The sequence below is a fragment of the Rhinichthys klamathensis genome, unplaced genomic scaffold (genome assembly GCF_029890125.1).
Source record: "Rhinichthys klamathensis goyatoka isolate OS25496 unplaced genomic scaffold, OSU_Roscu_1.1 h1tg000705l_1, whole genome shotgun sequence".
NCBI classification, from domain to species: domain Eukaryota; kingdom Metazoa; phylum Chordata; class Actinopteri; order Cypriniformes; family Leuciscidae; genus Rhinichthys; species Rhinichthys klamathensis.
In genome coordinates, this window is record NW_026607125.1 from 1,129 (window position 1) to 64,496 (window position 63,368).

General features: G+C 40.5%; 1 protein-coding gene across 2 annotated transcripts; it reads left to right on the forward strand.

The window, feature by feature from the left end:
* The first annotated feature begins 40,322 nt into the window (after window positions 1-40,322).
* lratd1 (LRAT domain containing 1) lies at window positions 40,323-42,141 on the forward strand. Of its 2 annotated transcripts, none has more exons than XM_056242183.1 (2): window positions 40,323-40,474; window positions 40,735-42,141. In XM_056242183.1, the coding sequence occupies exon 2, from the start codon at window positions 40,772-40,774 to the stop codon at window positions 41,552-41,554; it is 783 nt and encodes a 260-aa protein (XP_056098158.1). In that variant the 5' UTR covers window positions 40,323-40,474; window positions 40,735-40,771; the 3' UTR covers window positions 41,555-42,141. The 2 variants fall into 2 exon arrangements, with proteins under 2 accessions (XP_056098158.1, XP_056098159.1); XM_056242184.1 differs by having other exon boundaries at window positions 40,330-40,528.
* The last annotated feature ends 21,227 nt before the right edge of the window (window positions 42,142-63,368 follow it).

Sequence of the window (63,368 nt, forward strand, 5' to 3'; positions counted from 1 at the left end):
AGAAAACTCCCTTTGGAGATGGGAATGAAAATAGCAGACCTTGAGTGTTTTAAGACCTTGAACCCTATGTGAAGTAGAGTTGAAAAGCATCAAAAAGAGGCACTCTGATGGGTTATTTGCAAAACCAAATATGTATATTAATTTTTTAAAAAGGTTATACATTTTTTATATTAAAAAATATAAAATGTTAACATTCAACATAAAATGTATATTTAAAAGTATACATTAGTTAAAATAATTTTATAATTTATATATATCCATCCATCCATCCATCTTCTTCCGCTTATCCGGGGCCGGGTCGCGGGGGCAGCAGTCTGAGCAGAGATGCCCAGACTTCCCTCTCCCTGGACACTTCCTCCAGCTCTTCCGGGGGGACACCGAGGCGTTCCCAGGCCAGCCGGGAGACATAGTCTCTCCAGCGTGTCCTAGGTCTTCCCCGGGGTCTCCTCCCAGTGGGACGTGCCCGGAACACCTCCCCGGGAAAGCGACCAGGAGGCATCCGGAACAGATGCCCGAGCCACCTCAGCTGACCCCTCTCGATGTGGAGGAGCAGCGGCTCTACTCTGAGCTCCTCCCGAGTGACCGAGCTTCTCACCCTATCTCTAAGGGATCGCCCAGCCACCCTGCGGAGAAAGCTCATTTCGGCCGCCTGTATCCGGGATCTTGTCCTTTCGGTCATGACCCAAAGCTCATGACCATAGGTGAGAGTAGGAACGTAGATTGACCGGTAAATCGAGAGCTTTGCCTTACGGCTCAGCTCCTTCTTTACCACAACAGACCGGTACATCGACCGCATTACTGCAGAAGCTGCACCGATCCGTCTGTCAATCTCCCGTTCCATCCTTCCCTCACTCGTGAACAAAACCCCAAGATACTTAAACTCCTCCACTTGAGGAAGGATCTCTCCACCAACCTGAAGTGAGCAAGCCACCCTTTTCCGACTGAGGACCATGGCCTCGGATTTGGAGGTGCTGATTTTCATCCCAGCCGCTTCACACTCGGCTGCAAACCGTCCCAGTGCATGCTGAAGGTCCTGGTGTGAAGGGGCCAACACGACAACATCATCCGCAAAAAACAGCGACGAAATCGCGTGGTCCCCAAACCTGATACCCTCCGGCCCCTGGCTGCGCCTAGAAATTCTGTCCATAAAAACTATGAACAGAACCGGCGACAAAGGGCAGCCCTGCCGGAGTCCAACATGCACCGGGAAGAAGTCTGACTTACTACCGGCAATGCGAACCAAGCTCCTGCTTCGGTCATATACCCTCCTGCTTCAAGCTCCTGCTTCGGTCATATACAGCCCTTAGCAAAGGACCCCGGACCCCATACTCCCGGAGCACCCTCCACAGGCCGCCGAGAGGGACACAGTCGAATGCCTTCTCCAAATCCACAAAGCACATGTGGACTGGTTGGGCAAACTCCCATGAACCCTCCAGCACCCTGTAGAGAGTATAGAGCTGGTCCAGTGTTCCACGGCCTGGACGAAAACCGCACTGTTCCTCCTGAATCCGAGGTTCCACTATCGGCCGTATTCTCCTCTCCAGTACCCTGGCATAGACTTTCCCAGGGAGGCTGAGAAGTGTGATCCCCCTGTAGTTGGAACACACCCTCCGGTCCCCCTTCTTAAAAAGAGGGACCACCACCCCGGTTTGCCATCCCAGAGGCACTGTCCCCGACCGCCACGCGATGCTGCAGAGGCGTGTCAGCCAAGACAGCCCCACAACATCCAGAGACTTGAGGTACTCAGGGCGGATCTCATCCACCCCCGGTGCCTTGCCACCGAGGAGTTTCTTGACTACCTCGGTGACCTCAGCTAGGGTGATGGACGAGTCCACCTCTGAGCCCTCAGCCTCTGCTTCCTCAATAGAAGACGTGACGGCGGGATTGAGAAGATCCTCGAAGTATTCCTTCCACCGTCCGACGACATCCCCAGTTGAGGTCAACAGCCGCCCACCTCCACTGTAAACAGCGTTGGTAGGGCATTGTTTCCCTCTCCTGAGGCGCCGGACAGTTTGCCAGAATCTCTTCGAGGCCAGCCGATAGTCCTTCTCCATGGCCTCACCGAACTCCTCCCAGGCCCGAGTTTTTGCCTCCACAACCACCGGGCTGCAGTCCGCTTGGCCTGCCGGTACCTGTCAGCTGCCTCAGGAGTCCCACAAGCCAACCAGGCCCGATAGGACTCCTTCTTCAGCTTGACGGCATCCTTTACTTCCGGTGTCCACCACCGGGTTCGGGGATTGTCGCCTCGACAGGCACCGGAGACCTTACGGCCACAGCCCCGAGCAGCCGCTTCGACAATGGAGGTGGAGAACATGGTCCACTCAGACTCAATATCTCCAGCCTCCCTCGGGATCCGGTCGTGGCTCCGCCGGAGGTGGGAGTTGAAGATCTCTCTGACAGGAGACTCGGCCAAACGTTCCCAGCAAACCCTTACAGTACGCTTGGGTCTGTCGAGTCGAGTCTGTCCAGCCTCCTCCCCCGCCATCGGATCCAACTCACCACCAGGTGGTGATCAGTTGACAGCTCCGCCCCTCTCTTCACCCGAGTGTCCAAGACATACGGCCGCAGGTCAGATGAAACGACCATAAAGTCGATCATCGACCTGTGACCTAGGGCGTCCTGGTGCCACGTGCACTGGTGGACACCCTTATGCTTGAACATGGTGTTCGTTATGGACAAACTGTAACTAGCACAGAAGTCCAATAACTGAACACCGCTCTGGTTCAGGTCGGGGGGGCCGTTCCTCCCAATCACGCCCCTCCAGGTGTCACTGTCGCTGCCCACGTGAGCGTTGAAGTCCCCCAGTAGAACGACGGAGTCCCCAGTCGGAGCACTTTCCAGCACTCCTCCCAGAGACCCCAAGAAGGCCGGGTACTCTGCACTGCCGTTTGGCCCGTAGGCACACACGACAGTGAGAGACCTATCCCCGACCCGTAGGCGCAGGGAAACGACCCTCTCGTTCACCGGGGTAAACTCCAACACATGGCGGCTGAGCTGGGGGGCTATAAGCAAACCCACACCAGCCCGTCGCCTCTCACCATGGGCAACTCTAGAGTGGTGAAGAGTCCATCCTCTCTCAAGGAGTGTGGTTCCAGAGCCCAAGCCATGCGTAGAGGTGATCCCGACTATCTCTAGTCGGAACCTCTCAACCTCACGCACCATCTCAGGCTCCTTCCCCGCCAGCGAGGTGATGTTCCACGTCCCTAAGGCTAGTTTCCGTGTCCAGGGATCGGGTCGTCGAGGTCCCCGCCTTCGACTGCCACCCAATCCTCTCTGCACCGGCCCCTTACGGCTCTTCCTGCAGGTGGTGAGCCCACGGGAAGGCGGTCCCACGTCACTCCTTCGGGCTGAGCCCGGCCGGACCCCGTGGGGAGAGGCCCGGCCACCAGGCGCTCGCATACGAGCCCCAACCCCGGGCCTGGCTCCAGGGTGGGGCCCCGGCTGCGCCATACCGGGCGACGTCACGGTCCTTGGATGTTTGTCCATCATAAGGGGATTTTGAACCGCTCTTAGTCAGACCCGTCGCCTAGGACCTGTTTGCCTTGGGAGACCCTACCAGGGGCATATAGCCCCAGACAACATCGGGTCATTCGGGTACTCAAACCCCTCCACCACGTTAAGGTGGCAGTTCAAGGAGGGGCAGTTCTAATTTATATATATGAAATATACATTTAAAATTACAATTGAAATAAGTTTAATTTATTACATTTACTGTAACATTTATATTTACAATTATATATACATTTATAGTTATTTATTTATAGTTCATATTTGATAATTTTGACTATTTTATATTTTAAAGTTTTTATAACAATATTAACATTTTATATATTATATTGCAAAACTGTACTTTAAAACATTACATTGCACACCAGAACATTAAAGAAACTCTATGTCAAACAATTCATGCAGTCTTGGCCATTAATCAAACAAACAGTAGGCAATATTATTAAATAATCACTATTTTACAGATAATTGAGAAGGGGGTTTAAAATTGTAATTTTAACCAAACAATGGATAATATAGAAGTGTTTTAAAATATACATTTGTATAATATATACATTTTCACCAGACCCCTAAACCCTCTCACCACTTTCCTTATGCAGAGGAAACAAACAAGCGAGAAACAAACTAGAGCTACAGAGTAAGCAACTGAATAATGCAAGGAAAGAAGAGTGTGGTTTCATTGTGGAATCATTCAAGATTTAGTTGGTTTTTCTAGCTTAAGATTAAGAAAGACAACTTTGAGCTCATAAAATCATTTTACTTTGAATGTAGCTGCATTTACCATTTAGTTATTTGCATTCATGAAGAAATGTTGTACTTCAGGACACAATCAGTCACAGACATTTATAGATGATACTTGTACCAGCTGCCTCACACTCTCAGCTTCCAGCTCAATCATGTCAAAAAGGTCATGAAAAGTATGAGGTAAAGCAAAATACTATCATATAACGGGAAGCTGAAGTACACAGTGTTGTACTCAGGGATCCTAAGTGTACTGTGAGTGCTTTTTGAGGACATCAGTCTGTTCCTTCGTAATTATTTGTTGAAAAAATATCAAATGAAGTAACATTCCATTTCTCCAACAAAACACATTTGGGAATAACCTGAAACAACAGCCTCTAGATGCTTGCATTATGTGCTCTGAATTTGTTTATTTGGAACATGATTGCGTCAAGAGTTGTTATTCATTCAATTTGATTTGATTTAGAGATACAGTCAAGGGATTTTTTTCTGAACATGTGTTCAAAAATGTGTTCATTGATGTGAGATTTCTAATTTCAGGACACTTATAAGCTAGGTGCTGTCATTAAAGACAATAAAAAAAGAGGGAGAGAAAGAGAGAGAGTACATTATCTACTAACCCCCCTGAGAAGTTCTAGGACATACCGCTGCTCTCTCTAAATCTCTTTCCCTCTTTCCTTTCCATCATTCTCCTTCTGTGAGCCTCTGTTTCTGCCTCTTCATCTGCGAGTAATGAGTGAACACTCTTCCACACTACACCTCACTCATAATTAGTGCTAATAGGCTCTCTCTGGCCAAATGAATAACCTCTTTCTCTGATTAAGAGTGGTAAAGTGGAAAAACGAAAACCAGTAAGACAGGAAATTGCAGTGCTTTGTGATGATTTTAGGATTTTTAAAGGGAGAAGGGGCCAATTTGCATATAGAGGTTAAAAAGTGGCTTATTAAAAAGAAAACCACTCCAAATTTTCACCCTAGAATTTGATTGGATGCACAACCTTTGACGTCAATAACAAAATGTATGGGAAGTGTTTTCTCCTCACTTTAAAAGTTAATAAGCCATTTTACTTTTTGTATCCTATACTACAGTATGCATGATTTACTGTTTACCATAAATATAGTGGCCATAAAGTGATGTCTGGAGGGGATATTTGTGTTTAATGGTTTGATTTGACAGGTTAGATTAAACCATTTTCAATTGTATATACTATTTTAAAGTTTCATTTATTCCTGTGATGGCAAAGTTGGAGAAAGAGATCACTCCAAAAATTAGGTTCAGAAGTTGAAACAATGGTATGGTAAGAGAAAAGTGGAAGATGATAGGAAAGAAGGTTGAGTTTCCCATCCGAATCACCAACATACCACACTAGGACATGGTAACACTGTGCTTTAATCACGACACATTTCCTGTCAACGCAGAACATTGGATTGAAATGGATTACTAGAATACTTGCAAATCCCTTCAGCATTTGACAAGAACTCTGGCTCCTAGATCCATGAGAAGAGGCGACTGAGAGGTGGCGATGGTGATGGTAGTGGTGGTGGTGGTGGGGGGGTATGTTTGAAGTGTTTAAAGCCTGTTTTTCATCCCTGATCCTTCATTATACCTCTCCCATATATTGCCTCTGACTGAATCTATTTACATTTCAAAATGGCGAGATAGACTATCAAATGCTGCTTCAACATTGGCGACAACACCTTCACGGCATCACACGCAAGCTCCAAAAATCCTACGGCGCCAAGCAGAATGTGCTGTCAATTATTTGATAGAGGAAATAAATAAATAAATATCATGGCACAAAGCTGCGTGATGCAGAGAGTGATTGAATAAGGTTGCTTTTGATACAAGCAAATGGATTCGTCTCGTTTTGTTCCTAAACCTTGCTAACTGAGGGAGAGTTCTGAGAGAGAAGCAGAAGCACAGAGAAATATCTACATGTTCCAGATTCAACGTGCATGCAGACCTTTTGCAAGCCTTCAGACTGACGTTAAAAGCTTCAGAAACTGTTCCAAACTTTGCCTTCAGCTTCCACACGCAGACACACACTTCTGTGAGTCAGTCCTCTCTGTCTCATGCTTCTCTCGCTCGGAGACTAGAAAATAAATAAATTAAACCATTTCAGAGTAAGAGATAGTCGTTTCACCTCAGTGGATCATCTGTAATTGTCACAAATGACAGAATCATTCAGACTTTTTCTTTTTTGCATGCATGAACAACTCAAAAATGAAAAAGAGAAGGGGAAATGGATGCTGGTAATTGGCTGTAATTGTCTTGTTTTTGAGATGGGGAAAGGTGCTTTTGCAGGTCCGATGGATTTAAATGCAAATGTGCACTGTTTTTCGCTTCACTCTAACTTTAAACCTGCCTCGTATAGCCACAGCCCATTGGTCTGGACTGGGAAGATTATTTCTCATTTCTCCTCTCTCTCTCACTCAGATAAATTGCCCGCTCTCTCAAGGAGAGAGAGAGTGACATAGGAAGATAACTTGTGTCCCCAAGGTATCTATAATTCTCATTTGTCATGGGATATTTCACAGGCCATTTTTAATTTCTGCACCCTGCACACATATACAATCATGAATGAATTAACGATCTCTCTCACCTGAGCACGTACATTTTCAATCCATTCTTGTTGTTTCATAGCCACTGTCAGGTTTAGGATAGACAAATAGACCAAACAATATCCTTCAATATGTCAAACTCCTGAAGACTTCACAAGCAGCCACATTACTATATTATTTTATTCATCTTTGTCATCTTTATGTTTTTCTTAGCCTCTTTATTTTCCTTTACATGTAATATTATTGAATTCTAAAAAGTCTCAGCCTCAAATGGCATGTAAAGACATCACCCAAAGTCAATTCAACGATCATATGATGCATATTATGCACAAAACGAGCAAACACTATATGAAATTAAGAAGTTCCAGTCTGATTGGGTGAGTTCTGTGCAATTTTCACCATAAACTCATCCCTAAATGGCAGGAACCAACAACAACAAATGTTCTGATTGAGATGTCGATCAGACAGACCATCATGCCATTCACACAGGACGCGTTTTACGTTCAAAATGAGCAATACGCAGCACAGCAGAATGGAAAAGAACAAAAGGCACTAACCATCATTTTTTATCTATACACCCGATATAGTCCGACTGAGTAACCCACTTCTAGCCAAAATAACCTTGAATTTGGTTACGTCGTTTTTGCCAAATAACTTGCGAGATGTATGATATTCCATCATGTAAGCAAAGTCAAAAGTAATTACAAGGTGTTTGGTTTCAATTCTTTGACGTTATCTAATTGATGACTAGTCTATTTTTGGGCTATGGTTAGACATTACGTTTTCACTGACAGCCCAAATTTTGCCTTGTTTTAGACTAGACGTCAGGGCTGAGTTTGGACGGCTATGAGATGTCTTTTAAACGCAAAATTGCTTGCTGGGTATTAACCCTCTGGGGACCAGAGTGTTTTTGGGGCCCTTTGGATGTTTTGACATGCACTGACATTTGTGCTTTTTTCAGTTATTTATAAACATGTCAATGGCAAAGGTGTAAATTCACTCTATATATCACAAACGGGGCTACCATAATATGTGAGCAACATGTATGTACATATTTGTTTTTTTAAGAGAATAATGTTTATGCGTGGTTATTGAAAAAAATAAAAATGAAAGTTGCTGAAATAAAACCACAAAACACATACTAAATATGTGTCCACAAGACTTTTGACTAATGGATGTTGTCGCTTCGAGTTCTGGCTTCAAAATGATGTGAAAATCATCCTGCCTGATCGTTCACATAACACAATAACATTCATTTATACTTTGTATGACAGTTTTTTGGTCAGAAGAGGTTTATGCGTGGGAGTGGTAATGGCCTATCAATATTAATGAGCTTCAGACCAGGGGTGTGACAGACACTCTCCCAATGGCTAATGGCCCATCAAGTGAGGCAGCCTGAACAAAGAATGAGAGGAGATTCAAAGGTTTTCAATCTGTTTTATTGTAATTACTCTATGTGGAGAAACTAAATGTTCTAAATTTGCTCTAAGCAAATCAAATGTGAGTAAAATAAATAAATAATCAGTCGGCTATAAACAAAGCAATTGTGAGCGATAAATAAACAAAACTAAAGGCAGGTATCTCACAGTAAATGCATATACCCCATTGATGCGGGCTCTAAGCAAATCAAATGTGAGTAAAATAAACAAAACTAAAGACAGGTATCTCACAGTAAATGCTTATGCCCCATTGATGCGGGCTCTAAGCAAATCAAATGTGAGTAAAATAACAAAAGTAAAGGCAGATCGCTATCCTCGCAGACCACGCCTGTCATTACTTACTTGTCATTTTCAATTGTTCTCAAAACTGAGCGACACCGGTTGCGTGCCCTCCTCCCAGTGTGAGTTGCAGGTGAAGGTGAGAGTGATGCTACCACATTCCTATAAAAATAATAATATTAATAAAGGTTTAACAAAGTACTATGCCAGCACATGCATAACTGATGGACAATCAGCATGTTGATAAAATAACAAAAAATAAGCTTTTATATTAACATTACCAATCACTAATTGTAATATTAGCATGCATAACAACAACACAATTTTTGCAAAGCCACACAGGCACATATGCATATTGTATCGTCACTAAGTAGGCCTATATAAACAAAATTGAACTAACATCTGTAAAATAGTGGGTATATGTACTTACTCTTTCTGATTTCCGTCTGTGTTGTTGCGTGCCCTCCTAGTGCGAGTTCCAGTTGATGGTGAGAGTGAGCAAGCTACATTCCTTTCAAAAAAAGTTGAAAACTTATTATCATAATTTACAGAGTAGGCCTACTATTCCAGCACATGTATAACTGATAGGCATTAGCATGCTGATAAAACATATGTAACATTATCAACCAACCTCCAAATATAAATAAATATATTATCACTAAGTAGCCTATATAAACAAAATTGAACTAACATCTGTAAAATAGTGGGTAAATATCTACTTACTCTTTCTGATTTTCGACTGTGTTGCGCGCCCTCCGAGTGGCAGGTGAAGGTAGTGATGCTGCAACTACATTCCTTTAAAAAAAGTTGAAAACTATTATTACATAAATATTTCAAAGTATAGTACCATTGGCCTATAGTATGAATAACTGATGTGAAAAATGGTAGACGCATGCTGTATATGCGTGTCAATGTGCCATTACCGGAGATAGCACTAACATTAAACATTAACACATTTGCGCACTTCATCAACCGGGCATATTTACACATTTCAGCACATTTACAACAGATATTTGCGAGGCAATGCAAGCACACGCTTAGTTGATGATAATGAGGCAGCATAAACACTATAGCCTAGTCAAAATATAATCTAAACATAGATAATATTTTTTAAATATCATTTTACATATCATACAGCATTTAGCCTATAGGCTAGACAATTTAAATGTAAGTAAAACCTGCCTATTAAGATATATTTTAAATTTTAATACTCTGAATAGGCTACTGGATGGCAAGTCTGGAAATAGTCCAACCAGTAAAATATGTACATGTTTATATAAAATAGCTTGTCAACTAATGTAAGTTCAACTAAAAGACTTACTCATCCGAAATTGTATCCATGGCTGGATCAAGTCGCTCTTCAAAATACAAACGCTCATCGTCGGAGTCCCGCTCTTCTTCTGAGGAAAATGTGAACTCTTCGTCACTGTCCAGGACGAGCTGAAGAGCTTCCGCGCCGGTGTATCGTGTCATCTTCCAAATGCGCAGGAAAGTGAGTGAATCTTATTATGAAACTTGCTGCTTTTAAGGCATTTGCCTGGGGGCGTTTCTATTTTGCAAATGGCCTCAACACATTATCTTATGAATAGCGCGCTCTGCGAGTGGGTGTGAACAAATTAACGATAATGAGCTGAGACCGGAGAAACTGTACTTCTCTTTAGTTTTATACAGTTTACATTGCAGGAGAATATTTGTTTTAAATGTGAATTGTTTTATTTAAAAGTAAAAATTTAAAGCGTTCTTTAGAGGTATGTTTCATGTTTGTGTGATAAGTATTAGCGGAGTTTCCGTTAATTTTCCAGACATGTTTCAGAAAGATTTTTGCGGAGACAGAGTGAGCTGAAAGCGCACCCTGTTTATTTTATTTATTTAAAATAAAACACACGGTTTTGATGTTAATGTGAGTGTACACAAAAAAAAGAAGACCCTCTATAGTTTATAATCATGTATTGATTTTATTTATATGACCATAAATGACGGAGTATTTTAAGTCTATGTTGCTGCTATGTGAAAAAAAAACAGCAAAACGCGCGGGCGCGTTTCTGGTCCCCAGAGGGTTAACATGGCATTTAAAAAAATGTGCCGCTCACACATAAGACATATTGCAATGGTCAAAGACGTCTACCACAAATGTACATAGAAAAGCAATTAAAAGGCAGTGCCCAGATAGCAAAATTGTTGTGGCCCAGATCCGGCCCACACTTGACACTTTCATCTGGCCCACATACCGCGTGGAATGATGGCACTTGGGCGGTCCGCTCTTGTTTGCCAGATTTGGGCCACAATTAAGCCATAGCAATGCCGCATGTCAGCCGTAAACAAAACAAATGAAGCAGAACTGGCCCACATCTGGCCCAGACACCAAAATTGCTGTGGCCCAGATCTGGCCCACACTTGACACTTTCATCTGGCCCACATACCGCATGGAATGATGGCACTTGGGCGGTCCGCTCCTGTTTGCCAGATTTGGGCCACAATTAAGCCATAGCAATGCCGCATGTCAGCCGTAAACAAAACAAATGAAGCAGAACTGGCCCACATCTGGCCCACAGTTTAAAGTTCAAAGGGTATGTGGGCCAGATGAAAGTGTCAACTGTGGGCCGGATCTGGGCCACAGCAATTTTGGTGTCTGGGCCAGATGTGGGCCAGTTCTGCTTCATTTGTTTTGTTTATGGCTGACATGCGGCATTGCTATGGCTTAATTGTGGCCCAAATCTGGCAAACAGGAGCGGACCGCCCAAGTGCCATCATTCCATGCGGTATGTGGGCCAGATGAAAGTGTCAGCTGTGGGCCGGATCTGGGCCACAGCAATTTTGGTGTCTGGGCCAGATGTGGGCCAGTTCTGCTTCATTTGTTTTGTTTATGGCTGACATGCGGCATTGCTATGGCTTAATTGTGGCCCAAATCTGGCAAACAGGAGCGGACCGCCCAAGTGCCATCATTCCATGCGGTATGTGGGCCAGATGAAAGTGTCAGCTGTGGGCCGGATCTGGGCCACAGCAATTTTGGTGTCTGGGCCAGATGTGGGCCAGTTATGCTTCATTTGTTTTGTTTATGGCTGACATGCGGCATTGCTATGGATTAATTGTGGCCCAAATCTGGCAAACAGGAGCGGGCCGCCCAAGTGCCATCATTCCACGCGGTATGTGGGCCAGATGAAAGTGTCAAGTGTGGGGCAGATCTGGGCCACAGCAATTTTGGTGTCTGGGCCAGATGTGGGCCAGTTCTGCTTCATTTGTTTTGTTTATGGCTGACATGCGGCATTGCTATGGCTTAATTGTGGCCCAAATCTGGAAAACAGGAGCGGACCGCCCAAGTGCCATCATTCCACGCGGTATGTGGGCCAGATGAAAGTGTCAGCCGTGGGCCAGATCTGGGCCACAGCAATTTTGGTGTCTGGGCCAGATGTGGGCCAGTTCTGCTTCATTTGTTTTGTTTATGGCTGACATGCGGCATTGCTATGTCTTAATTGTGGCCCAAATCTGGCAAACAGGAACGGACCGTTCAAGTGCCATCATTTCACGTGGTATGTGGGCCAGATGAAAATTATGGCACTTAAGGCATCCCCTCCTGTTTGCCAGATTTGGGCCACAATTAAGCCATAGCAATGCCACATGTAACCCAAACACAAACCAAATAAACCACACCTGGCCACAGTTGATTTTTATACAAACACTGGTCTTTCCCAACATTCCTCATGCAGCATGGAATGGTGGCACTTTTGCAATTCACTCCTGTTTGCCAGATCTGGTCAACAAGCAGGCCATTTGTTCAGCCACATGTTTGCCAAGAATTACATAAATAAACCATAACTGTGTGTTTTTGTGTGTGCATGCTGTGCCATATGACTGACACTAAGAGAAATATACACTAAAGAGAAATTTTAAAATGCCCCCTTCTTATGTTAAGAGAAGTTTAAACACATTTCTGAAAACATTTGCATTATTTATTAGTATTGTCAAAGAACAACCAAGTGCAAGTTTCCATTTTCAAAACTACAATTTAAGCAATCTAAAAAAAAAATAGTATGAATAAACAAACACAAAATATGTGCATATAAAGCATCTTAGAACTAAACAAAAAACAAAACATGTTTCCAGTTGGTCATCCAAAAAAAAAAAAAAAAAAAAGACAACGCAGAAGTAAACACACTAGAAAACATTGACAAATGGAGCCATCCAAAATTAAAGAATTTGACCTCCTTGACTGGGCCCATCTGCGTCATCATGGCAATCTTGCAAGCCTTTATTGGAAACACAAAAAAACAACTGTTGACTCAGTAACAGAATGCTGATTTTACAATAGTGTTTTAACAGCAATAGCACATTAATACTGAATCGGGAAAAAATGGACTGGACCTACCAGTGCATTAAACGGTTTGGTAACTCTAAAGGCCTATTTATACTTCTGCGTCGAACTCACGCCGTAGCTACGTCGTAGGCTGTGTGTAGCGCGCGTACCCTTCGGCGTACCCTGACGTGCACCTCTCCAAAAATGTAACAACGCGTCAACTCTACGTGGACGCAAGCGCTGTGATTTGTCTGCCAGGACCGCTCCCTTGGGTTTCACATGCTCCCTCTACAAGTGTAATTGCGCGTCAACGCGGACAACGACGCAGAAGTATAAATGAAAACCAACGCGTAGTCTATAGCGTAGAGGCTCTGGCGTAGGTCCGACGCAGAAGTATAATGAGGCCTAAAGGCCTTAATTGTTAACATTAATTAATGTATTAACTAGTATTAACTAACATGAACTGCATTATTTGTTAAGCTTTTTTAATGTTACAGTCATTCACTGTTTGTTCATGTTAGTTCACAGTGCATTAACTAATGTTAACAATTACAACTTTTGATTTGAATAATGCATTAGGGAGCATCACAATGAACATTAACTAAGATTAATAAATGCTGTAAAAGAATTGTTCATGCCTCATGTCAACTAAAGTAGTTAAAGGGATAGTTCCCCCAAAAATGAAAATTCTGTCAGTAATTACTCGCCCTCATGTTGTTCCAACCCCGTAAGACTTTCGTTCATCTTCGGAACACAAATTAAGATATTTATGATGAAATCTGAGAGCTGGATCACTCCTCCATAGGCTTCTAAGGGATTGAAACTTGCCAGCCCAGAAAACGTATTAAAAACATCGTTAAAACAGTCCAAGCGACTACAGTGGCACAACCATAAGTTTATTAAGCGACGAGAATACTTTTCGTGCGCAAAAAACAAACAAAAATAATGACTTTATTCCACTATTCATTTTCGGCTGCTTCTAATTCTAATTCATTTTTTAACGCTATTTAAAACACGCAGCGTATTCCTTCAGTTGCATTTCCTTTCCCTGCTCTCCCTCCGTCTCACTCACTCACGCACCATCGCCTCCGTGCACACCGCGTCTGTCTCTGAGGCGCCGGACTGGACAAAAGCGAAGCGACACTGCGCGAGAGTGTGAGAGAGACAGAGTGTGACTTTTTTAACTTATATAAACTAATATAATTTATTTTACTGGACAGTTTAAAGCTCATAACTATATTTTATTGTTACTTGAAGAACTTAGAGTGCAGTGTTATGTTGCATCATGCAGTATTTGTTAGGGATGCACCGAATCCAGATTTGTGGGGTTCGGCCGAATACCGAATCCACTGGTTAAGATTCGGCCGAATCCGAAACCGAATACCGAATCCTACTCTCATCCTCAGTCCATTAACACAGTAAACACATTAATGAAGTAAACAAAGTGGATTTTTCATTTTATTTTATTACTGTAAATAATAAACACTACTTTTACTTTTATAACTGTAAAAAAAAAAGAAAAAAAAAAGAATAAGAATAAGCAACATTATGCATTTTAACAGCGGCGATGTTGCCTATTTAGAGTCCTTGACTCCTTGCCACCATGAGACAAATCGGCATTGCAAATTGAACATGTAGCTCGACTTGAATTGCCTTCTTTCACTGAAAGTACTGCCAAACAACACTTTTTCTGCTCACGAGTTCCATTTTCACTTTCTCACAGCCTACTGCATTCGAACGGTCCACCTACTGTAGCGAGTGGAAATAAGGTGTGTCCCCTTTAAGAACTGCGCGCCGTATGTGTCGTGCGCCTCGAACACATGCCCATGTATGCGGGTTATTTCTGTTTGATGCTCATTTTTACCTTATTTTGTTAAGTAACGCTGTGGACGGTAGAACGTGTGACAGACAGTTACACAAGTTCGATTGTGGAATAAAGTGCGAGTTGTGAGATGCCAATCGCCTCCGTGAGTCTGTCTGGCCTCTGCAATAACTACTACAGGCTTGTTCGACTTGAACCGGCGCTGCCCAGACAGATGAGTTTATGACATCAAAGTCCCGCGAGAGCAATTCAAAAGCATAAGGAGCCGTCTGCTCTCTATTCGTTCACGCGGTACTTTGATGTCATTCACTGATCGGTGACTTCGACGTAGCGCGCGTAGTGCAAGCCTAGGGTTCGGTTCGGTGGAAAAAAATTCTGAGGTTCGGCAGAAACCGAACCCCGTTAAAAAGCCCAATATTCGGCCGAATCCGAATCCGAATCCTGGATTCGGTGCATCCCTAGTATTTGTGCTGAAAAGTTACCTCAATAAATGTAAGGTCATTCCTATTTTATTTGTGTACATTTTAATCATTACCATTAAAAGCACACTCTTTTTACGACTAAAATAACAGTAAAGGGTAAAAAAAAACTGAATTCCCAAACATGAAAACGGAAAAAACGGAATTAGCAAAAATGAAAACTGATAAAACAGAATTTGGAAAAAATAAAACGGATTTTCTAGGGCCCTTATCAAGTATTCAGACAGACCATGGTATTATACACATATAGCAAAAACACAATGTAACTGACTTACAGGTGTCTTGGGACCTCCTCCGTTTCTCCCTTTCTCTTCTCCCTCCGTCTCGGTCACTTGACAGATGAAGCCATTTTTTAATAAATGTTTCAATTTCTTGATCGGTGGCCGCAGCTGTCAGTCTATTGTTTCTGACAGTTCCTAAAAATATATAACATTGTAAATGCAAGGATGGATAAGACAACTTTTAAAATCTTAAGACACAATTAGCAGGAAGACAAGCATTAGCCAAGTGCATACTTTGCCAGTGCAAAGAGCATGCACAGAGAAGTCCAAATTAAACATGATTTAATGACTCGTAAATGTAAGTACACATTGATGGCCTAAGACAGTTTGTGTGAGAAAACGAACAGTATTTATATCGTTTTTACCTCTTGTAACCACAGCCACGTCCAAGTGATCTGAGGGCGCGGGCGCTTCGGTCTGCGCAAGCGCCGGAAAGCGCCGGAAGTGATCTCTCGCGCGTGTACGTCACTCATTGTTTACACAGAGATTTCGGAAGTGTTACCTTTCACTGTGAAGATCTAAACATATTTAGATATACAGGAAATCGCAATGGAAGACGATTTCGATATATATCAACAGACAACGTTGAATTTTTTCCGCAACCGCGCGAGAGATCACTTCCGGCGCTTTCCGGCGCTTGCGCAGACCGAAGCGCCCGTGCCCTCAGATCACTTGAGGTGGCTGTGGTTACAAGAGGTTTACATGGTTAACTATGGTTGTTAACCTCATCATTCAAAGATTTCATAAACTGGGTGACTCTTTTAACAGCCCTTTTCCTTAAATTGCTGCAAATGATATTCCACTTTTCTCTCTCCATGACACAGTAATTACACCTACAATTTCACGAAGTGCAGTCAAGAACAAGGTGCGCTGAAAGAAAGAAAAAAATATATAAATTTTTTACATTGATACTTTTTTATTTTGTACCACACGCAATGTATCAGCAGCTTACCTTAATGGTGACAGTGAATTCTAAACTGTTGGCGATTTTATTCCCACCAGCAGTTTTCTGTAGCAAATCACATTGACATGTGTTATTAAGGTGAAAAACATCCTGACTCAAAACAGTAAACAAAAAAAAAAAAAAAACAACAACAAAGCAGGCAAACTAATTTTAAAATGACTATACTAAAAATGTGAAATACATAGAGTAATAATACCTGAACCAACTTGCTCAATAATATCTATTAGGCTATTGTTACTTTGTAATCATCTCATAAAAGCTTTTATTGTAAGATAAAGCATGTAATTTGTGCATTATTGCTAGTTAACGAAAAATGATGTCACAGAGTAATAAAACTAGTGCAGTTACTGCAGTATCACTGTATGCCCAATGTAAACATGCATGAAATATTACACCATAGGCAATTATACATTTTTCATTGTTGTGCCAAAATAAGACAAGTGTTAAATACTTTCACCGTGCAGAACTGACTGAAGGTTGGCAAGATCGAGCAACATGAGCAAATCTAAATGTATTGGCGCGCCCGTTCAATCGATAAGTTACTTTCATTTCGCATTCGACCACGGGCGTCAGTTTGGTTTGAAATGTGGTGGGGACAGAGACGCATTCGGAAGTGCATTTTCAAAAGTGCTGGGTACAAATTTTGCAGCCTGTTTAACCCGTAAATAAATGCATCGATCCGCGATTCTTTGTTTGAGTTCTTAAATGGTCTGGTGGTAGATCTTTTGCCAAGCGTGTCAGAGGTGACGGGTTCTAATCCGCCCTCGGTATAGTTTTTTTTTCTCTCAAAACTGAATAATGTTCATCAGTGGTTACAGTCTATATCAAGCAGCCAGGGACACGTTTGTGTGCATTTTATTTTGTAATTTCACCGGAATGAATATATACAGAGTCTCTCCGCAACGGCGATAGATTGAAGTGCGCGTCCGAGTGAAGACTGTGCGCGAGCCACAGAGAACACTGTATCCACGACACTGATAGCAGCGGACACGAGCGCTCAGCTTGAGTTAAAAAACAAAACATTTTAGCTAGATCTCTTATTTAAGAGCGAACTAAATGAATGCTCTGCTAGTTAACTGGAGATGTTTTATTTGTATTAGGTACATCCGACCGTGCCTCAATGTTTCCAAGAGTGGTGGGTACAAAATGACTCATGACGAAATCTGGTGGGGACGCGTACCCACCGTCCCCACCGAAATCGACGCCTATGCATTCGACAACCATAATAGATCTAGCTTAGAGGTAAAACAGCCAAAATAATGTTACTTCGAAATTAGAAGTTATTCCATTAACTCACACAACATGGATATAACGAAGCAATCGCTAAGAAAATATAAATGTATCGATATCTTACCTTGATTGTTTGCAGTATTCGTCTTCCCTCCAACTGACAATCCTCTGACCTTTTCGCGCTTTACGGCTACGTTTAAATTTAAAGGGCCGAATCGTCAGTTAGATTTTTTTTTTCAAAGACAACTTCAAATGCAGTAAATATTTTGTTATAAACAAAATAGAGATATTATCTCTATAAAGAAGTAAGCTGAAGCAAAAAAAAAAAAAATCGTATTTCATCAATTATAATGTCAATTATTTTTTATCTTTAAGAAAGATCATTTATAGCCTAAAAATGACAGTTGTATAAATGTAAATTATATTAAGCCAGAAATGTAATAAAATTAAATCTTTATTTATTTATTTAAAATATGTTTATTTCATTTTAAAATATTACAATAATTTTTTTTATATTTTCAATATTGAAAATATTAGAATTTTTTCATTTCATTATATTTTAAATACTTGAATATTTTAAAGGGGGTTTCAAATCTTTCCCTTTGTGGGGTCACAGGAACAGTGAATCACAACCTTTTTGACCTAGTCAATTCTCCACAACAAATCCAGTACATTTGTTATAAAAATAGCCAAATAATAAGAAATATCTTGATTGACTAATTTGTCATAAATTTAACTCATCTTGAGGCCACATATGAAGTTTGTCCGGGTCTGCTTTAGAAGTTAGGCCTAGATGACACTGCTAGCAAGATGGTTTCACCAAACATGTTCCTGGCTCAACATCTTTATTGATCCTGGAACAGCATTCATATCGACAAATTAGAATTGAAGTTTGAAGTTATGCCAAGTTTAGGCTTTCAACCATGCTTCTGGATCAGTGTTATTATAGTGTCCCTCTGATTGTAGGGTTAGGGTTAGGGTTAGGACTATTTTTATGGACAGGAATGATGTTCCAAGATCAACAAAAATATATTGATACAGGGACATGTACTTGGCAAAATCATTGTGCCCCAAGCTTTGTACAAATAGCAACTAAGTATCTTCTTGTACATCCCAAAACCATAACAAAACTCTTCATAAGTTTGAACTTAAACACTTGAACTTTTCTAGACACTCTACCTACAAAACATATGTGAGCAATAGCATATTATGTCAGATGTAAGTACATGTACCCTCACATCCAGCCTAAGGCCATGTGTCCATCAAAGCGTTTTTAGCCAGCTGAAAATGCTATGGCAATCTGAAAAGGCCTAGCTGTGAGCGATTGAAAGTGTTTTGGCAGTGCAGCGTTTTTGTTGTTTTTTTTTTTTTGTTGAGACGCTTTGAGAATATCCGTGGCACAGTTTACTTGTAACTGATTTCGCTGATAATTTGTATAATACTAATAATGTTTGTATAGACACGTATGTTCGGAGACCAGAAATATTATTTTTCCATCTACTCTGCTATTTGATGTTGTACAGAAAGAATGTTGTGACAGTTGGTCGGTGTGGTATTTTTCCCGCCCCTCCTCCATTGTGATTGGACGGTCTGGTAGAAAGTGACAGTGATGAGCATTTTAACCAAAGTTGAACATTCTTTAACTCAATAGCCGATCTGTAAAAAATGCTGAGTGTTCAGCGCTTTATAGCCAGATAAAAAAAATAAAAATAAAAAAGCTCAGCACCTCGTTACCCTCTCATTGAAAACAATTGAAGAAACACACCAGTCGCTTGAAAAAAAACAACGTATTGGTGTACACGAGCCTAAGTGTCTGCTGCATCTATACCAAAAATATTGTTAAATGTTGTTAAAAAAAATTCAAGGCAGTTTCAAAGTCTGTCCTTTTTAAGCTAAATTAGCCATTGTCAGAAGTGTTGCATCTAAGCCAGAAATGGACTTGTCATGTAGGTTTAAATTTTTGGGGGGCATATTTCGAATGTGGCCAAGTTAGACTTACACCCTGATTAGCCAATGCTGACTGTGCTGTATATTTTCTAAATGTGGTCCAAATTGTTATGAATTATATGGGCCATATTTGCCATGTCATATGGGTGGCATTTTCGGCTCACACCCAGATGAGGCAGTGCCACTGTACCATATCTTTGCCAAAACTGGCCCAAATACATTTTAAGATAACTGGGCCTCATTTGCAGCATTATATGTGGGCCACTTTTTGCTCACATCCAGATGAGCCAGTGCCACTGTGCCATATATTTGCCAAAACTGGCCCAGATATGTTTTAAGATAACTGGGCCACAAATGCAACATTATATGTGGGCCACTTTTGGCTCACATTCAGATGAGCCAGTGCTCGATGAGCCATATCTTTACCAAACTTGGCCCATATGTGTTATAAGATAACTGGGCCACATTTTCAACATTATATGTGGGCCACTTTTGGCTCACGTCCAGATGAGCCAGTGGTCACTGAGCCATATATTTGGCAAACCTGGCCCAGATGTGTTATAAGATAACTGGGCCACATTTGCAACATTATACGTGGGCCACTTTTGGCTCACATCCAGATGAGCCAGTGGTCACTGAGTCATATCTTTGCCAAACCTGGCCCAGATGTGTTATAAGATAACTGGGCCACATTTGCAACATTATATGTGGGCCACTTTTGGCTCATTTTTAGGTGAGCCAGTGCCACTGTGCCATATCTTTGCCAAAACTGGCCCAGATTTGTTTTAGGATAACTGGGCCACATTTTCAGGATTATATGTGGGCCAATTTTGGCTCACATCCAGATGAGCCAGTGGTCACTGAGCCATATCTTTGCCAAACCTGGCCCAGATGTGTTATAAGATAATTGGGCCACATTTGCCACATTATATGTGGGCCACTTTTGGCTTACATCCAGATGAGCCAGTGGTCACTCAACAATATATTTGCCAAACCTGGCCCAGATGTGTTATAAGATAACTGGGCCACATTTGCAACATTATTTGTGGGCCACTTTTGGCTCACATCCAGATGAGCCAGCCCTCAATGAGCCATATCTTTGCCAAACGTGGCTCAGATGTGTTATAAGATAACTGGGCCACATTTGCAACATTATATGTGGGCCACTTTTGGCTCACATCCAGATGAGCCAGTGGTCACTGAGTCATATCTTTGCCAAACCTGGCCCAGATGTGTTATAAGATAATTGGGCCACATTTGCCACATTATATGTGGGCCACTGTTGGCTTACATCCAGATGAGCCAGTGGTCACTCAGCCATATATTTGCCAAACCTGGCCCAGATTTGTTTTAAGATAACTGGGCCACATTTGCAACATTATATGTGGGCCACTTTTGGCTCACATCCAGATGAGCCAGTGCTCGATGAGCCATATCTTTACCAAACGTGGCCCAGATGTGTTATAAGATAACTGGGCCACATTTTCAACATTATATGTGGGCCACTTTTGGCTCACATCCAGATGAGCCAGTGCTCGATGAGCCATATATTTGCCAAACCTGGCCCAGATGTGTTATAAGATAACTGGGCCACATTTGCAACATTATATGTGGGCCACTTTTGACTCACTTCCAGATTAGCCAGTGGTCACTGAGCCATATATTTGCCAAACCTGGCCCAGATTTGTTTTAAGATAATTGGGCCACATTTGCAACATTATATGTGGGCCACTTTTGGCTCACATCCAGATGAGCCAGTGCTCGATGAGCCATATATTTGCCAAACCTGGCCCAGATGTGTTATAAGATAACTGGGCCACATTTGCAACATTATATGTGGGCCACTTTTGGCTCACTTCCAGATTAGCCAGTGCACTGAGCCATATATTTGCCAAACCTGGCCCAGATTTGTTTTAAGATAATTGGGCCACATTTGCAACATTATATGTGGGCCACTTTTGGCTCACATCCAGATGAGCCAGTGCTCGATGAGCCATATATTTGCCAAACCTGGCCCAGATGTGTTATAAGATAACTGGGCCACATTTGCAACATTATATGTGGGCCACTTTTGGCTCACTTCCAGATTAGCCAGTGGTCACTGAGCCATATATTTGCCAAACCTGGCTCAGATTTGTTTTAAGATAACTGGGCCACATTTTCAGGATTATTTGTGGGCCACTTTTTGCTCACATTTAGATGAGCCAGTGGTCACTGAGTCATATCTTTGCCAAACCTGGCCCAGATGTGTTATAAGATAATTGGGCCACATTTGCAACATTATATGTGGGCCACTTTTGGCTTACATCCAGATGAGCCAGTGCTCGATGAGCCATATCTTTACCAAACGTGGCCCAGATGTGTTATAAGATAACTGGGCCACATTTTCAACATTATATGTGGGCCACTTTTGGCTCACATCGAGGTGAGCCAGTGGTCACTGAGCCATATATTTGCCAAACCTGGCCTAGATGTGTTATAAGATAACTGGGCCACATTTTCAGGATTATATGTGGGCCACTTTTGGCTCACATCCAGATGTGCCAGTGCAACTGTGCCATATCTTTGCCAAAACTGGCCCAGATGTGTTATAAGATAACTGGGCCACATTTTCAGGATTATTTGTGGGCCACTTTTTGCTCACATTTAGATGAGCCAGTGGTCACTGAGTCATATCTTTGCCAAACCTGGCCCAGATGTGTTATAAGATAATTGGGCCACATTTGCAACATTATATGTGGGCCACTTTTGGCTTACATCCAGATGAGCCAGTGCTCGATGAGCCATATCTTTACCAAACGTGGCCCAGATGTGTTATAAGATAACTGGGCCACATTTTCAACATTATATGTGGGCCACTTTTGGCTCACATCGAGGTGAGCCAGTGGTCACTGAGCCATATATTTGCCAAACCTGGCATAGATGTGTTATAAGATAACTGGGCCACATTTTCAGGATTATATGTGGGCCACTTTTGGCTCACATCCAGATGAGCCAGTGCAACTGTGCCATATCTTTGCCAAAACTGGCCCAGATATGTTATAAAATAACTGGGCCACATTTGCAACATTATATGTGGGCCTCTTTTGGCTCACATCTAGATGAGCCAGTGCCACTGAGCCATATCTTTGCCAAACCTGGCCCAGATATGTTTTAAGATAACTGGGCCACATTTGCTGAAACATATGTGGGCCATATTTGGTTTACATCCAGATTAGCCATTGTCAATTGTGCCACATATTTGCCATAGGTGGCCCACATTTGGTTTGTCATATTTGGGCCATATTTATTATCTATCAAATGGGCCACTTTAGGCTAAGATTCAGATTACACATGGCCATGAGTGCCGCATCTTTGCCTAAAATGGCCCACATGTGATTTACATTTTTTGGGCCATATTTGCCATTTTACATGTGGGCCACTTCAGGCTCAGACACATTTGGTCCGGGCCATAAGAAGGCCACCAGTGCCGCATCATTGCCTGAAGTGGCCCACATCCGTCTGCTATCTGGGGTGGAACATAAAATTTCTTCATTTCAAACTGTAAAAAGCAGCATTGAGGAAATGTAAAAACAACAACAACAACACTCTTTTATGATAGTCTGGAAATAACAAACAGCTGAAAAATTATGCACAGTTGCTACTGTAAAAACACTGCGGATGCTTTTTTTAATAGTTTTCCTTGAGGAAATATAATAATATAAATCATATTTGACATTAAACTGTCACAATCTCTTTCTACTCATCCATGTTTGATGAAGAGCAGTGCTTCGATCCAATGAGATTTCAATGTGGGAGGGGCTACTTGTCTTGAAGCCATAAACTAAGCGACATGGTTTAAAGGTGCTATATGTATTTTTTTAGCGGCCTCTATCGGTGATGTTTCAGATTGCAACCAATTTTTACAAGAGCGCTCGTGCTCTTGCGCGTGCTCGAACACAAGAGCGAAGTAACATTACTGTACTGAATGTGTCTGGAAATGTGTATTATAAACAATATGATAGTAGTGGGATGAGTGACGTTAGACAGTAGATCTAGTATATAAAAAATAAAAGTTACATCTGGCACCTACTTTTTGTTATCCTGGAACAGTCTTTTGTATTCATTTCATGTCTCATATATGTTGTAGTTTACCTTGCTATTTCATTACAGTTTACCATTATTTATTTCAGCATATCTGAAAACTTGTAATTTATCACAATAAAAATGGCGGAGGTCTCTCCATAATTCAAACGCTCTGCCGATGTTGATCCGTGTTTTCGTCCAAAGTCGATCCGATTCACGTTTGGCCTGACTCAGCAGATACATTTTTGTTTTGTTTTGTTTTTTATATTAATGTGGAGTTTGTGTTGAGTCTGTGTTGTGCTGGAAGCAGGTCGTTTTTGTGTGTTATCAGACTCCATGTCGTCAGCTGCAATGCCGTCGCATAGACTGTATATAAAAAGGAGAGAGGCTCGGGAGCGCGCATCCACGTCACATCCGATGGATTTCGCAGAAAATCCGACCCGGAGACTTCACATAGAAATAGAAATACTGGCCTTCAGAGGTAATAGCAAAACCCGACAACTGGATCATTGTAATGTGTGATTACAACCCCTTCACACACAGGCAATAAAAAAAGGATTCATTTTAGAAGAAAAGTTACATATAGCACCTTTAAGTATGTAGTTCTTAATCAGAATAGGCTGCAAGACTAGATTCAGAATGGATGAGCAAATTTGAATATGCTTTGTATTACACTGTCCATCCAATTAGTAGCTGCATATTGCTATTAACCAAACAATACAGACTTAAATTAACAATCCTACATTTGTGCTAAATCCTTATTTAGCTAAATCAAATTCAGAATACACAACTTCAATGTGTTCATGTGAAAAGAGTTCCAGAACCTTCTTTTTGTCTTTGTTCTTTTGAATGTGCTTAAGTTAAACTTTTCCAACTGTAAGCGTACACTTCTGCCTAAAGGACCATTTTTCACCTTTTACAGCAAAGCGTCTCATTTCCAATTTCTTCCACCATATTTTTCCTGATTAAAAGGAGAGAGATATGAGAAGAGAGGAGAGAGGTATGAGACGAGATATACACTAAGACAGCAAGAGGAAGGCAAGTTAGAAAATGTTTGACAGTGCTGCTTTGTGATTCAAAGCATGCCGTTATCTCCAGATTATTGACTGCAAATGTCAGAGGGGATAAAGGGGGTTTGTAAGCAGGCAAGACCCAGTGTGCTGTCGTGCAAGTGGGCATGTGTTGTATGTGTGTGTAAGTATAGAAAAGTTTACAGTGGGAAGTTGGCCCAAGGGCTTCTTAAAGATATAACACGCATTACAGAACACTCGCTGTGAGGTACAAACATCAACAAACACTTTTAAACCGTACTGACACATCAAGGTCAGGGCACTAAATGCGTCAACATGCCATTTCGGCCAACACTCACTCCCACAAACTGAATTAAGGCCAATCCACTAAATGTCACAATGTGGCATTAAATCCAAAAGCCCATGCTTCTAGTCACCTCTGTTGTGTTGGTCATGAATCTTGCCCTGGTCTAATTCAAAACCTTAAATAAAAGCTTAAGATTTCTCAGCACTTGACTTTCCCATAGACCTTTCGCTCTCACTGTGCTTTTGGTGGAGGACTTTTAGGGTGAGTGCTCACTATAAGAGTGTTGCCAGGGGAAATCACTACAATTGTCATGCATTGAGAGCTGCTCTGGCATTTAAACGGAGCTCCTGAGACTGGCGACAGTAACTTGGAATTTTCAATCAGTTTCTGAAATAAACTCTCCTCATGGCAACGGAGTAAGAACTCAGCTTTCACCCTGTGCCGACCTCACACTTGCACTCACACACTCAGAATCTCACCCTCCTGTTCTCCAGAGGAAAGACAATCAGGGCCGGATTTACCTCATATTGTGACATAGGCAAAAGCAAATTTTGGGCCACCCCACACTATGTGGGCGCTCCTTTTTTTCTGTTTTTGTTTTTTTCTGTCATTTGGCCAAAATCTCACATTATATAATGAAGCGCTAAGCACAGGCCATTTTTCCTGTGACTCGATGACAAACAAAAGACACTCTTCACTGCTCAGTGTTTCTTAAGTAAAGAAAATCCTGTACTTTAAAGAAACAGTTCTTTATTTACCCTCGCATCGTAAATAAGCAGAGACGCTCCAAACTGCTTGTGGCACTTCGTCCACAATAGAGATGGGGCGGAGTTATGAGGTTTGACGGACAGTTTGAGGAGGCAATGGGGTTACGAGATTTGGTCACAAGCTCTTTTTAATACTTCTCATTGGTTAAATATTTGCAAGACCCACAGACAGACGTAAAGAGTGACCAAAGTAATTAGTTATGTTAAAATGAACCCCCACCCATCGGAGACTTCAGAATAATATTATCAATGAAGATATATCAATAAAGTTATTGAAAATCACTCTAATAGGTATTTTGGGAATGATTGTGGAGGACTTTTATTCAGGCAATCTAGTGAGCACTAGGACAACTATGATTTCATCATGTGAAATGCCACCATGATGGCTTTGCCGAATTCCCTTTTGAACATGATTTTGCATGATTCACCATAAAAGTCCATAAATTGATCACCCAACCCATTTTTATTGGGTCTATTGTTGTTTTAACATGTCTATTTCTCCCATGCTCTGGTTTAATAATATGCCAAATGAATGTTAAAATTGCACAGACATTGCATCAGTGTTGTCAATGCATCCTGAACAGGGTCAGAAATTAACCAGAGGATGAGGCCCTACACAGAGAACCAAAAAAAGTAAGTAAGTGTGTTTTTAATTTAGAAAATGTGCTAGATGTTTAAATAAATAATAGTTGACAGATTGACAGAGTTGAAAATGTTTTTTATTTTTTTAATCTGTCCAAACACAGGGGCTGAATACTTATGCCATGTTATTTTGAATAGATAGATTTCTTAAAGTATAGTCAAATTAAAACAGTTAACCTTGAACTTCAGAGCACTGAACCAAAATCTCAGAGAACAAAAGGTCTACATACTTTTACAAGAAGCCGCATTTCATTGTTGCTGCATCTTAAACTTTCAAACACTGAAAAGTTTAGAAAATGCCTAATATCTATTAGCAAGCAGCACAGAAAGCCTCGTTCTCTGAGGTCAGACTTTCACAGTGGGTCTATAGAGCCAACAATCATCACCATCGTAATGTAATATCCACCCTAGTACATGAGCAGAGCTAGGGGGTCTCATTCTAGTAAATACATAGCTTACTTTTCCACCTTGGTGTCCTCTGATGATTCCTTTAAATAACAGGGGTTTTCTCTATGACTCTAGCACCCTGCTGACACCACAATACTCCACAGTGGTGCTCTGCCCCATCCATGACCCCTCTACATCACCTCAAGGCCTGACATTACCCTTTTAGAACACATGGGGGACAGAAAGGAAAGAATGGAATAAATTATTAGACTCTGCATCAATACCCAGATACACAACTACTGTACACCATATGGAGAATGACAGAGATTGCTAACACATTTGTTAAATTGATAGTTCACCAAAAACTGTCTTTATTTGTTGTTGTGTGACTTGTTATTCTTGTCCATTTTTCACACAAAGCTACTGTATGATACAAATTCAGAAGACTTGTAGATTTGTTTCTCCACATTTCTATGGTATACTGGAAAACAATGATAAGCATTTCAGAAGGCGTTTAGTGTCAAAAACATTCAATATCTGCAAAGAATCAATATTTACAGTGTTGACCCTTCTTCTTCATAACCTTTGCAGCTTCTGGGCCAAATCCTGACTGATGGGGATCCATTCTTTTCCTATTATGCTCCCAATTTGCCTTTTGATGATTGACCACAGATTCTCTATGGGATTAAGATCTGGGGAGTTGCCTGGTCACGGATAAAAAATGTCAATGTAATGATCTCCGAGCCACTTGATTATCACTTTTACCTTGTGACATGGTGCTCCATCATGCTGGAAAATGCACAGATCATCACCAAATTGCTCCTGGATCTGTGGAAGAAGTTGCTCTTGCAAGATGTTTTGATATCATTCTTATTCATGGCAGTGTTTTTAGGCAGAATTGGGAGAGAGTCCCCACTCCCAAGCAACGCCACACATGGATGGTCTCAGAATGCTTCACTGTTGCCACGACAGGACTCACGGTAGCGTTCACCTTTTCTTCTCCAGACAATCGATTGTCCCAAACAGTCGGGAGGGGGCTTCATCAGAGAAAATAACTTTGCACCAGTCTTCTGCTGTCTAATCATTGTACATCCTGACAAATTTCAGTCTGTCTTTGATGTTTTTCTTGGAGAGATGTGGCTTCTTTGCTGCCCTTCTTGACACCAGGCTATTGTAAAAAAGTCTTGGCCTCACTGCACTCGCATACACCTGCTGCCAATACTGAGCAAGCTCTGTACTGGTGGCAACACAATTCCGCAGCTGACTCCTCAGTAGGAGATTGTGGCACTTTCTGGACACTTTGGGACACTTCTTCTAGCCTGGGTTTCCCCATACTGCCTTTGCGCAGCGTGATTTTATTCACGCTGCTAGGCAGTCTGGATACCATGGACCAAATTTTCGCCTCAGCGAGGGGACCAATCACAGAACGGGGAGGGAGCAGCAAGACGATGACGACGTCTATGCGACACACCGAAGCAGTTTGTTTATACCTATGGATCAAACATGGCAGCAGACGCGAAGTTACCTTTCGATGCAGCCTTAGGTCTTGTTCTAAGTAGTTTAGAACGCAAATAAATCTTTGACCCATCGTCTTCTTTCTCGTCTAATTTCTGTCGCTCTACATACGTCATCTGGTAAAATTGAAACGATTGGCTATGAGCTACGTACACGCGCATTTGATAGACATTCGTGGCACCCAATAAACGGCTCTGGGCATTCGTAAACCACGCCTCAAATACAAGAAAATGAACATGTGGTTCCCAGACCACGTCTCAATGTCAATGAGACGTGGTCTGACGTAAGCCAGGCTAGTCTTCTTCACTGAAGTTGAACATCTCTCCTTCAAGTTCTTGGTGATCCGGTAAATGGTTCTTTCAGGTGCAGTATTCTTAGCAACCATTGCTAACACAAGAACACATTGATTGGAAGCACGCGGTAAAAAGAGTTGATGCCTTTAAGTCCAATCAACTTGGATGTTTAAGTTACTTCAACTTAAATTACATTAAACTGACTTAAAAAAAAATGAGTTGAATCTTGTATAACTGCAAAAAGTTGAAAATTGCTTAACTTATTTTGATGAGTTAAAGCAATGTAAAAACATATGCTGTCATAAGTTATTAATCATATCATTTTTCTTCCCTCCGTTTATAGCAATCAGTCTGCACTTATAATCCAATATGAATGATTACTGAATGATAACGAATGGTCAATTAAGCTTTTTGCAATTATTTAAAATTCATCTGATCACTCTGCCAAATAATGAAACAATGTTAATCAACACCACAACAACTGAAGCAGCTAACTTTGAAAAACAAAATTTGTTCAAATTTTTCAGCCAAAACTTTTGGCCATGACTGTAGTGTACGAGTCACATGGACCATTTTCATGATACTTTTATGATGCTTTTGTGTCCTACATGTAATACAGGTTTGGAACAACATGAGTAATAGCACAGATAATGAAAGAATTTACATTTTTGGTTGAACTATTCCTTTAAGGAATCATTTCAGATTTTACCTCAAAAAAGCACAAGGACATGCATGGCCACCTCTCAGCCCAATGTGGCAGAAACGAGAGAAGTTGCTGATTAGATCAGAGAGTTACTCACTTCAGAATGAGTCATTCAGACCACATGGCAAGAGTGCCAACATGTCACATGCCTTTCACTCTCCACTGCCCCTAATCAAGAGCCCTGTTTAGCAGATGGGTGGAGGCAGGGTGCTTCCCACGAATAGAGAAGGGGAATCGCTTAAACGAGATAAGCAACAGCATGGAGGCCCTCTGCATCACTCTCTAATGAGGGAGAATTGAGTCCTGCAGACTTTATGCGAAAACAGCTTGAGGAAGACTGAACAGAGAGCTTTTTCCAAGACAATTCTTAATGAATTGAGGGGGAAATACTAAAGGTGAATTAACTTTAAAATCTTCGTTTAAAAAAAATAACAGCTATAGTTTATTCCAAAAGCGTGTTTAAAACTATAAAGAATAATGTTTTCAAAATTGTGATTAATGTAACAAAAAATACAACACAACTCTAACAGAATGATAAGTAAGTAATGATTAATTTAATATCCCAAGCAAACCCAGTCAAGCTGATCAGGTCTCTCTCAAAACATGGAAAGAATCTGACTGTGTAATAATGCAATTGACCAATCAGAATCGAGTATTTGTAAAGACAAGAGCCAATTTTAAGTGAAAACTTGAGGTATTAAGATTTAACTTGGGACAGCTTGGTAAGGAACACTTTTAGGTGACAACAGCTTTTAAAAAGTTCTGAGCACTGCAAAGAACAACACTTTTGGAGGAGAAATATCAGCTTAATTGAAATCTGCCAAGAAATGAGCTGAATCGCTAAAAAGCAAATCACACTGTAAAAAGAAAAGGTGCCTGGAGGAACCTTTTGGGGTTCTTCACTTTGCCACACCGGCGGAACCGTCTGTAGATCCTCTAGGAACCCTTTTAAAAGGGGCGGTTCTCTGAGGAACCACCCAGGTTTCCTGAGGAACTCCTATATTAGGCACTGTGTAGAACCGTTTTGGGTGCCTCCAGGAACCAATTTGTATTTATTCATTATTATTTAATGTTGTTACTATGGTTACCATTCATTTTTATACCATTCTATTATTATAATATACAAACTGAACCAAATACAAAATAAGAATTGTTTATTACATATTTTAGATCCATTTTAATACATACACTTCCATACACTTGGGAAAAGAAGCTAGTATAGATGAATATCAATGAATAGAATACACAAACAAATAGTATAATACATAAGCAACATGAATAATCAACCGTGTATATACAATAGGCTATACAAGAAAAGACATCTCAACAAAATGCATGGAAACACATAATGTTGCATATAAAAAAAATATTAAAAAAGTGCATCTTCACTAAAGTTAAGTTGTGTTAAGCTTGTTAAGTCTGATGTCACTGTTTCCAAATCCAAAAGCTCTATCAGATGCCAAAAACAAACATCAAACGGTGCTAATATACACTCATTGTGCTGTAAAATTCCTGAAAATGATAATCCTAACTTTTATCTCTATACCGAAATCTCAGATGGTTAGTTATTAAGCTATTTTTGAATCGTAAAATATTGAAGTCTGTGATGCCGTGAGACTGGAGACTGTAATGAAAAGCCATAGGGCTTTTGAAAAGCTTAAATGTGTGACTTGAATCAACAGGACTCATAAATGGTTGTTGAGTATTCTCACTAGAAACAAGATAGATAGTTAAGGTGCAGTATAATTATCTGTTGTTCATTGAATTTTCACTGGTGAATTCCAGTCATTTCAATAAGAATCCACACAATCAGCAATTTTATGTGTGGTCAAAAATGTCACTATGGGACCAAGTTGGTCACTGGAATTGGCTGGATTAGACCAACAGAAAGCTGCTGGAAAGTGACTCCTGTGTGAGCTGTGCTTCATACATTACGTCGCTACACTGCTGACAATGGTCAATGGACTTTTTTGCCCGTGTAATTTCACGAATTTCACAAATGTGACCGCACCTTTACTCGCTGCAACATAAAATGCAATCAATAATAAAATCTTCACAAGGGACATGTGAGGTACTTCACGACTAAAAAAAAGTCAAAAGGTGGAGCAGCTTAATTTTCCATTTGTTTTCCCTCTTTTCTGGTGGATGGTCCAGGTACTTCAATGATTTTCAGGTCTACAGGAGGATTTTTTATTCTTGTTCAAACTTGTATTTCAGCTTACAGAGGTCCCTGCAAAGAACCAAAATTACTATTAGCAAAGTTATTAAAGTGATAGTTGTGAACTTAAAATAATTTCCTTAGCCTTGTGACATTACTAACCTGTTTGACTTTCTGTCTGTGGAACCCAAACGCAGATCTCGGGCATAATGATCCCAGTCATCATTCAATTTCACTGCATGAGACAAGCAGAACAAAATTGTGTAAATCATTAATGAAAACATTCTTATGTACACTTGTCTAGTTCAATTCAATGCAACAATTTATGTAAAAATGGTTAAATGTTCTGTTAAGCTCCAAAAATGTCCCAGAAAAGTTTTCTGAGTAACATGAATGAGATTTGAGAGCATCAAGGAATATTTTCAGAGAATAACTGATTAAAATACACAAGTACACTGTCAAACAAAACAAATTCACACAGAAGAGTTCATAGTAATAAAGTACTTGCATGTGGTGCAGGTAACTTACTGTAATTCAATGTTGCCTCTGAAATGTTCAGATGATTTTAGAAATGCAGTGGTTGTTCTGGGGAAACAAAAGAACAAAGCTTATTATATCCATTCACAACATAATATTTTTTAGTCAGTAAAGGTCTTGAAAATGGTATTTGAAAGAATCAGGGTAAATTACCTGTAGTAAATAAACAAAAACAGACCAAACTAACGTTAACTATAGCTAGGCCTATCCACTTGTGTTATTCATAACAAAAGCCAATGACAGCAGGAATCAGCTATCAATTAGTTATATCAGCAATTTGAAGACACATTTGTACATAATACATTGAAGTGAATGACTAAAACAATCTAAGACAATAAGTCAATGATTTCCATTTGATCTTTAACGTTAGCTAGTTCATTAGATTAGTTAGCATCGCGAGATTCGCGACTAAAAACCTTCATACCACATACTGTGCAATAAACGAGTGGTAAACACTGTAAAAACGATAAAGAAAAATAAAATAAAATTAGTTTCTATGTGTTTGAATATATAGTGAGTAGACTCTGTATTTATATTTCTTTGGCGAGTTTACAAACCTTGTAACGGAGAGCCGAACAAACAGCTGAAGCTTTGGTGAAAGGAGCCGTTACTTTCAAATCCGATGACGATCAGCTGAGCTGTGTTGCGCGCGAGCAGCGCGAGGTTCACTGATGACAGCAGAGGCAGTTTCGAGACAGAATAAAACTGTTCTCCTCCTGCTGCTTCTCCTCTTGCTTCTTCTTTTTCTTCTTCTCCACCTGCTTCTTCTTATTCTTCGTCTCTTCCTGCTTCTTCTTCTTCATATCATTATTATTATTATTAGGCTACTTACTATTTATGGTAGTTAAGTTTTAAATTAATCAATAAAATAGGTCTATACTAAATAAATGTAAGTATACTGAATCAGAAGTATAAATTATGAAATATATTATTATTATTATTATTATTTTAAACTTAAGTAGCCTATAACAATAATAGGATAATAATCTTATTCTGGCCTCACAGAACCATTGGGTTCCTCCAGATGCTGGCTTTAACATAAGAGATCTTCCAGGAACCACTTAAATGTTAAAAGATCTTACAATAACCCTTTTATAGCATTCAAGTTCCTCTAGTTTCCCCCAAAGCACTTCGAGGTCTCATGGTAGTGAAAAGGTGACTCCAGAACCTCTGAACTGAATACAAAGTGCTTAAAGGATCCCATAAGTTCGAGCAAGAACCTCAAAGATTGTCAGTGATCCTCCAGGAACCCTACTATAGGAGAAAGAGCTTTGAGGCACTTAAATTACATTTTTAAGTTCCTTGAGTATCCGACAGGATATTTGAGGCACCTTTAGTTTTTACAGTGCAGAAACACTTTTCTCTGTTTCAGTACATTATGTATGCCCTACACAAGTTTTACTCGCTTTAAGTTACCAATTCATTTGAAAATGGATTAAAAAAGTCATGAATAATATACTTAGTGGATTTCTGTGGGGTTTAGAACTGTATGAATAGAGGTACATTTATAAAATAAGCTTTTTTTTAAATAAAGCATTCAACCAGTTGTATTGGCAAAACTGTAGTGAGAATTTTTTTTTAAATAATGTATTCAGTATCACTGTGCCAACTCCAAAATGAACTAGACATGATTGTCTGATAGCTTTAGTTCCCAATTTATCTTAGCCGCAGAGACATAGGCCTGTTTACAGAAAATGCAGACACTATTGCAGATTGCAAAGAAATGCAACGATAAAGAATAAATCAACTAAAATTCATTAAAACACATTTATTGTTGCATCTAGACTTGTATTTAGCAGTCAAGAGGGATTCTACTCATTTATATGTATGGCTGTACACTTTTGTTCATGGTTAGCTATTTTGAATATCAGCTTTCTTAGTCTTCAAATCCATACACGTCTTTACTATGAATCTGAGTGAGCTTATTCGGTTTACTTGTAGATTATTTTTGTCATGCACTTCCCAAGAGTACTTCAAGCTTGGAGCTTCTAAGAGCAAGCCTGGGGCAAAAAACACATTAGGAGATTTTTTCTATGGTCAAAATACACTGTTTTCCACCCAATAAGACTTCAGCAATCACAGCAACATCCTAAGATATAATCACAACCTCTAAATTTCAAAATATGTGGTAAGAAGCACAGACTATTGTTGTAGTCTTCACAGTCACAGTGCAATGCATCTGAATTTATGACAAATCAGCCACAAGTATTTTCCAAAGCATGCTTAATTAACCACCTGTGCAGGATATTGACAAAAAAAGAGAATACATCATACAGAGTTATCAATCATTGACTTTAAACATATGGTACCTTTAATTGCATTCCGTTGTAATTATGGTGCAGATTATTTTTCATTAGGCATCACTCCAATCACAGATGGATCAAGCACATATTTGGAGCATTATGAAGCTATCTCACCAAAAATAACTCGGAAAAAAGATTTGCCGTCTTTGCAAATGGAATTACAAAGATCTAAAGTTAAAAATTGCTCATAAAACATCTTATGGAATTTTAGTTTCAACCATATTTTAGGCCTGGAGGTTTTTACAATGTTTAAATCCATTTTTTTTTTAAATGTTGTTCAGCCCAGGCTGTCTCAAGCGTATACTGCAAGAAACCATGGATGAGCCATTGCTTTTTTTCTGTGGTTTTATGGCTATAGCAAATGCTGGCTGCTATGAATTCAGAGTCACAGCGTGATACCTACTTTCCTGCTTGAGGTTTGAGCCAATGTTCCTAGAGCACAGTCCTCTGCCTGCATGACTGACCTCTACATGACCCCAGTTCCTTTCTAAGCATGATTGGTTCCAAAGCTGGTGATAGATAGATAGATAGATAAATAGATAGATAGATAGATAGATAGATAGATAGATAGATAGATAGATAGATAGATAGATAGATAGATAGATAGATAGATAGATAGATAGATAGATAGATAGATAGATAGATAGATAGATAGATAGATAGATAGATAGACCTTGAGACATACTCAGGAACATCCTGTAAATAGAGCGATAACAATGTCGAATTTATGTGGAGAATCGCCAAGGATGATTCGCATCTCAAGGATCAATTTTATTGGCAGTCAAAACAGTTTCAAAACATCACATCTGAATGAATTTTTTTTCTGCCATGTCTTGGTGGATTAGACATGCTGTTAACAGATCTCCTAGGCCCTCATCAAAGAAATGGCCTAAACATAATGAGATCCCTTAGGTACTGCATACACATTTATGAGGGTCTAGAGGGTGTTGGAAGCACCAGAAGATACAAAAATGATACATGACGATTTGTAGGTATCTATGACCTAATTTATACATAGACACACTTCCAATTAAACATAATCATCCCACGGTCAAATTGTTCTGGGCACCATTTTTTGCTGTCAAACAGCAAAACCATGAACAAACCTCAAGGTGCTGATGTTAAACTGAATGCACAACTCAGGCAGTCTTTTGTTTAACCAGACACAAGTTAAGCATTAATTTTGAGGAACACGAGAACGTGTTACAAACAAACCCAGAATAACAAAGAACCACATTCAACAGCATTTAATAGTTAACTTTGCTAGTCTCTAAGCATATCACAAGGCTGACACTTTAACACACACTAACTGCTTTCCCTCCAGAGAGAACAGCACAGACGCTCTCTGATCTTAGAACAGGGGATCAACGCGTCTGTCAGGGGTTGTGGAAGAATAAACAACAGGAGCAAACTGGTTTTGAATGAGGAAGGGTGGGGGCAAGGGCTGTTAAGTTGTCAGAGGAAATGGAATGTGCCGATCTGCCCGCGTTTCCTCCTGCACATTCAGCTGACAACAAAATATCACCCTAGTCTGGGAAAAGTCACGGAGCTCATTTTACTCACAGATAAAAGTGTGGAAGAACACTTTTGGCCCCTTGTTGCCTTTTCCGAGATAAGGAACTGTTGAATCATGAGGTGGAATTTAAATTGGCCACCCCCCACATGTTGAATTTGAATTTGAATTGGACAGGATGAGGAATTGACTAAATAGTAATTCAAAGAAATGTAATACCATACCAATAATCCATTCTGGGAAATAATTGTTTTCCCATCCTGGTCCAGAAAAGTTAATCAATTAAAAATAATGCAATTTATAAACTAGCATCCTGTTTGCTATTGAATTGAATTAAAATTAAAAAAAATTCTGAATGGTGCACAACCCTGCAAGATTTATGGAAGAAGAGGCAGTTTCACGATCCACCTCAACCAGAATTTGCAGGTCAGCATGTTAAAAATTCAGACAGGTGTCAGAGAAAAACTCAGTATAGAGATTGAAGGTAAACAAGTGCATTGACCAACAACTGGCAATATAATTATTGCTGAAAAGCCAAACAGAAAACACCAATTACCAGTTTCTGTCAGTGCTTAGTCAAGTTGTTCACTCTTCAACATCCAAAAAGCCACAGCTCAGCTGGATCGCTTAAAATGCCATCTTGCTGTTTTTCCTCAGACACTTTCCATGTGGCAGATGACATGAAAATGTATTAATCATCAGACCGGCCTAAACCCGAAGCTTATAATTTATCAGCCTCTCTTAGTCTGCCGTACTTTCTCAGAAGAAAACGTCCATCTGCTAAACCTCCTCGCACCACCTCAGCCTCTGCATTAAACCTTCTGTCTGACAGCTAGTTATTAGCTCATTCTCTCCGAGTGACCAGACATTTTGAACTCTTGTTTTTCATTAGTTCCTCGCCAGGCTTTCTAATGGGTCTGGTGGGAGATAAGCACACAGCACTGGGTTAAAAGCACAGGAGGACAGGATATGACAGTGCGGGGCCGGGGCCCTATAAAGTTTCAGTGACGTTAAGAAAAAATCTCATATGAAATGCCACGGAAGGCAGCTGGCCCATAACAGGAAACTGGTCCTGATAATAGTTATTTGTGCAGTGATAGGGCGTGGGGCTGAGAATGCACTCCTCTCAGATAAAGGCTCAGGGAGCACGGCCTACTAATAGTATCGAAGTATGGAAAAAAAGAGGGGGTGAGTAAGGATGGCTGCGCTGAAAGCAGAGAAGGAGAGAATGAACTGTCAGTGAGCTGCTCCATCAATAGCACATTGTGGTGGGAGTTCTACAAAAGGGCCATAAGGGAAATGTGTGAAAGAATTGTCAATACCCTCTCTCCACCCGATGAGGGAACACAATCTATAATGCCATCTCAGAAGCATAACTCTTTCTTGCGGGTCTAAAAAAAGTATCTGTGGTGTCCTATGAGAGTGAGGATTAAATTGTCATTTTGGCATGGAAGCTGAACTCGCTCTATGGTCTAAAGCAGGGTCAAGGCCTTTAAGGCAGGCATGGTTTGGAACGCTCACCCACTGCACTCAGCACCTGTGAAACAGACTGACTGGGAGTGTTATTGTTGTGTGTGACAGGGAATTTAAGAGCAGGGGATATTTTTAGGTCAAGCCAGATAAATCAGATACATCTCATCCTTTCCAGATAGTAACACCATTCCTCGTAGAATCCTAATTAATGTTTCCTCTTGAGAGCTTTTGTGAAACCACTTGAAGTAGGCCTATAAAAAAAAATACCTGTGATAGTCACTGAGCTGAGGACACGATGATGAAAGAGTGCTTTTTTGAACGTGGAACAAAATATAAGAGCTTTTGGCAGGTTGGGATGTATTGTTTGGAATTCCCAATCCTCTGCAGCTAATTTTTCTTTGAATTGCTACAGCGGGATCCAAAAGTCTAGTTTAATTCAATGTCATTTGCCGTTTCTTTATTCAAATTATTTGTGAAATTTGCTAGCAATTTCTGAGTGTAAATTGTTTTAAAGTAAATCCTTTTATTACAATTTGAATAAAAAGTAAAAATTGTGGTTTGGTACAAAGTTGGTGGTTGTTGGTGCACTTCCAAACAAAACATCCCATAATGATCATGTGTCAGGGCAGGGGTCATTCGCACAGAACGTGTTTTTGCATTTAAAAATGGAATAAAAAAAAACATTAAGGTATAGAAACTCGTTTTATAAAGTTGAACGCTTAACTCTGAACTAAAATAACCAACTCATAAGAGTAGTTTTTTTGTGAATCAGGCCACACTTAGCAGCAAAAAACTATACGAGAGACATTTCTTGACATTATTTCGCATTACACTGTTATTGCTTTACATTCGATACAGACCGCAAAACTCACATTTACAGCCCAGGTGAAACATGAGTTCTTTTGGCCTTGAAGATGAATGGTGTGCAGGAAACACTGGAAAAATGGAATACATCTGACCATCTGTAGTCATATGATCTTTGTCACAAATGTGAGTATTGACCTAGAAATAATATAGAATTCGAAATATTTCGATTTTATGCGTAACCTAACTTTCTTTGTTTTAACTTTGTTTTTTGAATTTTATTTCAAAGTTTAAATGAAAAACAAAATCCCAGATTTTCAATATCAAGCTTTTGGACCCCACTGTATATATTATATGTTTGCACTTTTCTATGGAATGATAACAACAAAAGAAGCTCTTTTAGGTAAAAACTCTATACCTGCTAGAGCAGAAGATAGATTTAAGCGTGTTTATCTGTATTCATGCAAAAGGGGTTCACATACACCAACTGCTAAACTCATAACATTATAGAGGGAATGATTAGTTATCTTGGCAGCGTTTTATATGAAGCCCATAAAATACTGCTTTCTCAAAGCCTAAGCCTTCAGCTGGATATATTGAATGCAAGACTGCCACATGGTCATTGTTACCAAAAGCCATTTTTCTCCTGGTTTCCATTCCTCCACTCCTCTCATCCCTCTTTCCTCCTCTCCTTTGTTTGTGCTTGACTTGTTTTCCCTGGTGTTCTTATATGATTACAGCGTGCTTGTTTACTGCAAATACGGCCCATCTCTATATTTCGAAGAAAAGTGCAGAACCCTGTGGATATTGTGTGCTGTCCCTTTATTTCCCTCACATCCTTCTCTTCCATTTCTTTTCTGTCACTCTCTCGCACATGCACCGCAAGTATTCACACACTTGTAAGTCTCCTGACCTATACGCTGTGAAAGTGTGTGTGTATTATGTTTGGTTGTGTGCCAAAGCATCAGGATTCTTTTAAGGGTCCTCTGCATCTGCCTTTCAAATAGATTATCTTTCTCTTTCTCGCCGTCACACACATAAGTATAGAGCATCTATACATATTAAACACGCATGCAGACACAGTTGGGTGTATTACTGAGACACAAGGGCTATCCATTTCATAGGTGGATAATTGGATCTTTCTTTGCAGAATAATTATAATCTAAATCATTCCAACTTCAAGCCTGCCACTGGAGTGCCTTGTTTGTGTGGAAATTTGTGTGTGGCATATGGCCTATTATGGTAGTCAGAATGGCTTGTGTGTCAATACTGTGAATGTGCGTGTGCAGAAAGGCTGAAATTTCATTTCAGCACACCCTTGATTATGAATGGCTGGAAGATGCCGCAAGGAATTACTCAGTCACTTGACTGTCCGAGTCTCATGACAGCTAGAGAGTGTGTGTGTGTGTTATATATGTCCCTGTGTGTGAGGGAGTGAAATGGAGGATACAGAGGTCCACACCAGATCTGACAGGAAAACAGCATTTATCTATCCTCCTATCATATAGATTCAAGTCATCAATACTTGTTGTACATCAGTTCAGCTGACAGCATTTGTGGCATATTCCTTTACCATAAAAATTATTTTCGACTAGTCCCTCCTGTTATTTAAAAAGATCAAAAACCTAGGTGACAGTGAAGCACTTACAATAGAAGTGAATGGGGTCAATTTGTGAATGGCTAACATAAGGTTCAATTGGTTAATATTGGATAACTACATTAGTTAACAAACTAACAACTAACAATGAAAAATACTTTCAAAGCATTTATTAATCTTAGTCAGTTAACTTATTAACTTAATGCATTAACTAACATTAAGTAATGAGACCTTATTGTAAAATGTTACAAATGCATACATTTTTTTTACTAACCTTATCGTTATACTAACTAATTTTACAAGTTTGTTGCCATGACAAAATGAGAGACCACTCAAAATTATTTTTGTGGTGATCAACTTTATGCCAACATTCTGTAGGCTACCTGAACCCCAAATACTGCTTTAATAAAGTGTTCTCCCAGCAAACATAAGCTGTAACTTGTTTTGACAGAGCTAATCAACCATTCAGAAACCAAATGTCCTCATAATGAATCTCTAACCTTTCTTAGCTCAATTTTAAGCCTATTTACTATTGTTATATTTGACAAATCAGCCAAGCCGTTTGGTTACGGCTGTGAACAACACAAACATCTGTAATATAAGACTCTGAGCAAAGGTTTAAGTTTTTCATGAGGGCTCTGAACCAATCGCCATCAGGAGGGCAGGTTTTGCTGGTCGGGGCGGAGTTTTCTAGACTATTTAAAGTGCGGCGGTGCAAAGTGTTGGAGAAGCCAGTGTACCTTGGAGGACACGAAAGGGGGAGGTAACGCGTTTGTTTTGGAGACCTTGCGGGATACACACAGCACCAGCACCAATGGAGAGTAAGGACCATTAACTATAGTCCTGGGGAAATACGCAGGTATGCGTCCGTTCGAGGTGTTGTGTTGAGAACTTATTAACATACATGAGCCTCGTGAGCAGTCAACATTGACTCGCCCTTTTCCTCTTTGTGCCGCGCTCTGCGCGACTGGCTTGTTTACGCACCCAGGTGCGCGTGGTGGTTTATTGTGTAGTGAGGTGACTACTATGGCTCTGTACCTAGACAGCATTTCGAGCGCGTCAGAATAATTCTAGTACGCCTCTCAAGTATGACACTCACATAACCCTTTTGTATTTCAGAAGCAGTATTCCATGTCTCTCCTCTGCCCTGTTATTGATGGGAAACCAACTGGACCGGATCACCCACCTGAACTACAGCGAGCTACCCACCGGGGATCCATCGGGCATCGAGAAGGACGAGTTACGTGTTGGTGTGGCGTATTTCTTTTCCGATGAGGAGGAAGAACTGGACGATCGATCGCAGTCGGACAGCTTTAAAGACAACAACAGCCCGAGCAAAGACGGTCCGATTGCACTTAACGAGATCGAGTACTCGGCGTTCTGCTGCCAGGAATGTATATACTCCAAACTGCGAGAGAATGAGGACCTGAATGTTTATTCTGTGAAAACTTTATTGACCATGTGCAAACCCGGGGATCTACTGGAGTTAGTGGCCAACGCACAACCCCCGCACTGGGCGATCTTTGAAGGGGAGGACCAGGTTATTCACCTCTACAAGGGGGAGATCCGCAAGGACAGCTTGTTTGAGATCAGCTGCGGTCGACAGGGCAGGATAGTGAACAATCGGTACCGTTACCGGCCGCTGCCCGCTGATTTGGTGATGCAGAACGCGAGCGGCCACGTGGGGCTCAGCAGTGGCGAGATTTGCTGGACGAACTCGGAAAGTTTCGCAGCCTGGTGCCGTTTCGGCAAGCGGGAGTTTAAAGCGGGCGGGGAGGCGCACTCGGTCGAGCAGCGCTACTTTCTGAAGGTGCACCTGTCCGAGAGCACCGCGCACACGCTCATGTTCCGCAGCCTGGAGGAGATGATTCGCGAGAGACGGCGCGTGGACGCCAGTGGCATTCTGAAGGAGCTGTCGCTGGTTACCGGGAAGGAATGAGCGCAAATTTGGGACTCTCTGCATGCCTTGAGCAAGGGCTGCTTACCTTTATTTCAGGACTTTGGCAGGGTTGTGCGTATTTGTGTGAACATATTTTGGCAAAGACAACGCCCCTTTTGGTTGTGCTGTGAGAACCGATGGCCCCACTAAAGTCACCCTGTACCTTTAAAAAGGAAAAAGATAAAACATAAGGTGAGAAACATCACAGTTCCCCCATGACAGTCCCTTCAAATTCGCACCCGAGCTCTGCTGCGGCAGATGGTGACCACGATGCGTTCATATGTCTGTGGCAAGCCGTTTTGACATGTATTCCTTAAGACTAACTAGTAGGCTAATTGTTTTTCTTACTAACATTCATTATTTACCAGTAACTATTCAAATAGTATCTTTTCCCTTTGTCCTAGCAATATGTCAATAAATAGCCTACTAGTAGGCTATTGTGTATTCCAATTGTTACTAGAGTTGAGATCAACATCAATACTATCTAATTGGTAGCTAAAAACAGGCACTAGTGCCTAGGAATGTCTATACTGGAAGTAAAGAGTTCATATCTGAACCACAGATCCACCTAGAATGAAATGGCAAAAAATGGCAATCTGTATGGTTGGTTGTCATTATCAGAACAGTGACTTGAAGAAAAGTACTATTGGAAGGAATAATTAGGCTATACTGGTAAAATAGAAAAAGATAGGCCTACTAACCACTATTGGACTACTTGCTGCTAATTAAAAATATGTACTGGTAACCTTAAAACAAATAGGTAGTTTAAAGGAATACTTGTTATACAGCTTGCCACATTGTCTCTTATTTGACTGAACTCTAGCTTTGCGTGAAACGTGGAGCTCGGTTATTGCGCATCTGTGCAGCTGCATTAGTTCTTCTAACCCCCTACAGGCGACAACACACGAGCCTTTGTTTTCATTCTCTTACCAACAAATGCAGCGAACATTCTTCTGTTTTTGGAGTCCATATTTTTGTATTTCAGTTAGTACGTTTAAAGAAAACTGTTTTTATTCAAATAAACGTAGATTGCCCTATGAAAATTGCGTTGGTCTCTAGCTCTTTTTCATACTGTTTTGCCTGCATACAAATGCAATAAGCGAGCACGTGCTGGGCTAAGGCAGCCTCACGTCACGCGAGTGCCTAACCGATGCACTATAATTCATACATGGACCTTCTGTATTGTTCACAGTATCGACTATTTTTCTCATTTGGTTTTGGGGGATTTATTTCCGTTAGCAGGGCAGTCGTTTGTTATTTCTGCATTAGTATGCCATATAGGCAGCTGTTGATGCATGGAGACACTGTCCTTTTGTTCCTGGCTTGTTACTGTTGATGATCATTAGCGTGTTTCTAACCTTGCCTCTGAGACATTGAGTGAAAAAAAGTCATTTAAAAACCCTGCAGCCACTGAAGCATTTCATTATATTACTTGTCTATGCTACTTTAATTATACATATCAAGTTTATGGCCGCACTGCTTGTGGTCCAGAAACCATACATCCAAATTAACTGCAGTCTCCATTTTTTTGGCTGCAAGGTTTGCAGTAAGTAATGGGAGAGCTGTGTATAAGTGTGTCTGCACATAGACACTCTCAAGCACCAGTAAATATGGTCATGCTCTGTTTGTTTTCCTATTAGAGGCTGTAGGCTGCAGCTGGGATCATTTATGCTTTATGTTCAGTGAGGCATCATTGGCCCGCAGGTCTGTGTGGCTGGACCCTTTACAGAGCGGTTGCTGCTGGCCAACACTAACAAGTCATTCTGAAAATCAGTTTACCTGAAGCAAGGCTGAAGTCCATTCTTTGCAGGTTTACCTTTGTGCTGCAGGTTACGAGTTTATATCAAGCACAACGTAACTGTTTGAGCTGTGTGCTTATGGATTTATACATTGAAGACACATTCATTTATAAAATTCCTGTCCTGTTATTAATCTAGTTGAAATATTTTCTAGATGCGTGTTCACTGTTCAACATTTGTATTCATTTCACACACACCCATTACTGTTTATTCTCTTTGTGTGTCTATTCCAGGTCATAATGGTAATCACGAGTCATTCGTCATGCACAACATGTTATGTCAGGTGTGCCAGTTTGAGCCGTTAATATGGAAAGCGGGGGATTGTACAAATGAATGAAGACAAGTGGGACAGGTTTCTTAAGGCTTGGGAAAGGTTGCTTACTAACTGTCAGATGAGCTCATCGTAAATGTTACAGATGAATTCACTGAACTTTCTGCAGCACTTTTTACATCTTACAAACCTTTCACAATCAAGTTGAACCAGGCATTTAATGTGTTGCATTTTGAGTATTTCAATGAATTATCATTCTTTCTTGTGCAAATATGCCTCTTTTCTGTCTAAATTGGGCACATTGTTATTTGCTTGCCACAATAAATAATGTGCTTTTACCACCTATGGATAGCAGGCATTGAATGATTTTAAAACTAGATTTGTGTACATATTCTCTTGACTATGGCAAAAGTTATTCATCAGATTACAGAGAAAAACATTTTAACCAGGCATGTTGGTGGAATGATGCTGTACAATCATAGTAAAGTATGTGCGATCTTGGTATTCTGAGATATCTTCCACCATTTAAAACTTAGAACTGAGCCTTGTAGTATATACTCTGACATTGTACTGACAAGTATTAACACTCACACACTCATTTTATTTTGCCCAGAGTGTGTCATCACCATTGTCTCTTTAGTGTTGTCTCTACCACATTGTTGTTCACCTATCCCAGCAGCCCCAGTAACCCACTTTTTTACTATACGATTTAATGGATCCCCTATCTTGATATTATCCCACCCCCACCTCATTTCCCCTGTCTCTAAGCCTGACAATCTGTCACCTGTACCGATTCCTTTTTTTCTGAAGCTGGAAATTTAGGATAGTGGGGCAGCGGGCTATATGTGGAGAATGAGGACAGGAATGAAGGCTCAATGGGCTGAGGGAGAAAATGTTGCCAACATGAGCTGAACAGAATATCTTTACCCTGAAACAAAGTCTGCCTCTCAGTGATATGCTATATGTGTGCGCCGTCCTGTTTGTGTGTCTGTCACACTTCGTAACCTGTTACTGGGGAAACCTCAGCCAGTCGTTTAGCCTGCGTCTTCTGAATATTGTTTTACTTGAAGGCTGGAGAGAGGATGAATGCATATCCAGACTCTTTAACGGAAAGCTTGTTGTTTTTGCGTTGATTAAAGAACTAACGATAATGCATTTGCTTCTGCTGAGGGAGAATTATGCACAGCATCTGTGCTCCGCAGAAATCCTGCCTCCCTTTCAGACTCGACCGGATATTCATTTAAACCAGCAGTCTAGCTGGTAATCTGGCCTCAGGAGGAGAGGAGGAATTTAGGAACTCAAGCCTCATTTGTTATCTTTTTGTCAATTACATCTCATAGCAATTTAAAAGAATTTGTCTTTATTATCTTATTTTGGCGCACTAAGAAAAAACTACCAATGGTGTTTTGGATATTTTTTTAAAGTGGTGAATAAAACAAATTGAAGTATGTTTTACAAGAAAAGTTAGTTTTTCTACTTCAAAATTTCAGGTATAATTCAATGTTACTTGCAGTTTCTTTGTAATTATTTGTGAAAATGTTAGCCATTTCTGAGTGAAAATAATTTCTACGCCATTGTTTTCTCCAGTGTATCATCATTATATTACAATATTCAGGTCCCTATATGAGATTTTTAAATTGTGTTCGTTTTCATTTGTTTCATAAATGTAATCTAAATAAGAGTCAAAGACACTTCTATGAGTTGCGGTACTGGACATAAAATGAATGGAAAAGCGAAATGAAAGAAAGACTGAAACTGATGCCGCGGATGTAGTCTCTCTAACAGGTTTACAAGCAGTTTCAGTATGAATAAATTATAATATTGTGACATATTGTAACAGTTGCCTATCTGAAACACTTACTACCATGTTGTTTTGTACCTTGAAATACACTAGGGGTGTAATGGTGCAAGATTCTTATAGTTCGGTTTGCATGCATCATTATGCTAATTTACATCCGGTGGTTAACAGTGTGGTTCGTTTTTTTTTTGGCGAGAAACCTTTTTTTTTTTGTAAGGCACATTATTCTAAGGCACATCACCATATTTCTACTGCATACTGAAAAAGATAATCACAATCATTTGTTAATCTCTATGGCGTAATGATTCTGTACTGCTATGGGTTCATTGAGATGGACTCACTGTAACATGACATACTGAATTGGTCAGAGGAACAGTGTTGGGAATCCTTAGAGAGTAGATTACACTCTACTGTAGCTCATATCATATTATAGGCTCTTTTTATAATGCTACAGCATAATGCGCCACATTGCAGAATTCAGCAAATTCTGTTTCACGCTTATGAACTAGAGACCGCTGCTGGCTGTGAAAGAGTGCTGTCTGATAAAAATTCAAGCAGAGTTCCAGAAATCATCTACAACGACTCAACAAAATCAACATATGCAAGGCGAGCAGCCAGCTTGCATTTTAAAATGCAGAAAACATTATTTTTCTCTATCGATCACCACATCAGAGTGTGTGCAGACCTGTTTAGAATGAATAGAACCAGTGGCTGGATGCTGTTGGAGATGTTGTGGCACCTGTAGAACAATGAGGTAGATTGTTTACGCAACCCCCAACAGTCACATTATGTTAATGCTTTGTGTTCTTGTGCGAGTCCCTGCGGACCCAGACAGTCTCCCTTGCTCCCCTCCTCTCTGTTTACTCTGCTCCTACTAGGCTCACATCAGCTTACGCTGGGCCACGCCAAAGTTCTGTACCCAATTACTGCAGAAGTGTTTGCTCCATACTGTCTCCCTCTGAACCATGCTATGAACATGGACAGAGATGGCAGGGGAAAAACAACCTGCCTCATGAAAAATGACAGCTCTCCTTTAAAAAAAAGAAAGAAGCAATCTCTCACCAATTTCTCTAAAGTGTGGATCAGAGGAGGCCCGTTTCTTTTGTGAGGTGACATGAGACTCAGTGTAGTTGTGGCTGGGGGAAAATAGAGATTTCATAGCTGTTGGTGATGGTGTTCATGTGAGACACTGTAGCTTTGTAGATTCTCGTCCGATAGGAAAGAAACATCACAAATTAGATCTCTTTAACATCTTAATTGTTTCTTCTAGGCAGTAATGAGATTGAATGAAGAGCAAATGGAGACTTTTGCTCATGCTTCTCTTGTTTTTTTGGTGTTGCTTTGGACCCCATTCACTTTTTATTGTATTGAGAAACACATTTTCTTTTGTGTTTCACAGAGGAAAGAAAGTCATAAAGGTTTGGAATGACATTTCTGATGTACTTAACAACTACTTCTGTACTGTAGATGGTTCTGTAAAGACCACACAGATTTTTAGGTAAAAACAGTTGTCCCCATCTTAATTTTCAGGGGGGTCAGAAGTATTTCATGTAGGCTATTTAGTGGATGAGCACAGCCAATATGAACTTAATTTATCATTTGTTTTTTTTAGATTATCTAAATTATAGAGCGGTGCTATCCAAATCAATTTTTAGAACTCTACTCTATTGTATTTTATTTTGTTCTCTTTTAATTAGGATACATGTTTCCATTTGAATGTCTCCTAAAGAGTTCTAGGAGAAACATCTGGGACAAAGTTGATACTTCAAGGGACAGTTCACCAAAATTTAAAATAATAATAACTCCCCTTATATTGTCCCTAACTTGTATGACTTACTTTCTTCTGTGGAAAAGAAAAGGTGATTTTTTTTTTTTTTAAAGAATAGCTTGGCCGCTCTTTCAGTATACAGTATGAAATTTCAATACAATAAAAAGTGAATGTGGACTGGAGCTGCCAAGCTCCAAAATGACAAAAGAAAAAAATCAAAAGACTTCATATGAACCACTTTTATGATATTTTTTATGGTGCTTTTTTGTCATTTTATCAGCTTCAGCCTATTCACTTTGATTAAATGGAAAATAATAGGATTCCAATCGCGATGTCAAGCTAATTTCGGATGACATAAGAAATGAGTAATGACAATTAAGTAATGACAATTTCCTTGTTTGGATTAGCTATCTCTCCATTTAAATCTCCAATGAAGCTGCAAGGTCTGACTGCTTACATTCTTCTCTATAGTGTACCGGTATGTGTGTTTATTTACATCTACATATTGAGCATAGCACTGCTGCTAATATAATACCGTTTTAATTGGTTGTGTCAAACTCAAAATGTGGGCAAAACAAATCAAGAGGAAACTTAATTTAGCAGTTGAGGCACCAGCACTCGCAGACACACACAGTCATACCCATAACTTTCCATTCCTCCCCTCATATTTTACCTGCTGTATCTGTCTGAGTTAATGAGAGAGTCAGAGATACAGGATTAGATGCACTGCTCTCTCTGCTGGACCGAGCACAATACCATACCTTTGTTTCTCCTCTTCTATCTCACGCTTTCCCAGGATTTGTTACATTTCACACACGGGCACATATTTATTCTGCAATTATTAGCACTGCTGCCTTTAAATATATGGATATTTGCTCCCCTCCCATTATCACGTCTTCTATTTCTCCATGCTTAGGCTTGTTTGCCCTTTCTGCCAAAGCCAATCACACACGCTACTGCCGCAGCTGTGATATAACACATATCTCATACCTGCCATCTAATGCTTGCACAAACACTCGTAGCGAACATCAGTTTGCCTTTGTCTTGCTCTCATTTTCCCTGTTTTTCCTCTCCTCCTCTCACATGCTCGACTCAACCTTTCTCTCCTCATTCAGTGTCTCGCTTCATCGTCCTCCTCCTCCTTGCTTAAGCACTGCATGTACTTCTCAGCTTGACCGTTCTTTGACCGGGACAACTTAGCCCCCAACATTTTATCAGTTGCTCCTCCATAACAGCAATCACACACCCCACAGGTGTCCCCTGCACACCCTGCCTTCATTTTTCTCTCAGCACCAAAGTCACAGAGACAATGTCACGAGGATGACAGAGCCTGATTGGAGATGGACACAGCGAGGGAGAGAAAGATAGAGAGAGAAATGAGTGCATTCACAAATTAGAGGCAAAGGAGGGTTTTTTGCCTCTTAAATTACACTATATCTACAGGTTGACTTATGATTGGCCACGTAATTATTCACTTTGGCTCATTAATTTGAGTATAGGATTAACAAATGACGTTCAGTTCTGTAAACAGCTCTCGCATGACAAACAGCGTAAAATAGATTCTCGCACAAATGACTTGTGTTAGTCGGTTCATTTTAGTGAATCAGACTAATACAGCGCAACCCGCTTAGTCCAATTCCAGAACAAATGACCCAAATTAGTTATTTTTACTGAATCAAACACATACAGCACAACTATCCATTCAGTTATTCTCCAAACTGTAGAGACAGCACAACCAGTTTAATCCAATTCCTGAATAAATGACTCGAATGAGTTGGTTTCAGTGAATCAAACAAATACAGCGCAACCAATGTAGATTGATTCCTGAAATTGCATTGGAATTGTCTTGAATGTATTTATTACTGAAATAGTCAAATAATGTGATAAGTAAATTTATTTTTTTCCAAATATCTATTTTGTAAAAAATTAAGAATCGTTAATGAATGGGAAACGTTATGAGGAACTTTACACTTCCCAGGCATACTCAGGAAGCATTTGTTATTATCATTATAAAGGCTGCGTAAATGATACAATTTTTGACAGGGCACATGACAGGGGACATGATTAATTGCATTCCTTTTTTAAATGTGGTTATTTTTGTTATTCAATCACAACACATTAATGTATTTAATTGACAGCCTTACTAAACGTTTTAAATTTTGTTGATTAAAAATATGTTGCTTTGATTTCCATTATTAATGTTCCGGCCTACTTTTGCAGAGTTATGGATTGATTATGACCCCACTGTATTTATGGGCTTAGGATGAACTCTGACAGAAAACAAATGGTTCATTAAACAAGATTTTACATCAAGGTTTAGTGCACGAACTAGGAAGCTATGATCACTTGGGGAAAAAGTCAGACACTATATGCAGTGAGTCATATAAGCAATAACCCCATTTGAAACTAAATTGCCATTTTGCAGAGTGGACAAAAGAGGTGTAACATCAGTGAAGATCGTCAGGACCCTTACTTTGTGACAAGGCGGAGTTCAAATTGCCTCTGTTATGGTGGTGTTCTCAATTACCATGGGCTGAACGGTTGGATGCCTCCTACTTTGAGCAACAAGTGTGATTCTGTAATACTGGGTCTGGCACTAAGTAATAAGTGCATGGACTGTGCTACGGTTGGTTATCAAAGGAAGCTGTAGGGAGTCTGATTGCAGAGGTTTGAGATGAATGCATCTAGTGATCTAACCCAAGAGCCAGGCTTTGAATTATACATGACTGTAAGACTGAAACCTTCACAAGAGAAGACTATAGACAGTCACACAAACAGACACAGATGCATAGCAAGCCTGTTTAACGGCCATTTCTTATATAACAGATCTTGTGGGTGGCTATCTATCTATCTATCTATCTATCTATCTATCTATCTATCTATCTATCTATCTATCTATCTATCTATCTATCTATCTATCTATCTATCTATCTATCTATCTATCTATCTATCTATCTATCTATCTATCTATCTATCTATCTATCTGCAACTGTTTAGAAAGGGAAAAAATGGTTTAGAGAACTGAAACAGAAAACCTTCAGACAACAATGGTTGTCAAGAAGGTTTTATTGGAGACATGTTGCAACAGTGTTCTTGAAAAAGAGAGTGACTTGCAGCATGCTTTACCACAAATCCAAAGAGAGAGTGAAATATTCATGCAGCAACAAAATGAATCTAAAATAGAGCCCTCATACATTCTGTAAGCAATGGACTGCATGGTGAGACAACACAGCTAAATCAAAATCAGGCTCTCAGGCCCTCTGCTCTGTAGTCATGGCCTTGTGTATGTTTACCACATTATGCCACAGTTCAATATTTCTCTCAACAGTCTGCTGCTGAATATTATAATAGTTGAATTTCAGGCAGCCTGATGCATCTGTGAACTGAATGCCAAACCAAATGTTGACCATGTGATGAATTATACAATCACCTCCTGTATCAATTGTGGCACCTCCCTGGCATGCAGGTTTCTCTTAAGATATTTGCTATGAACCTTGTAACCAATGTGTTCAGATTGCTATGCATCTTATCATAGGCATAATTAGTCCAACAAAGCTCTGAATGGCATGCTGTTTTTGTTTTCTGGTTCTTACAAGCAAATATTGTATACAATGTTGTCTTTGACTATGTACTAAGCTTTCATCACTGCCTTCTACATACAAGCTTCCCTATACACAAAAACACACTCTCACGGCCGCTCTCGCACACACGTCCAAACACACAGACACGTTACGCCAAGCATATTGAATTTCCTACGATGAAGACAAGAGCATCACCATGGCAACGTCACAGTACCTCTCCCTTCCACTGCCTGTTTTAAAAGAGGAGAGGACGGAAGACAACAAGAGATGAATAGAGTTTAAAGGGATGGTCAGAGGGTGATAACTGCTGCCTGGAGGCTTCTGTGGATTAGGAGTAAAGGTAGATCTCACGGACATGAAACCTGCTCAAATATGTGCTACTCTCTGAAGCACAGCAAGCCTGAAGCATTTTGAATGCAAGCACAAGCAGATAGAGTTTAAAGGGATAGCTTACCCCCAAAATAAAACATTCTGTCATCATTTACTCTGTCATCCAAAAGGATGACAGAGTGTCATCTGTCATGTTGTTCCAAACCACAATGCCATTCACTTTTATTGCATGGTTTGTAAAGAAAAACACAAACTTAGCTTGAACATTCTGCCTAACATACTTTTGTGTTCCAGAAGAAAGAAAGTCATACAGGCTTGGAACAACATTAGGGTGAATAAACAGAATTGGCATTTTTGGGTCAACTGTCCTTCCTAACATAAATCAACAGACTAAATCCACCTTAAAAGTTAAATGTAACAATGTGAAAAATATTTAAACATGCATAAATGTGTACACAGAGGCTGTATTTGAATGCATAATGATGGCTAAAGGGCAGCAGACAATGAAAGTGGTAGAGAAATAAAGCTATCGATGTCTGCATGCAGCTGAGGGATTTTATCCCACTCAATAACAGACAATAGCATTCCAATGCACAGTAAGAGCGGGAACGTGTCAAATAGATGCAAAAACCTGTGAGACTGGAACGACACGAGTCACAGAATTTTCATTTTAGCCAAACTACACCTTTGACAAATTAACATCAGTGCTTTAAAGAGACTTTTTCTGCAGGTTACATAATTATGCCAGTAGGTGGTAACAAATGGCTGTCTTTATGAATTAATCATTGAATCCTACATTGAACCGATTTTTTTAACAACAAATTTGGGAAAGAAACAAATGACGTGAAAAAAAAAAAAAACATTTTTGCGTGCATCATTTTATCATTCACCCAACTTATTTGTTAAACACTGATTCATTCATCAACTAACTAAAAATTCTCAGAAAGTTACCCAAAATTAATTAATGTTTATCGAACTGCTGCATAAAAACAATATCACACTTGAAATCATACTCAATATCTACACGACTGTGAATAACTACGTCATTATGTTTATGGTTTTCGAAACAACAACACCCCTGCTGGTGTGATGTTGCTTAATAATAAAACATCACTCCTATAACTAACTATTATAAAAACAACATGGCAATCTAAATCTTCTTAAACGCAAGCGCTCTTAATTACCAGTTTGTGTGTGAAACTGCAGCCTACAATTGAACTGTTTCATTGAAGATTTATTTTTCAAAAACACAGCATAACAGACTTTAAGTGTGTGCGTGTGCGTGTGTGTGTGAGTGTGTGTGAGAGAGAAAGAGAAGAGAGAGAGAGAGAGAGAGAGAGAGAGAGAGAGAGAGAGAGAGAGAGAGAGAGAGAGAGAGAGAGAGAGAGAGAGAGAGAGAGAGAGAGAGAGAGAGAGAGAGAGAGAGAGAGACCACAATGGCTGCCCAGAGACCGTGAAATCTTTTGGCTTTGTGTATTGCACCTTCTGTCTCTCTCTGCACACAAACAGCTCACTTAAGCATTGATTACATCTCATTCTGCCTCTTTAAAGCAACTCCTTTACAAGCATAATTAACACTCTCAAAGGGGGACACTATAAAACATCTGCTGTATACAAGGCCAGAAGAGTGAACGACCAATTCATCTTCTCCATGCTGTCAGCCTGTCAGTAACATCACCTAAACATAGCCACTCAATGGATATAATAATCACCGAGCAATCTGTATCTGTTGAGTTTTAGAAAGACCCCAGAGAGCTCAAAGAGGAATTATGACTTCAATATCTCTGTGCACTGCAGGGTTGTTGCATATACACGTTTCTCCAAGCTTTTTTGCCTTATGCATCCCCACAGCCCCATCAGTAAGGCTCTCCATCAACAACAAACCAGAAATGTGTTCCTTTTCACACTTTACTGGATTTAATGTTATCATGAATATTATTTAAAAATATGCATTTAAACAAAAAACAATAGATAGGTGAAAAACAGACTCCTTTCAGACTTCCCTTTCCTTCATTTTATGAAGACACCTGAGAAGGTTTGTCTCTCACAAGGTTTGAGGACAACTGTATTTGATATTATATTGGTGTGAAGAGGAGAGGCAAAATAAACCTGGACAAATTGATCAGGAGCTCTGTGTGGTGTGGCCATAAAAATGCTTGTAAGTGCTTAAAAAAATTACATTTCAATTCAATTAAGCCATTATATTTGCACACGCACACACGTTGGGTTTTCATATTACATGGGGACTTTTCATAGACTGACTGAATGATTTTTATACTGTACAAACTAAATTATATCCCCTACCCCTACCCATCACAGAAAACTTTCTGCAATTTTACATTTTCAAAAAATAGAATTCTGTATGATTTATAAGCTGTTTTCCTCATTGGGACCAAACGTGTCCCCACAAGGACAAGGATTTTGGATATTTTCATCTTTATGGAGACATTTTGTTCCAATAATGTTGGGTATACCTGAACCACACACACACGGACTGATGGATAATGGACAGATAATGATGATAAGAGAGATGGAGAGAAAGAAATGTCCACTTGTTTGTATGCTTACATCACACATGACTCACTGCCATCCTCACAGACTGCAATGATGCACTTGGAGCTGAAATGGATTACGAAGAATTAAGATACACCAGGAGAAAACCATCTGTGGAAATATGAAAACATTGTAAATCATGTCAGTCTCATTGAATTATGTAGTATAGAGCAAATGTCTTTTTAACAGTGGAATAGAGGCCAGGAGTGAAATACTGAAGTCAAACAAAGAGCAAAAGGAGGACATTTTTTTTCTGTGATGGAAGTACCAGGAAGTGAGAGAAAATGAAAGGAGAGACCCCTATATCTGCCCTAACCTTGAGTAATTGTGTATTTGGGTAAATAAGCCGTCCGGGACTAATCAGTGTGTAATTCTATTTGCGTGTGTATTAGGCTGTGGTGTGTGGAAGGCTGGAAGGTGTCCATGTCACTGTTTCCATTAGCAACCTGTCACTGAGGGTCCCTCATTGTGTGTTGTTGCTGCTTCCGATGGGCAAGATGTAGAGAGTGTCTGGGTCGCTATAGCTACGCCGTCTGGCGCTGAATCATCAACCTCTCCCCTGCTGGAACCTATTTGCATACAGAACTGCCAACCTTCACTTTTTCCACAGTAATCAGGAATATCCACGAGTGCAATAATCCCATCATTCGGCATGACTTTGACTGCTCTCAGCATCAAACAACATTCTGCACTATTTTGCCCCGGCGAGTCGATTTAGCCAACGAAATGATGCAAAGACGGCTCAGTAACACATCTAGAGGGGGGGATTTGATGGAAAGAACATATTTGTAAACTTTAAAAGCCACAATTTCCAGGAAATGAAGTTAAACAAGACACCAGTCTAATCTATATTGAGAAAACGCATTACATTGACAAATTTAACAGCAGTCCCAGCACAGCAAGCGGGCGCATGGACATTTCAAAACCCATAAATAAATAAAAAAAACTTTCATTAAAAAAAAAACTTTAATTAGTCTGACCTCTACCCTCACAGACAGGCTAAGAAAAAGTGAGGAAGAGGAGATACCACGAAAGAGAAAGTGGGAGTAAAAAAAGGAACAAGGACAGGAATGTTCTTACTAAAATATCTGAACTGATTTTGTCATGAATGACCTGATGGAGAGAATGAGGGATGAGTGCATGTACATTTATGTCTTGCGTGTGTTTAATGAGGGATATGATTCTCCACGGCTGTGATCTACTCCACCAGAGGTGCTTCTAGCCGTTCATCAGCACTGGGGCAGTTTTCCATTTAAGTAATAAAGTGTACTCTTATTTTCTTGGGAGTTCTGGGAAGATTTTTGCAAAAATGGCAAACGTGATTTTGGGAGCAGCATGGCTGGCTCAGTCCATTTCTAAACCCCACACGTTATAATAATTATACAGTAAATCATGTGCAAACAAACATTATACAAATAGACATTATAATTTTTATACTGTACAAACTGTATATCCTGTCCCATAATCCTAATTTTTCTACCATGTACATTTACTTGCATTTGCATAACCACAGAAACAGACAGCATTATGTTATTTATTTACTTATTTATTATTACTTTAGGTATAATTTAACCATATACCTAAAGTTTAGCTTTAGGTATAAGGTTAAGGGATCATATACAGTATCTATGTATATATATGCTTAATGTATTTGAAATGCAATTAATGTCCAATAAAGGTCAGTTTAAAGCACTTAGTTAATGACATTTTCTGATTTTCCGTGACCTAATCTAAAATGAGAACCATTTACGGTTAATAAGTTGTTAACAAAGCATAAAAAACATGGTTACACTTTATTTTACAGTACATGCACTTACAGTGTACTGTTACGAGCCTGGCTCAAAGCAAGCAACAGAGTAGGGAAAGGCCACACGTGGAATAGTGATATAGTAGATTTATTAAATGAATAGAATTTAACAGAATAGATTTTATACAGTCAGTAATGAAGTTGGCTTTGAAAAATAAAAGTGTAAGCAATCAGTGTAGTGCGGTGCAATGAATAAGCAAAACAAAATCTTAAATGGTGCGGGAGAGATGAGACGGAGGCGGATTCTGTCTCCCGGTCTCATCTGAAGCGTCTTTAACCCATTTAATCCCAAATTTTTCCCAGACATAAAAATATCCAAATCATGTGTCATTAGCATCCCTTTGAAACAATCAATCATAATTTTTTAAAATTTTCTTGGAAAAGTGTGTGAAAAAGTGAGTTTTATGATCGGTCACAATTGTGACCGGTGGGATAATGTGTTGTATCAACCATTGGACAGACTGAATATAGGTCTATAGGATCTGTGCAGTGTGTTTGTGTGTGTGCGCGTGTGTTTGCATGTGTGTGTGCGTGTGTGTGTGTGCGTGTATATGTGTGTGTGTGTGTGTGTGTGTGCGTGCCTGCGTGCGTGTGTGTGTGTGTGTGTGTGTGTGTGTGCGTGTATGTGTGTGTGTGTGTGTGTGCGTGCCTGCGTGCGTGTGTGTGTGTGTGTGGTGTGCATGTGGGGTGTGTGGTGTGCGTGCGTGTGGGGTGTGCGGTGTGTGTATGTGGGGTGTGTGTGTGGGGGGGTGTGCGTGTGTGTGGGGTGTGTGTGGGGTGTGTGGTGGGTGTGTGGGGTGGTGTGCGTGGGGTTTGTGGTGTGCGTGCGTGTGGGGTGTGCGGTGTGTGCGGTGTCTGGTGTGTGTGGGGGGGGGTGTACGTGTGTGTGGGATGTGTGGTGTGTGTGTGGGGTGTGTGGTGTGTGTGTGGGGTGTGTGTGTGGGGTGTGTGGTGCGTGGGGTCTGTGGTGTGTGGTGTGCGTGTGTGTGTGTCTGTGGTGTGTGGTGTGCGTGCGTGTGGGGTGTGCGGTGTGTGTGTGTGGGGTGTGCGTTGTTGTGGCAAAAATTCATCTCAAACAAACATCACTGCGTAAGAGACACTCAGATTCAAATTATATAAAATAGAAGTATTTATTCTTGCAAGAATAGGAGCAGTCTAATACACAGTTGTTACCCTGTGCAGAAGAGTGACACACCCCCAGACAGACTGAACTAGCTTTTATCTTAGTTTCAAGGCCTTCTTCCCCCCAGAGCCTTCCTCCCAGTAGTTTTCCATAGACGTCACTAGTTGGCCCACTAAGCTCCCCTGCACCAAATGGCCTTCTGACATCTAGGTCAGAGGTCCTTGTTCGTCTGTTCTCTGGAGTGTCTCCCTCTTCTGCCTCCCCAGGTACATAAACAGAATCTTCTCTCACTACAAGTGAGAGACACACATGTGACATTCTTTGAATCATCTATATTTAACTAAAGATCAATGAATATCATTAAAATTGCCACCACAGCGTGTGTGTGGGATGTGTGGGGTGTCTGGTGTGTGTGTGGGGTGTGTGGGGTGTGTGGTTTGTGTGTGGGGTGTGTGGGGTCTGTGGTGTGGTGTGCGTGGGGTTTGTGCTGTGCGTGCGTGTGGGGCGTGTGGGGTGTGTGTCTGGTGTGTGTGTGTGTGTGTGTGTGTGTGTGTGTGTGTGTGTGTGTGGGGGGGGGGGGGGGTGTGCGTGTGTGTGGGATGTGTGGTGTGTGTGTGGTTTGTGTGTGGGGTCTGTGGTGTGGTGTGCGTGGGGTTTGTGGTGTGCGTGCGTGTGGGGTGTGCAGTGTGTGTGTGTGGGGTGTCTGGTGTGTGTATGTGTGGGGTGTGCGTGTGTGTGGGATGTGTGGTGTGTGTGTGTGGTGTGCGTGTGTGTGGGTTCTGTGGTGTGTGGTGTGCGTGCGTGTGGGGTGTGTGGGGTGTGTGGGGTGTCTGGTGTGTGTGTGTGTGTGTGTGTGTGTGGGGTGCGCGTGTGTGTGGGATGTGTGGTGTGTGTGTGGGGTGTGTGGGGTCTGTGGTGTGGTGTGCGTGGGGTTTGTGGTGTGCGTGCGTGTGGGGTGTGCGGTGTGTGTGTGTGGGGTGTCTGGTGTGTGTATGTGTGGGGTGTGCGTGTGTGTGTGGGATGTGTGGTGTGTGTGTGTGGGGTGTGTGGTTTGTGTGTGGGGTGTGTGGGGTCTGTGGTGTGGTGTGCTTGGGGTTTGTGGTGTGCGTGCGTGTGGGGTGTGCGGTGTGTGTGTGTGGGGTGTCTGGTGTGTGTATGTGTGGGGTGTGCGTGTGTGTGGGATGTGTGGTGTGTGTGTGGCGTGTGTGGTTTGTGTGTGGGGTGTGTGGGGTCTGTGGTGTGGTGTGTGTGGGGTTTGTGGTGTGGTGTGCGTGGGGTTTGTGGTGTGCGTGCGTGTGGGGTGTGCGGTGTGTGTGTGTGGGGTGTCTGGTGTGTGTATGTGTGGGGTGTGCGTGTGTGTGGGATGTGTGGTGTGTGTGTGGCGTGTGTGGTTTGTGTGTGGGGTGTGTGGGGTCTGTGGTGTGGTGTGTGTGGGGTTTGTGGTGTGGTGTGCGTGTGGGGTGTGCGGTGTGTGTGTGTGGGGTGTCTGGTTTGTGTGTGTGTGGGGGGGTGCGCGTGTGTGGGGTGTAAGGTGTGTGTGTGTGTGTAAAATTAGGTAGAAAGTTAGGTAGCAGCAGAAAGTAAGGTAGAACAGTTAGCCTATGTGTATTAGCATGTAGATACAATGGGTTATCCCACCAGTCACTATTGTTGCCGGTGACATGTTTGTGAGTTCTATGACCACATTAAACAAAGTTGAGTAATTGCAAATGCATATATCAATACTAGACACCTTAAACATGACGTGTACCAAAAATCTATGTCCTATCTTTATGTTAACATACTTTACTAATCTTTTCTTTGGGAGCTTTCTTGCTGCCATCCTCTTCTCTTGGCACAAACAGGAAATAAACAGCTCTGGTCATGTGACAATTTACAGTAAACATGCGACACTGCACATATTTCATTGAGACCCTTTATTATTTCAACATCTGCTGGAAATGCATTGATAGATTATTCAGTAACATTTTCATAGCCTTAGAAATGAAACATTTTTTTACGGTCACTATTGTGACCGGTGGGATTCAGACCAGGAACTGATTAGCACAACTCCAAACACCTGCGCCCAGCTCACCTGTAGGAGACACAGCACACAGCCAGGAGGAGGAACCAGGCAAGGCCGTGACAGTACTTACCCAAGAAAGTACTAGTAATATAAGGTAACTACATGGGTTAAGTTTAGGTTTAGGTGTAAGGTATAACCCAGTTATTGTAATTGCTATAATAAGTACATAGTATGTACATGCAGAACAGGACTGTAAAATAAAGTGCTACCAAAAAATGATCTAACTCTTTACATGAGCTAATTAAACAATACTTGTGTTAATTACAATGACAATGAATGAAGAAATTACTATTTGTATATTAACAATGAATATACTTCAATATATAAACTATGAACTATAAACTAATAGTTTACAAATTATTTGTAAGTACTGTATATTCCTCATAAAGTGTTACCAAAAAGGTATTTTTTATTTTTAGTAATGTAATTTATATTTGTTAGAAAGAATATTTTAAAATACTATTAAAATAAATTAATAAATGTTTTCCAAAAATACAACATGTTGGAATATAGTACAGCTATGACTACGGGACCTGAGTTCGAGTCCCGGCTTGAGGTGCCCTCCTGATTCTGTTCCTCGAAATAAAGGCAACATTTATATATATATATATATATATATATATATATATATATATATATATACACACTCACCGGCCACTTTATTAGGTACCCCATGCTAGTAACGGGTTGGACCCCCTTTTGCCTTCAGAACTGCCTCAATTCTTCGTGGCATAGATTCAACAAGGTGCTGGAAGCATTCCTCAGGGAGTTTGGTCCATATTGACATGATGGCATCACACAGTTGCCGCAGATTTGTCGGCTGCACATCCATGATGCGAATCTCCCGTTCCACCACATCCCAAAGATGCTCTATTGGGTTGAGATCTGGTGACTGTGGAGGCCATTTTAGTACAGTGAACTCATTGTCATGTTCAAGAAACCAATTTGAAATGATTAGAGCTTTGTGACATGGTGGAAGTAGCCATCAGAGGATGGGTACATGGTGGCCATAAAGGGATGGACATGGTCAGAAACAATGCTCAGGTAGGCCGTGGCATTTAAACGATGCCCAATTGGCACTAAGGGGCCTAAAGTGTGCCAGGAAAACATCCCCCACACCATTACACCACCACCACCAGCCTGCACAGTGGTAACAAGGCATGATGGTTCCATGTTCTCATTCTGTTTACGCCAAATTCTGACTCTAACATCTGAATGTCTCAACAGAAATCGAGACTCATCAGACCAGGCAACATTTTTCCAGTCTTCAACTGTTCAATTTTGGTGAGCTCTTGCAAATTGTAGCCTCTTTTTCCTATTTGTAGTGGAGATGAGTGGTACCCGGTGGAGTCTTCTGCTGTTGTAGCCCATCCGCCTCAAGGTTGTGCGTGTTGTGGCTTCACAAATGCTTTGCTGCATACCTCGGTTGTAACGAGTGGTTATTTCAGTCACTGTTGCCCTTCTATCAGCTCGAACCAGTCTGGCCATTCTCCTCTGACCTCTGGCATCAACAAGGCATTTCCGCCCACAGAACTGCCGCTCACTGGATGTTTTTTCTTTTTCGGACCATTCTCTGTAAATCCTAGAGATGGTTGTGCGTGAAAATCCCAGTAGATTAGCAGTTTCTGAAATACTCAGACCAGCCCTTCTGGCACCAACAATCATGCCACGTTCAAAGTCACTCAAATCAACTTTCTTCCCCATACTGATGCTTGGTTTGAACTGCAGGAGATTGTCTTGACCATGTCTACATGCCTAAATGCACTGAGTTGCCGCCATGTGATTGGCTGCTTAGAAATTAAGTGTTAACGAGCAGTTGGACAGGTGTACCTAATAAAGTGGCCGGTGAGTGTATATATATATATATATATATATATATATATATATATATATTGTATATATATATATATATTGTATATATATATAAACAATTAATTTGGCTGGAAAACAATGGGATATAATGCAAAACTAATTGGTTTACAGTTTTCAACATTGTCCTAGTTGGTGATCATCAAATCCAATGAATAAAGCCCTGTTCACAACACCAGAGACACACAGCAACAAAGCAACATTATCCTCTTCATTTCAATGGAGAGCCGGCGACTTCCGGTGACACGAGCAACAGTGACCGTTGGTGACAGGATGTGTGCGTGTCCAGTGACGTGACAAAATTGAGAGATGTTTAACTTTATGCAAATGAGGCGGCAAAGGCAGTCAGAGTACAGGCAACATGTAGAAAGGGCCGGTACGCAAGAAAAAGTGAGGGTACGCTACAGATTATAATATAGAAGTGTTTTTCTTATCACATAAACTTATCACAGAGCATTTCTTATCACATAATGATTTATCTGTAAAATGTTACTAGGGCACAGCAGAACTTTACTGGGGCAAAAAAAAGTCTTGCCCACTATAATTCACTTCAAGTTCACTTCAGTTTCTTGGCTGACTAAAGGAAGAAGATATATGCTGTCGAAGGTTCATATCTCCATAGTTTAGCTCTATTTAGCTATCTGAGAACAACGATCACACACACAAAACATGCAAACCATCTACCGGTAGACTCTATAATTTAATCAATTGCCTCTCTTGGTCCTCGGATTCGAGTGTCGTTGTTGGTGATAAAGTCACATAGGGGATTTCAAGGTGGAATAGGCCTATCTGTTGAGTATTATAGTTAAAGCCTGTTACCAAGGTTAATACTATTTATCAAGTTCCCCACAACACACACCTGGAGTGACGCCAAGTGTGAAGTGTGTGAACTAGGCTATATACTGATACTGGGCAAGGGTTCAATTATCCACTTGAAGCAAGGATTCAATTGGGCTCTTGAAAAGGGAAACAATCCAAGCCTCAAATCTTCGTCTTTCTCCTTCTCCCCCGAGGCCAATCCATTGGCAAGGATTAAAACCCCTGCTTGTCTCTTCCCACTGGTGTGGACATCTGAGCAGTTTCTTGCCAGGATGTGACTGAATGTTAAGCTACTGAGATTAAGTCTCTCACAGCACTTGTTCGAGGAGGTTTGTAGGGACTGTTTTGCCATCTTGTACGAGCAGCTTGCCGAAACAACTTTACACTAGGGGTGAAGTCAGAGTCACCACAATACAGTTTAACCCCTGGGCTAATTTCACTTCATTAGCTCAGTAAGTGTGTTCAGTGGCAGATCTCTGGCAGAAGTTCGAGAGTCCAATGTATAAGCATACTCCAAAGCATCCGAGGACAGCTGGATGCTTCTTTTTCGACAATTACTCGACTGGAGTCACTAATTAAAAGTAAACATGCAATTGCATTAGCTAAACTGAATCGCCACATCTAATTATTGCCACATTACAGAATGAGGCACAGTGTCCATGCATGCTAAAAAGGCATGATGCCAAATCAATAGCTGGAAAATTGCATGGCTTTGTCACCATTCTATAAGGTAATATAATGGCAGTGATTTGCTCATCATCACTCAAAAATGACTTAATGTGTATTTAGACAGAAATGTCACAGGTCTCTTGGTGCCTTTCTGCCATTATGTGTCTAATGCATGCTTTGATTAGATGCTTCCAGGCATGATTTCTACAATCCTCAACAGTCAAATCATAGCCAGCGTCCACGGCCCGAACAATGGCTTTTTGCGAGAGCAGATAATCACGCAGCCCCGTTACATGCCCTCAGAAGTATAAGGCAAGATAATGTTTGTACGGCACTGTAGTGCATTTGCATGTTTCCTGGATTTGAAGAGAATTCATGGTCTTATTCAACTCAATCGAGGGGATTTTTTTTGTTGCTGCTTTACATTTCAGATGTGGATAATTATCTACTCAGAGATTTTTCCTTGTGCAATTTATTAAAAAGCTAATTTGACCCAGAACCCAGGCACTCTGCATTAAATCTGGATCGGAAGTTAGAAATAGCTTTTATATTAGTCTGTCAGTTTCCATACCAGCAAAATCCCCGCAGCCAAGGCGCGCCTAATTCCGAGATAAACATTGTCTCACGTAACATTAATGAAAGCAAACACGCGAAAAAAGAACGTTTCTCACAAACAAACACACAAAAAGTGTTCGCCGGTGCGTTAGAAGCCAAGTGCTTTTACCTCATCAAGTGAGAAGTGGATGCTCTCTGCCTGATAAGAATTTAATTAATTCAATTTGTGAGGCCACTCTGAGTCAGCGCAAATCTCCAAATAACTTCTGAATAACAATAAAAACACATGAATGCTGATTGAACGCTCTAATTTGTGTTTGTTTATGAAAGCTTTCAATGAAAGAGGGAAGTGCAATATCTTGGGTTCGACTTGGATTTAAAAGCTGATAAGAAAAGAAAACATTACATTAGGGTCAGCTTTATAGTGTAATGTCATACAAGTTTGTTTAAACTTTAATTTAAAGTTTAGACTTGCATAAAATGGAACTCTCAAAAAGATTACAAAATGAGTTTGCAGGTACTGTAAATTAGCTGGATGAAATAAAATGTGCTGAAAAAAGAAATTAATTAAAGTCTTTGCTGTCAAAAACTGAGTGCTATACATGACAGATACTAATATAATTGGCCCCTATGTTAAGATTGTTTACATTTTAATTAAATGTTAAATACATACAAAAAAGGTAGATATTTAGTAACTGAGAATACAAAAATCTATGAATAAAAACAGTTACTTTTTAATTGAATGTTAGGTAAATACTAAAAAAGGTAGATATCTAATAGTGGAAAATAGAAATACATCTGCGGTGG

Excerpts from the sequence above, each read along its gene's own strand:
- lratd1 (XM_056242183.1), top strand. The coding sequence starts at position 40,772 with ATGGGAAACCAACTGGACCGGATCACCCACCTGAACTACAGCGAGCTA.